General features: G+C 44.3%; 2 protein-coding genes across 5 annotated transcripts; both read right to left on the bottom strand.

The window, feature by feature from the left end:
- Positions 1-4,657: 4,657 nt before the first annotated feature.
- ZIM2 (zinc finger imprinted 2) lies at positions 4,658-15,650 on the bottom strand. The gene is given in 6 exon segments (XM_054588134.1): positions 4,658-5,613; positions 8,183-8,275; positions 10,669-10,795; positions 12,710-12,757; positions 13,626-13,729; positions 15,284-15,650. Coding segments are annotated over 6 exon segments (1,695 nt in total).
- An 11,564-nt stretch (positions 15,651-27,214) lies between these two features.
- Positions 27,215-55,212, bottom strand: PEG3 (paternally expressed 3). Of its 4 annotated transcripts, none has more exons than XM_054588257.1 (10): positions 54,986-55,212; positions 51,183-51,239; positions 44,386-44,462; positions 41,620-42,099; positions 40,966-41,049; positions 39,871-40,188; positions 39,677-39,786; positions 35,752-35,854; positions 34,874-34,963; positions 27,215-34,520 (listed from the first exon to the last, which is right to left on the bottom strand). In XM_054588257.1, the coding sequence occupies exons 4-10, from the start codon at positions 42,011-42,013 to the stop codon at positions 30,598-30,600; spliced, it is 5,022 nt and encodes a 1,673-aa protein (XP_054444232.1). In that variant the 5' UTR covers positions 42,014-42,099; positions 44,386-44,462; positions 51,183-51,239; positions 54,986-55,212; the 3' UTR covers positions 27,215-30,597. The 4 variants fall into 4 exon arrangements, with proteins under 4 accessions (XP_054444232.1, XP_054444235.1, XP_054444233.1 ...); XM_054588260.1 differs by having other exon boundaries at positions 41,620-41,872; XM_054588258.1 differs by lacking the exon at positions 34,874-34,963.
- Between the last annotated feature and the right edge of the window lie 16,877 nt (positions 55,213-72,089).

Raw genomic sequence — 72,089 nt, 5'->3', positions numbered from 1 at the left:
TGTATAACTGGATTATAATTCTGTAGTTTATTAACAGTTACTAAGAAAATTTTTTCAAGTAAATGAGCCCTGGCCGGGTGGTTCAGTTGGTTGGAGTGTCATCCGTAAACTGAAAGGTTGTGGGTTCGATCCCCAGTGGAGGCACATAAGGGAGGCAATCAACCAATGTGTTTCTCTCATATTGATGTTTCTCTGTCTCTCTCTCCCCCTTCCTCTATCTTTAAAAGTGATGAAAAAAAAAATGTCCTCAGGTGAGGACAAAAAAAGTGAATGTAAAGTATATGAAAACGTAGTAGGAGTGCTTACTACGAATGAAGTACTTACTGTTAGGCTCTTTCACACAGGTGAGCTCCAGGCCTTTCAACAGTTCCAGGGGGAGGCACTATTACCTCATTTCCTGGAAACCAAGGTTTAGTAAACTTCTCAAAAGGGGCTGAGATTTGGTTTTTGCCAAGGGTCCTTCTGCCTGTGAACATAACCACATTCTTGGGCTGGGACTCAAGTATCTGAGACTATTAGAAAGTTTTTTAACCTTCCTTGATTCCTAAAACTTGAATATACTTAATATTATTTGTTTAGTGAGGGGAAGAAAGAAGAAACCTAACAAAAACTATGTTAAAATTCTAACAAACTACATCTGTGGCTCCTTCCAGGTCTGACGTCAATTCTGGGTGCACAGTGAAAATTCTTTAAGAAGAGGTGTAGGGGAGAGTTGAATAGTTTAGTTGTTCCCTTGAGAAAAAAAATCAGCACAACTTTTAGACCTTGCTGGGATGAGGTCAACACTGTTTCCAAGGCCTTCAAGATACATGTACTTTTGGCCCAGAAATTCCACTGCTGGGAACTTTCCCTTAGGAAACACGACCAGATGTAAAGACATTAGAGCAAACTGATAAGGGAAACTCTAAGGTCCAAAAGAGAGCAGGAAGTATAACTATAGCCACATACACAAAGAGGTAAATTACCAGCAACCCCAGTTTCCAACCCTAGAAGGCTAGTGAAGTAAATGAGGACACAGCCACACACCTTAAAGATGAAACTGAGGGCTTTATTTATAGATATGGGAGGACATTCATGATATATTAGAATAAAAACAATCTTTAAAACAGCGTTAACAGTATGATATTATTGCATAAAAACACATTTATCTTATTTACAGATCTATGCAGAGGAAAAAATGCAGCAAGTATATCTAGGAGAGGGAAATACAAACATTCAAAGAAAAAAAATGTTATTTTCTAATCTTCAAGGACTACGCTTTACCTGCATAATCACAAAAAATTCTTAAAACATGAGTGTTTCTAAAGAAAAAAAGAAACCTGACTAAGAGCAGTACCCAAACTGTCAGATATGTGAGGAACTGGGTACGAGGAGCAGGGAGGCAGAAAAGCACTAGCACTGGAAGCCATGGAGAGAGGGGCAAGGAAAGCAGCACGCCAAGAGCCCAAGGAACAGGCTGGGCATCCATCTCGCGGTCAGGCCAAGTGTGTAAAGTGTGGAGGCAGCATCTTCCATGTGTTCCCGATAGTCCCAGGTGACAGGCTGGTTAACTAAGTATCCCTGTTGTCACTGCTGCCGCGTGCGGCAGGAAAGAAGCATTGGAATGACGTTAGTTAAGGCAGATGTTTCCTGGCTTTCTCTAGCTAAGGCTCCTCAAGAATCCTGAAACCCAAGCCTAGGGTCCTCACCCATTCCTGTCAAGGAGTCTTTACCACCTCTTAAATCGAGTGTCTGAAGACCAGGCTGGAGTGATGGAGTGATTTAGAGAGAAGTCTGGAAGAGGTAGGTGATGAAAGGGGACTACTGCAGCTGGCCCATGAAGAATCCAGTGATGGTGGAAACCCTGACACCTCATTGCCGGGGACTGGGGCAGTGGCCTGGAGAATGACCTCAAAAGACTAAGCCTCTGGGAAAAGTCAATACCATGTGTCTCCTGATGGGATCTGATATAAAACACACAAAACCACCTAGGAGGTGTTCTTGCCAAAGAAGTTTAAGGTCAGTCTAAGTCTCCAGAGTTTAGAGCTAAATTCTATTGACAAAAAATACAGAGGAGAAAGGAACAAGCTTAAGGACACCACAGAAAGCAAGGAGATTTAGAGTGGGGTACATTCTACAAGACAGCTGACCCAGTTTCTTCCGGCATAACTTGCATCATCACACAAAGCTTGAAAGGAAAAAAATATGAGTGCCAGAATGATGGTTGCCAGGACTAGGGGGAGGGGGAAGCGGGGAGTTATTGTTTAATGGGTAGAGAGTTTTCATTTTGCAAAATAAAAAAAGCCTGGGGATCTGTTGCACAATGTGACTATACTTAACACTACTGAACTGTACACTTAAAAATGTTTGAGATGATAAATTTTATATGTTTTTTTAACCACAATTTAATGGTAATGGGGAAAATACAATAAAAAATAAATAAAATAGAATTGTGACAAAAATTTAAAAATAACATTATTTTACAATGATTGCTTCTAAACTTAAAAAATTAATCCTGGATATAGGAAATTACCAAAAATGTTAGACATATTAGGAACTGGGTGGGAAGAGGAGGGAAGTATATCTCTACTTTATTGTCAGAGTCAAGCAAGACATTAAAAAACTGAGGGGAGATTGCTTTAGGCTAACAGAAACTCAAGAGATTAGACAACCAAATGCAATCTGTGGACCACGTTTGGATCTGGATTCAAATGAGCCAACTGCAAAAACACAAAACAAAAAACCAACCATCTTAGAGATGATCAGTGAAATCTGATTATGGTCTGGGTAAAACCTTTTGTTTGAGATGACTTAAAATTTTCCTTTTTGTCCTGGCTGGTTAGCCCAGCTGGTAGAGCATCATCCCAACACAACAAGATTGCAGGTTTGATCCCCCATCAAGGCACATAAAAGAATCAACTAATAAATGCACAAATGAGTGGAGCAACAAATTGATGTTTCTCTCTCCCTCTCTTTCTAAAATCAATAATTTCTTTTTCCTTTTCAAGTAGAGGTACTGAAGTTTAATAAAATGGAGATAGGGCAATTGAAAGAAAATATATCCAGGTAGAATGTAGATTTAGCAAAAATGGCAAGGGGAGAAATGAAACAACTGAGGCTAATAATGAGCCCCTGAAAATAAGCAGATCTCACATGACAATGATGAGGTAGAAACCATCCTAAAGGCAAGAAGGGGGGTTGTGTAGTGTAGCATTCATTTGGCTGGTATAGACTCTGACAAATCATATTTGTTCTTAATTTCATGACTTTGGAACCACTTATCATAGATCAACCTCAAAAATGGCTGGATGAGGAAAAGCGGGGCAGTGAATAGCAAAAGCAACAACCCCCCCTCCTAGGTGAGGAATCAGGTCAGGGAATCCAGGCCCAGTGTTTACTACGGGTCTTTGTATTTGACCACCATTCAAGCCAGTGATGGAAAGCTTTTGACACTATAGCAACATGCTATGAAAGAGATTTTTAGTGCAATTGAGGCCTCCTACCTTTAAAGAGTGAAGTATGCCCAGCATAGGATTAGATTTTAGGTGAAGTTGGTCATGCTGATGATGCAAGAACCCAAGAAAGCAAAAGTATTGCTTCCAAATGAAAAGTTTAAAAAGGAGAGAAAAGGAAAAGAATAAACCCCAACCCCTCAAACAAGCAACTACAGACAACTACCAAAAAAAAAAAAAAAAAAAGCCACATGATCAGTAATAGCTTTATAATCTAGAAGAGTTTAGCGAATATCTACTTCCCTGAATTAGTGTCTCCAAACGTCATCGTCTAATCCTAACCATTAGAGAAATGGATATCAACACTTCACCTTAAGAAAGATTTTGGACCCTCTGATACTATAAGTGCCCTCATCTGATTTAATGTGAAACAAGAGCGGTACTTAACAAGAAAAGTGCTGCAGTCAGCATAGTACTGTGCCTTTTCTTTAGAGAGAATATGGCAGGAATAAAAAAAAAAAAAGAAAGAAAAACAAAACCCAAACAACTGGATTCAGTTTTCTACTCTATTACTTACAACCTAGGTCAAATCAACAGACAGCTTGGGATTTCAAGTTTGCTTTATCTGTACAATGGAATAAATATCCTCGCTAGGTACACTAAAACATTTCTTAAAAGATCAAATAATATATTTGGCAATGTTTTGTGCATTATGAGGGACTATGTAAATATATTACCAACTGCATCAGCTTTGCGGATGAGTCTATACGAGTACTCCTTGAAAATCTTTTCAGCATGCCCTGGTCTGACACAACCCCTGTGGTGAAAATGTTGTATGTAAACACTTCTATAGAAACTCAGGCAACAGATCAACTGCCTGGAACCAAACTGCTGGTCATGAGTTTTTTTGCGTCAGGGTGTCAAAATCAAGGTTCTCTCTTCTATGAATACCACCAAAGAATGGTGAACTCTACTAGCCCCTTCCCTATGCAACAAAAATATTCTTTGTGAGGTTTTCGGCTTGTGTGACTACTGATGAATGTGTTAAACTTCCTTTTACAAGAAGATTGTTGCACATTCTTATAACCATTCCCTGTTTTTTGAACACACAATGATGAATATTCAAGTTTACAAAGTGTGAGGGCTGGTGGAAAGCATTCAGAGCACACAGAGGTTCTCTCTCCAGGATGAAGCCAGATATGTTGAGAATGTTTTCTGAAGGTTTCTCAATAGAAATTGCACTCACCGGATTTCTCTTCAGAATGGAGTTGATAATGTCGAGTGAGTTGTGAGGGTCGGCTGAAACATTTCCCACACAGCTGACATTGGAAAGGCCTCTCCTGTGCATGAATCCGATAGTGTTGAATGAGTTGTGAACTCCGACTGAAGGCTTTGCTACAGTCGCAACACTGATGGGCTCTCTCTCCAGCATAGTCATGTTTCCGCTGATAGCGAATTAAATATGTCTTTTTGCTGGGCAACCCAGGTGGAAGGGCTTCTGCTGCCTTGTGATCTTGGAGATGCTGAAAAAGATGCTCATCCTGGATAAAAGCTTTGCCGCACTGGAAACATTCATAGTAGTCTTCCTGACTGTGAATTCTCACAGGGCCACGCACGCTTGTGCGCTGAATGAAGGACTTTCCAGGGGACTTGTCACTGGAATGAGCTCCAGGACGTCTGGTGAGGTATGGCATGAGGCAGAGGGCTTCTCCACACTGTTTACTTTCAGAGGATTTCTTGCCAGTATGGATCTGCTCATGTCTACTATGGGCCATTTTGGTACTAAAGGTTCTCTTGCAAAATTCACATCTGTTGATTCTGGTCTCTTGGAGGAAAGGCTTTTTGACCACTGGTGGGGCACTGATGCGAATCTCAGGATCAGCACATTCCTGAGGATCTGCTCCTAGAGGGCCTGCTGATTGTTTAGTAAGATTTGAACTTCTCTCAAAGTCATTTCTGTCAAGGCTTCTTTCTTGAGTGAGGATCACTGTTCCAAGGCTCACAGGTTTCTCTTTGCTGACCTCACATGAATCCAGAGGATCAGCAGAAGACTTTCCTGTGTGTCCTACATGCCAGAAGTTACCTATTTCCAAATTCTCCATTCCTGCCCCCAAGGATGATTTTTCTATATGCTGGCTTTGCTCTGGAGTTAGATCTTTGGTTTCAGGTCCTTTCTCCCAATCTAAAAGAAATGTAGAAGTTCCTCTACTCTTTTTACTCACATAGGTACATCATTATAGCAGAAACAGAAGAAAGGGACCAAAAATAACAGGACAGATCTTATGGAGATTGGGAAAGATTTAAATGTTTTGCTAAAAGTTTGCATTTTCTTTTAGGAAAGTAACAAGCTGGCCAAAAGCTTGTGCTTTATAAAGGCAACTGACTGGGTAGGAAATAAACTGAAGCCAAGGAAATTAAGTATTAGATTGTAGCTTACAAGAGACAATAATGAACACAGTGGTCACTTCCCAGCAGACACTCAAAACTATGTGAACAGGGTGCAAAAGAAATAGCAGAGTGAGAAAACAGACGAGTAAGGCATCAGGAGAAGGGGGCAACTGGACCCAACACAGTGGATTCAATTTTTTAAAATGGTCTTTGAAAAAGTCCTCACTGACTCCTGTTTCCTTGCCCTGCTGTAGGACCAATGTTCCAGCTTGTTCTGTGAGGTCCCCTTTCAGAGAATATACCACAATCCTAAGCACCCTATGACCACTGCTCTAGCCTCCATCAGCTTTGGCCTGGCCAACTTCTCAGCCTCCCTGCTGGTTCCTCTGCTGTTCTTTCCAAACTCCATTTTTCATGGACCAGCCAGAGGAATCTTTCTAGAACAGAGCTGCCCAACAGAATGCCCTGGAATAATGTAAATGGACTACATTTTTGCTGTCTGATACAGCAGCCACTGGCCACATGCAGCTAATGAGCACTTGAAATGTAGTTGGTGCAAGTGAGGAACTAAATTTTATATTTTATGTAATTCTGATTAGTGTAAATTTAAGTAGCCATGTGTGGCTAGTGGCTGCCACAGCACATAGCACAGTTCCAAAGTGTCAGTAATACTCCCTCATTTCCTGGCTCGAAACCTTCGACACCTTTTTCACATCTCAGTCGGAACAAGATCCACATCCCTTAATATATCTCTCCCGGGGCTGGCCCATGTCCATTTCTGCAACCTTGTCTCCTATCCCCTCCTCTTCACTCAGATCAGATCACTTTTCTTCCCGTTTCTGAAACACCAGAGCTCATTCCAACCTCAGGACACCAGAGCTCATTCCAACCTCAGGACACCAGAGCTCATTCCAACCTCAGGACTTCTGTATTTGCTATTCCCCCTGCCTGCAACACTCTTCCTCAAATCACTACCTGTCCCCTCTTTGCCTCATTCACATTTTCCTCTCTGAGTTCTTTCTTGACTCTCCTATCATAAGTAGCCTCCCAGGTTACTCTCTCTGCTGTACACTCATCTTCTATTACTTGTCTCTTTACCCATCACCAATCACCTTCATCGACCACCAGCACCATGGAATGTCTTGTCTGCTACTGTATCCACAGAACCTGAGACAGGGCCTGGCCCACCACAGAGGCTCAATAAATATCTGTGGAATGACTGACAGAATCAAAGAAGGGATGAACAAATTAAAGATGAGAAGACAATGAAGGAAACAGAGAGGCAGGTAGAAGAAGCCCCTTGGTCATTCCTGAGTTTTTGTTTGGGCTCCCACTTCTCCACCCACCCAGAGAAAGGCAGGAGCATTGTGTCAACTAGCACCACACTGGGCACAGCTACAGGTTCAGGAGTGGGATGTGGCCCAACATGGAACACTGAGAAATGAGGAGGGTGTGTCAATAGCTTCTAGGCAAAAAGCTTCCTCACTCTTTAGAAGGCTTCTTAGACACCTGCTCTCTCTCATGCTCTCTTTGGACAGGAACAAAAAGTACATCTAGAATTTGCTGGCAGAGTGAACACAGAAAATGAAACTTTGTCTAGTAACGTCACAGAGCCCCTATATCCAATCATCCCTGAAAGGCCAGCACTAAAGCTAATCATCCCTCTATTCAGGCCAGTTTGGGTGTGGTTTTCTACTGATAGCAGCAGAAGGACAACCGCGATCCTGGCTGACTCACATGAGGATCCAACTTAAAGGAGAGGATTTCATAAAGATGGTAAACATTACCACACTGCAGCCATAGAGTTTGGAGAAGGTAAAGTCTTTAAGGTTCTTATCCTCATTAGGGATGTTTTGGGGAAGTTGTACAGTGAGGGAGAGAGAGATGGCAGAGATAGGTGATGGAAACCAGGTTGTGGGGTGAAGGAGGGAAGGGGGAGGGAGCTTCTGGGTGTCAACAAGTCCGAGGAGCAGGAAGCAGCAGTATCACACTGTGATTTTTGGCTGGTCTCGGTTAAAGAGGAAAGACCTATGATTTCCGGCTGCACGAACAAAAGGCCTGGCTGAACGGAGGGCTTGGGGCACTAGAGAAAAGGGAAACTGACTTCCCTGGAGCTGGGCAGGGTGGAACTCATGCTGCAGGAAGAGATGAGCTTCAGAGATGAGAGGAAAGTAAGTACCAAGCACACAGAGGTGGTGATGCCTCTGAAGCCCAAGGTGAGAGCACCTACTAGCCTTCTCCCTGATCTGAATGGGCTTTGAAGAATGTTTCCTCACTATCAGCTCCTGACCCCTCCCTGGACTGACTGGGGGTGTTGCTGTCCCACCCTGTCAGTCTCTATGAGCTTACCCCACCCAACTCACCTGGACCTGTCTCTGTAGCACTGTCTTCCTGCATTGCACGTGACTCCTCCTCCTCCAGCTGTGAGATGACATCGGGTTTAGAGAACTGGTACCCTGCGGAAGAAAAAGACCTGTGACTTAGGGATTTTGTACTGAACACAAAGCACCTCCCAGCCTGGGCTCTAAAGACCGTGATGATAAGGAAGATTCAAATTCACACAGAAGAAAATGAAGATTGTTTCTAACAAGTGTGTCCCTGAGAGGTCTTTGGCCATGTCTGGAGACATTTTTGTTGTCACAACTTTCGGGGGAGGAAAGGGTGCTCCTGGCATCTAGTAGGTAGAGGCCAGGGATGCAGCTCAGTGTCCTGCAGTACACACAACATCCACACAACACAGAACGACCTGGCCCAAATGTAAACAGTGTCAAGGTGGACAAACTCTGCTCTACAGTAAAAACTGAAAAGGGGGCTTGAGGGCAGTGTGTCTGCTCTCCTTCAGCACGGGGATCTGATTTTGGAAATGCTCAAAAGGGAACAACATAGGGTTCTTTCCCTCCTGTGATAACTTTCATTTCCCTTGGTTGTATAATGTTTCTTCCAATCCCGACCCACCCCCTACTAGTTCTGTGTTTCCCCAAACTTCCACCATTTGCATACATTCTGCTATGGTCCGAATGTTCGTGCTCCCCCCATCTCAGACTTCATTTGCTGAACTCCTAATCTCCAATGTGGTGGTTTCAGGAGATGGAGCCTTTAGGAGGTTCGTAGGTTATGACAGTGAAGCCCTCATGAATGAAATTGGAGCTCTTACAAAAAAGGCCTCAGCCCTAGCTGGTGTGGCTCAGCGGAATGAGTGCTGGCCTGCAAACCAAAAGGACAGTTTGATTCCCGGTCAGGGCACATGCCTGGATTGTGGCCTAGGGCCCTGGTTAGGGGAGTGCAAAGAGGCAACCAATCAATGTATCTCTTGCACACTGATGTTCTGCTCCCTCTCTTTCTCTCTCCCTTCCCCCCTCTCTCTAAAAATAGACAAATAAAATCTTTTTTTTTTTAAAGAGGCCTCACAGGGCTCCCTAGTCCCTTCCAGCATATGAGGACACAATGAGAAGTCTGTGACCTGGAGGATAGTCCAAGAGAAGTCTCTTTCTCACAGCTTACTGAAGGATTACTTCATGCTGTCCATGTACCACCTAAAACAGTCTTAACTATGACCCACTGTACTCATATCGCATTTGGGAAAGCAACCTCCTGGGTAATACATAAGGACTCTACTAACCTCAGACTTTTAGTGATTCAGGAAGCCAGAAATGGCTCCAGGTCACTGCATGAGTGCTAAAGGTAAAGCTGACTTATTTTGCCTAAGTCATAAATGTGGTAACTGAGAGAAGAGTTATGTTGGAAAAGGCACTCCGTTGTGCCTTCTTTGTGACCATTAAACATTCAAATCACACACCCTGGCACCAGGTGTGAAGGCAGACATGAGAGAAGGAAGGCACTTCTCTCTCCCCACATAGGTCTCTGACTTCACAAAGATAAGAGGACCAGCCCTACTGTTGGCAGAATGGTGTCTGGATTTGATTTTGTTTTTCAGGAGAACTCAGGCCCCCCAAAAAGCCACTGAAAAGAGTATCCTTGGCCCTGGCAATGAAAACATTTAGCTTGTGGAGAGAGGAAAACAACCATGCCTCTGGAAGTGAAAAGAGACCGGCAACCTCTGACTCTTACACATCAAGGCCAGGAGAAGCCTTTGGAACTCCTGGAATTTTCAGCAATTCCTTCATCCATTCAGAAAACATCACTGTGAACCCTGGCAGCCAAGGATAGTGGGCTGGAATGTGCATGCATGAACAATGACAACTTTAGTAGTTAGTGGGGGTAGTAGACACCATTGAGTGAACATGTGTCTTGTGTGGCCATTGCATTTAAAATGACTGAGCAAGTAGGGCGACAAGCCTGCATCGGATTTTGCATTAAGCTTGAACATTCCCCCACAAAAACTATTTGGATGATTCAGAGGGCTGTGGCAACTGGTGATTGGCAGCTTTATCACAACAATGTGCCCACTCAAGCATCATGTCTCATGCAAGCAAAACATCAAATCTCCCTTGTTACTCAGCCCCCCTACAGCCCAGATTTGGTGCTCTGTGACTTCCGGCTTTTCCCCAAACTAAAATCAACATTGAAAAGGAAAAGAGTTCAGACCGTCGATGAGGTTCAGGAAAATACAACATGGCAGCTGATGGCAATTGGGAGAACTGTGTGAGGTCCCAAGGTGCCTACTTTGTAGGAGACTGAGGCATCATTGTCCTATGTACAATGTTTCTTGTATCTTCTTCAATAAATGCCTCTGTTTTTTGTAGTAAATGGATGGATACTTTCTGGACAGACCTCTGATCTGGGTTGAGACTCACAGACCACTGTGACTCACTGTGAACCACTGTGACTCACAGAAGGACAGACAAGAGTTGAGCACTGTGCCCTAGTTCCAAGGAGAAAGCAGACTCACCTAAGGAGACCAGGTTCTGGTAATTCTCCAGTGTAACCTCCCGGTAGAGGTTCCTCTGAGCAGCACTAAGAGAGGTCAGTTCCTCCAGGCTGAAGTCTACAAACACATCCTGGAAAGTCACCAACTCCTAAAACAACAAAAACAATCACAAATGCTTAGAATCCAGAAATTATCCCAGGGAGTGGGGAAGGAGCCTGGTAAGAGACCCTGAATGTAAAACTGACATTTAGACCAACAGAAAGCTTCTAATCTGGAGGTTACACAGACATGATGATGTACCTTTATCTTGTAGTCTGAGAGAAGGGAGAACATTTTAAAGACAGTTCCTGCAGCTACTTACTACAAATTTGGCTTGGAGGATACCTCAGCCTCAGGAATCAGAGCGAACTGAGCTAAAATCCTGGCTCTGGGTCTTTCTTATAAGCTTTGTGAGTGTGGGTTAAGTCTCAGTGACTCATCGACAAAACATAAACAGTTCATAAATATGAAGGGATATTCAATCTTATAAATAAACAAGGAAATGCAAATCAAAATAACAAAGTACCAACTTATACCCACTCAACTGACAGAAATTAAGAAGTCTGACAATAACAAATATTATCTAGAACGTGGACCCCCAGGACCTCTTATAAGATACTAAGGGAGCCTTGGCCAGGTAGTTCAGGTGGTTAGAGCATCCTCCTGATACACCAAGGTTGCAGGTTCAATCCTGGGTCAGGGCACATACAAGAATGCACCAATGAATGCATAAATAAGTGGAACCACAAATCAATGTTTCTCTCTCTCTCAAATCAGTAAATTAAAAAATCAATTAAAAAAACTAAAAGAAGAAGATGCTAAGGAAAATGAAAATCAGTAAGCCACTTTGGACCGAGAAATTCTGTTCCTAGGTATACTTGCTCATGTGTACTTAGAGACAGATATGTTTATAACAGTGCTATTTGTAACACCCAAAACCTGGAAACAACCCAAAAATCCATTTATAGTAAAAGGGATAAATATATTTTAATATAGTCACACAATAGAATAATATTCCAGGATTAGAAACTAATTAAGTACAGTTCCATACAACAATGTGGATAACCTAAGGTTGGATTTGAAAAGAAGATATTAGAAGACTACATAAGTGTGCAGTCTTAATAAAATGTGATACCCATTTTATTAATATTCATCTTTTGTGTTTTCAGGGAAACAATATGCAAATCAATGAACATATGATTTACACTAGAGGTCACGGACTGGCTGCCCAGCTCCTACTGAGGGTTTATTTGGCTCACATGGGTTTTTAAATCTTTTTTAAAAATTCATATTAGCTGAAAGACAAATGCCATATGATCTTATTTATATGTAGAATCTAATGGACAAAATAAACTGATGAACAAAATAGAACCAGAGGCATGGATACATGGAACAGACTAACAGCTGTCAGAGAGGAGGCAAGAAGGACTGGATGAATGAAGGTGAAGGGATTAGCTAAAGAACAGATATGCATGACCCATGGACACAGACAGCAGTGTGGAGATGGCAAGAGGGGATGGGGTGGGGGCTGGGTGGAGGTGGGCAAGGAGGGGGGGAATGGGGACATTGGTAATAGTATAAATAATAAAAATAAAATAAAAATGATTTGGCCCTGGCTGATGTGGCTCAGTGGATTAAGGGCTGGCCTGTGAACCAAGGGGTCGCCAGTTGGATTCCCAGTCAGGGCACATGCCTGGGCTGTGGGCCAGGTCCCCAGTAGCGGGTGTGCAAGAGGCAACCACACATTGATATTTCTCTCCCTCTCTTTCTCCCTCCCTTCCCCTCTCTAAAAATAAACACATACATAATAAAAAAGAATTCGTATTAGTCACCACCACAGAAAAATTTGTACATTTCATATTAACTAGCGTTTTGGCTTCCCTTTACAAAATCAGAAGACCTGGGCCCACATTCTCACATGGCATCATCAGTTCTTCAACTGAGTCACAGCTGCCCTTTGGTGGGGCAGGTACTCCCTAGTTGGTCATAATCCACCCATTTATAAATACCTTGTTTATATTACCTCAGCAGCTCCTGTGGGCATCTCCACTTAGGATCCCTGAAGTGGACGCTATAGGAGCAGAGGGCCACTCTAGGAGCATGTCTTCTGGAACAGTGATTCTCTACCTTTTTTTCCACATCTCTCCTTCAGGGAGCCTCCTTAGAAAGTCTTTTCCTAATCACCACCCCCCCATGAATTATTTCTGGTTCTAAAGGAAGAGCAATGTATTATTTTCATTAATTGCCCTTGAGGTTTCAAAATGTAATTGAATAAGCCCTAGCCGGGTGGCTGAGCTAGCTGAAGCACCATCCTGAACACCAAAAGGCTGTGGATTCAATCTCCATTCAGGGCCCATACCTATGTTGTGGGTTCAATCCCTGGTCGGGGCATGTACGAGAGGCAACCAATCAATGTTTCTCTCTCTCCCTTCCTCTCTCAAAAATCAATAAACATATCCTTGGGCGAGGACTTTTTAAAAAGAAGTGATTGAACAAGAACATTAAGGAGTGTGTTTTTTAAAAGAGGAAAACCTCACAACAGTATCACATCCCTGTAGTAGCTGTCATTTGTTCCATATGGAAGCATGAGCATAATAATAGTGCAAACCACAAGGACTGATTTGAATAAGCCAACAATAAAGATAAAATAGAATACAAAACAAACAAAAAAACTAATTCAAGTGGTAAAAGGGGAAAAATGTTAGCAATATAGTATGGGGGATAGTGGTAAGTACAACAGAGAAAAGTAAAGCCACATAGGGGCATAGAAGAGTCAGAAAAAGATTTTACACAGGGTAGCCAGGGAAAGGCATAGTTACATGACATTTATGTGAAAACTTAAAGAAAAAATGTGGTTCAATTTGATAAGGGAAGGTTCAGAAGTCAGGAGGGTGAGATCCTCGTACTAGAGAACCAGGTTTGAAGAAAGCCTGACTCACCCGTGTTCCAGCAGATGGCAAAGTGTTAGATACATTTGTGTCTTCCTTTTGTGGTTTTTTGGTGTCCCTCTCTTCTGCAAGGACAGAGTCCTGATGAGGAAAACCTAGAAGAAGAAAGGAATGATCACAGAATTGGGTCCAGTCTGGCAGTAACCACAGGCTGAGAGGCCTGCCACCCCGACAGCACCCTATCCTGCCATGTGAGGCAGTGGCAGTGCTGGACTCCTATGATGATACAAAGACCATAGGAATCATTTCCCACCTCTAACCCCTTTGATGGTCCCCCAGGGTCTTCCAAATAAAGTGGAAGTTCCCTCTGTGTCAGTGGTTCCCAGTCTCACTGTATACTTAAAATCACCAGGGAACCTGTTTCTCAACTGTAAAATGTAAAAACTTTTATTTCTAAAGCCTCTTAGTAAGGATTAAACATTACAGTGTAAAGCACACTGTAGGCATGAAACACAATAGTGGCTCTAATTAAGCTTTCTCTATGTCTTTTAAATTGACTGATCTAGAAGGCAGTCACCACCTTCCTTGCAGAAACCTGAACCTTGAAGGTCTTCCTTGCCTATATTGTCTTTCCAAGGGCACCTTGCATTAACCTGCTGTTTCTTTCTCCGATCCCAGGAGCTTTCTTTCCTTTCCCCGGAATTCAGCTCCATCAATAGCTCTGAGCCTTTAGCCGTTTTTCACCTCTCTTGGACAAAATTCCCTACGTCCCCCAGAGGCAGTGTAACACTGTGATTAAAAGTACAATGGCTGGAATCCTGCCAATTACTAATCTTGGAACTGTGGGCAAGTTATTCAGCTTCTTTGTGATGTCTGCTTGTCTACAGAACAGGAGTAATACCTATAGTTAACTATCAGTATCTTCAAAATTCTTTTAAGAGAATGTAAGTGCACAGAACTGGATTAATCATAATCCTTTATTTCATGATATGACATCAACATTTATTTTAAATTTACTCATTTATATTTTTAACTATAAGGCCTATGAATCCACTACCCAAACCCCAACCCAAAGTGAGGACATTTCCAATTAACTTATATCTACGCAAGAAATTTTTCCTGTCCACATCCCAGCCTTATCCCCAGCTATGGTCTTGAATTCATATTTATTGTTCCTTTGCCTCTTTCTCTCTCTTATATACACATATATATTATATGTAATATCTATCTATATATATCCCCAAATAATTTTAATTGGTATCATTTTATTCAAAGGACTGTGAGGAGTAAATGGCATTCTTCTCTCCTTATTGAAATGCCCTTAATTCTAATCTAGTAACTTGAGTAACAAGAGACCAAATTTTAGCAGAGATTAAACTTCTAGGACTCGTGATTCCCACATTTTATGCCCTGCTTTTTTGGCTGGGTATGTTGTTCTGTTTTGTGGTGACACTAAAGTTTAGGCTGGATAAGAAACATGAGGAAAGTAGGACAAAAACCGGAGAGAGGGGTATTCTTAGAGAAATAAATATTAAAAGCAATATCCAAACCCAAAAATTTCTTCCATGTTGCACAAGGCAGATTAGAAAGGATTATAAAATTCATCCTTTCACTCATTCAACACATTTTTGTTTAGCTCCTATTACATGCGAGGCACACAGCAGATGTTCAATAAATGGAAATTGCCAGTGGCTTCCTTTCTCTCTTACCTTCTTCCTCACATGCTCGGATCAAGTTTGCCACCAGGGTTCCTGCCTCCTTGCTATTCTTGGGTCGTTTTGATCTCACCCATGTCTGGACCTCATCTGGCAGGGTGTTCAAAAACTGCTCCAGCACCAGTAGCTCCATTATTTGCTCCTTGGTGTGAGTCTCTGGTTGCAACCACTGAAAACAGAGCTCCCGAATTTGGCTCACAGCTTTGTGAGGCCCGGTCACTGACAGGGACTGAAAATGCCTAAACTTTTCATGAGAAATTTTCAGGACTGCTGGATTTCTTATGGGAATGGTTTCTGGATCATGCATATAAAAGAGCTGAGGTTTCCTCAAGATATCCAAACCCTGTGTCATGTGTGGCATCTTTACAGCTTGGCCCTTTGCAGCAGAATGGAGATACTTGAAAAGGCAGGCTGCTCCAGAACACACTGTTGTGGAAGATTTGTAGCAGATGAAGAAAGGATATAGAAACCTCAGGACCTGCAGAAATTACACAGAGAGACAAATGGCCTGCATAGTTAGGACTGAACAGTGGGGTACAGGGGATTTGAAGCAAAGGGATTTAGCTCATTTCACACAAACATATATTTAGAGAGATATGCACATCTACAGATATCATGCTGCCTCAGTCCTATTCCCACGTCTAGAACATCCACAGGCATAGGCTAGAAACATTTCAGATATGGCATTGAAGGGAAAAGACACTTGAATCCAAAACCACAATGAACTGAACAAATTTGATGAGCCACAGAGGAATTTCATTTCAAAATATGATTTCAAACAACTATATAGTATTATACGGAATAAGGAAAGATCCTTACCACACATATATCCTACAAAGGACTGGATTCATATGCAAAATACACAAAGTACATACAAATCAACAAGAAAAAAGCAGACAAAATATGAGCAAAAAGGTTAAAAGATTTGAGCAGGTACTGCACAAAGAAGATAGCTAAATGGCCAACAGACGTATGAAACAGGGCTCAACTTCACTAGTTATCACAGAAGTATGAGTTAAAACCCCACACCCTCCAGAATGCTCAAGATGAAAAAAATCAGACAATAGTGTTTGAGAAGAGACAGGGCCACAATAGAATGACATATGCAAGCAGTGGAACTCAAAACAATTGAGAACATGGATGGATCCTGCAACTGAGTGAAAGAAACCAAGCTCAAAAAGACAAAACAAAACAAAACAAAAACAAAAAACTACATTCAGTGATTCCATTTATGTAATAGTCAAAAACAGGCAAAAACATGTCTAAAGTGTTGGAAGTCAAAATAGTTACTGCTGGAACTGGGGGGTGCAGTGGTAAGCCTGGGAGGAGACAGTGTAAGGGGCTTCTGAAAAAGCTGGTAATGTTCTATTTCTTAATCTATGAGCACATGACATAGACACATTATGCTCACTTTGTGAAAACTGAGTTCTACACTTAGGATTTGTGACCATTTCTGTATGTATATTTCACTAAAAAAAATTTAGCTGTTATAGTTGTGGGGAAACATCTAGGTTATAGTAGTAAGTGGAAAAAAGCAGGAAACAAACTTGTACATAGACTATATGCTTAACCATATAAAGCACAGGAAAAGACACTGAAAAGTAAACCAAAATACTGCACCAGGGGTTTATTTATGAGTAGTGAGTTTATAAGGGACTTTTACAAAGGACTTTGTATCCTCCCTCAAAACTATCTTCTAATTTCAAAAGTTCTACAATGAACCTTCATTTCTTCTACAATCAGAAAATAAAATATACTTTTTAGTATTATAGAAAAGCTACATTCACTCTATGAAACCACAAACAAAATTGTCATTCGGGGAAACATTTTTTTCCTTTTCTCCTCCCCACTGAAACATATATGTTATTTCTATGATGCATCTCTGTTTGAAGGCATTTTTGTTCTTCAGTATTATAAATTATAATGCAGTGAACATCACTAAAACAAAAGTGTGTATTTGTCTATGTCCCTGATACTTCCCTTTCAGGATAGATTCCTCAAAGTGAAATTATCTAGACAAAGGGTATAAACTTTTTAAAAATTTCCCTTTTTAAAATTTTTATTTCTATTACTTTTTTATATTGAGGTATAATTGACATACAACATTATATTAGTTTAAGGTGTACAATGTAATCTTTCAGTATATGCACATACACCCTTATTTTGAAAGACAATTTTATTAGATATATTATTGTAAGTTGACACTTATTCTCAGCAAATTATGCGTCTTTTCCCATTTTCTCTATTATCGCATTATGGAGCTTTCATAGATATTCATGGTCTCTTCTATCGTTCCATACTTCTATTTAATAATTTTCCATATTTTTGTCTTTTCACATTGCATTGTGTATAATTTGTTCATATTATTTTCCACTTCACTAATTCTTTCTCTAGCTGTATATACTAAATTTTAGTGGCTCCATTTTTCATTTCTAGAAGTTTTATTTGGTTCTTTTTCTAATCAGGCTAATACTTTTTGGTAGTCTTTTTCCTGAAAAAAAAAACAACCCTTCAAATACACCTTCATATTCTTTAAACTTAGTATGCTTATTTTGTATCCCATTTCTAATAATTTCAATATCTAGTCTGCAGGTCTGGTTCTATTGATTGTTGTTTAAAAAATTTCTTAAAACAATATGCCAAATTTTCTTCCCAAAGGCTTCCACCAATATCCTCTTTCAATCTCAATATATGAGATTATACATCTGCCTTGCTGGTTAATGGGGCCAGCTTCATTGGCATATGAACTACAGTCACACAGGTTCTATGCTCAGAAAGGCCTCAAGCTTAGTTTAATGCCCTGCTGTTTCTGTTTTGAGATTCTCCATATTTTACTGACCAATTATAAATTGTTCCTACCCCTTCCCCACTAGCGTGTTTGAGTTACTGATTGGTAAAGGCTCTATATAAATAAAGGGTATTCCTATTTCCTAAAAAAACTTGCAGCCATGCAACACTTTCTTTAAAGTCTTTGCAGAATTTTAATATTTTGAAGTACAATTTATCACTATCCAGAGACCCATTAAACATTCAATTATGTATTTATTGCTTTGTTTGAACATTTCACTTTAATTCTTCAGTTGGAATCTAGCCTGTGGTAGGGTGTGAGAAGAGACTATTTTTTTTCCTAAAAACTTTCCTGCCACTACCAGATATAAATTTGCTATCCCTTCTTTCTTAAGATAATGGTGCCCTTTGGAATTGAGTTTCTAGGTCTGTAGCCTCCAGGGAAGAATTCTGAGAAAGGAATATTGGAAATGACTCTGAAATCTTGCCAAACTGCCTCCCTAGACTAGCCAGGTCCAAGGACAGAGCAGGAAGTCACAGTTCTTTCTGGCCCAGAGAGGGAAAGTATGACCCTGAACAGTCAACAGCCCTCCAGAAAGGAAGCTCACGGCCCTGTCGCTTCTGAGAGCGCTGTCAGCATCCCTCCATTTCTCTTTTTCATAAATTCTTTAACTGTCTGCTTCCCTTTTATTTTTGTCTTTTGAATCTCAGCAAGAGGAAGGGAGCAAAGCAAGGCAGGGCAGAGTGAAGGGGCAAAGCAGAGGAGTGGGGTGAGAGAAAGAAGAGTAGGAAAGAGGGGTGGGGCTGCGACAGGAGGGGCGTGGCCAGCAGAGGGTGAAGACACAGAGGGGGACAGACTGAGGTAGAGGAGGAGGATGAAGAGAAAGGCGGGGCAGAGCTCAGGGAGAGGAAGGGGGTCCACAATCGTGACAGGGGGGAAGGACACACAGAGGAGCAGTGGGACAGGTAGGAGAGGAGGTACAGGGTTGAGGGAGAAGAAGAAACAGGGCCTGGGAAGGGACTGAGAGGAGAGATGGGACTGAGAGAGAGAAGGCAGAGCCTGAGGGGCGGGGTGGAAGAGGGAGGGTCAAAGCGGAAACGAGAAACCACAGAACGAGGTACTAGATGAGTATTAGACTTCCGGGGTGACCACTTCCTAAGTTAGATAAATGCCTAATCACTGTTGTGCACCTGACATGAATGTAATAGCATGTCAACTGTGATTGAAAAATAAACTTAAAGAATAAAGTAGGTAGTAAGTTTTTACAAGAGGAGCATAAATGGCAGGTGCTGGCAGAGAAAAGGCGGCGCCAGAGCGGGCGTGCGAATGAGGTGGGGGAGGGGCGGGATGAGGGGTGCGGGTGGGAGAGAAGGTGGGATTGCTCAGGTAGAGGGTCAAGCTCGTTCCGGTCAGGGGGTCTGGGGGCCGGGGCTCGAGCGGCGGACCTGAGGTGCCCAGGCCTCAGAGCAGAGGAGGGGCCTGCGGGGAGCAGAGGCAGCCCCCGTGCCCCCTATCGCCTCAGGTTCCAGGGTCTCCTCAGGTTCCACGTTCGACCTGGGACAGCCCCTCCGCCCGCGCGCGGCCCTCGCTCCCCGCCGTTCCTCATGGCCCGAAGGCGCCCGCGTCGCTCCCCGCCCGCCAGGGCGTCCCCCTCAGGGCGTCCCGCGCCGCGCCCCGCAGCTCGGGGCTTCTCGCGCGCTCTGAAGGTGGCCCGGCCTGCCCGCGAGCTCGCCGCTTGCTCTCGCGTCCCTTCCGCCCAAGTCGCGGTCCCGCGCTGCCCGCGCGCCGCACACACGCCTGGCTGGATGGCCGCGCGCGCTCACCTCGTCCGCCGGACGCCTTCGCCTGACTGAGCCACTGGGCTTCGGACTTCGCGCCCAAACATGCGACGCATGCGCCGTGCCAGGTCTGTGCGTGCGCTCCGCCGCCGGCGGGAGCGCCGGACCTAGAAACACAGGCCTTTTCCGAAGGCTTCCAGTAGGGGGCGCGCGAGGCCGTGGCTGGACGGGTTGCCGAGCCGAAGGAACTGGGCGCTCCAGAGCTTCTCTCTTTAAAATGCTTTAAGATATGGCACCACCCAAGGGTTCAAACAACTAACCTTGGCCCTGATGGAAGCCCAGTGTGTCCAGTCTTTCATGGTGCAGCAACTGCCTCTTCTGCGCCTAGGGTAAGAATGTGGTTCTCAGTGCCCACCAGGGAGACCGCCTGTGGCGGATGTTCATACTGAGGCTGACGGTGACCAAGGTAAAGGGAACCCATGTCTGCGCCCCTGCTGCGAGTGGTATGAGACCCTGTACTGTCCTCAGAACCACCCTTTCACTCCATCCCCATCAAACTACTCCTGAGCTTTATTCAATCATTTGTTCTTTCTGTCCACAGGTGTTTATCAAACATCTCTTATCTCTGAGCACTAAAACAGGCTCACTGCATAATTATGTACAAAAGAAGCATCACAGAACTTACATTCCATTATGCAGACTGACAGTAAATGAGTGAACAAGTTAATAAATGGGCAATAATGTTCATAAAGTGTTCAGAGAGAAAAAGGTGTTGTGATAAACAACAAGAGTTGGTAGAGTTGTCAGGAGGAGGACTCATTCAGGAAATGACATTCAAATTGAGACCCGAAGATTGAGAAGGAAATAAACCTTTAAGGAGCTGAGTAAAGAGTTTTCCAGACAAAGGGAATAGAAAAAAAAATGCTTTAAGATTTTGATTAGTTAATATATGGTTTCAATATTTTAAATTTATTTTCCAATTACAGTTGGTGGGTAATATATTTTCTGGTATACAACATAGTGAAGCATTTATATACCTTATAAAGTGATCTCAGCTCAGTTGGCTCAGTTGGTTGGAATGTCCCAATAGGCCAACGTTGTGGGTTCTATTCCTGGTCTGGATACATAAGAGTAAACCAGTGAAGACACATATAAGAATCAATGAATGAATGCATAAATAAGTGGAACAACAAATCGATGTTTCTCTCTTCTCTCTTTGGCTCTCTCTCTAAAATCAATAAATAATAAAAACTAAAGTCTTCTCCCCAATAAGCCTAGTTAAAAACTTTTAGATAAATTTTATTCAGTGAGCAGTCTTCCTCTCACTGTTTGTGTGTGTGTGCGTGTGTGCACGCGCGTGCATGTGTGTGCGGCACCCACCAAATTTTTATGCTGCCCAATTCCCTTTGGCTTTTTCATATTTAAATGTTTTAATTGCACATGCACACAGGCAACCACTGAAATTATTTTGTGTCTTTTCACAGTTTATGCACATATAAATATAAGAATATATAAATATATGTATGAATATTATCACATGTGCATATCATACACGTGTGTGATTATCATTGATATATATTATGTACATATATCTACACTATAATATATTCTGTACTTATGTACATCTATAATATAAATGAACATATTTTAAATATGAAATATGTTTTATAAATATATACCAATTTAAAGATGTGACCTAATCTATAATACCACATTTATATATACACTATGTAATGCAACATAAATGTAATCATATAATACATAATACATATATTGTTATAATACACATTCACTATTATATGTTTGTACAAATGTAATACATGTATTTTTACCTTTGCTTAAATACTCATCTCATTTCCTCCCTTTTTCAGACAAAAGGTGGCACACTTCACACACTTTTCTGTGCCATCATTTCTTTTTTCTTAACAAGGCTATCTCAGAGAGCTTTTCATATCAACACAACGAGAATTTGCTCACATTTTTGGATAGTTTTTTGGGTGCTGCTGTATGGCTGTGATCTAATCTATTTAACTGGCTCCTGACTGTTGGGTTGTTTTCAGTTCTTGGCTACTACAACCAGTGCTGCGTGCATCAAGCCCCTTAAATGGAATTGCTGAGGCAAAGGGCACATGCACGTGTCATTCTCATAGAGATTTCTGCATTGTCTTCCACAGGCACTGTTGCATCTTAGTCCCCCTCCAGCCTGTGCAAGCGTGCCTGCATTCCCGCTGTTATAGTGTGCTTTTTTAAGTTTTCTTTTTTTAAGTTTTTATTTCTTTTTAGAGAGTAAGGGAAGAAGAGAAGGAGAGAAACGAGGTGTAAGAGAGAAACATCCATCAGCTGCCTCTTGCACATGCCCCAACTGGGACTGGGCCTGCAACTCAGGCACATGCGCTGAGCAGGAATGGAACTAGCAAACTTTCGTTCTGTGGGACGATGCCCAGCCAACTGAGCCACACTGGTCAGTGCTGCTTTTTCAAGTTTTCTAAAGTGAGGGTTGAGAAACGGTATCTTGGGGTAGTTCTGGTTTACATTTCTCTTTTCATGAGCAAGCTAGAGCATCTTTTCCTGTGTTTCAGAGCCACTATATTTAACTAAAGCACATTTATTGAGGGCTCAAGATATATGGGGGACAGTGTAGTAACTGTTACACTTAATGATGATGGCGATGATGACAACATATGGTGAATATTTCTTCAACACTTGCCCTAAGCCATTTCCTGTTCTAAGCCTTAACATAAATGTAATGACCCCTCCCCAAAGCCTTTTTAGGTAGGTAGTATTATCATCACCGCTTTCAGTTTTTCATTGTTAAGTATGATGTCGGCTGTAGGTTTGTCATATTTGTCCTTTATTATGTTGTGGCTGAATTGTCCTTGCATTCCAGAAATACTCGCACTCGATCATGGTGTATGATCCTTTTAATGTGCTATTGAATTCAGTTTGTTAGTTCCTGTATCCCTAGCCCAATGAAAGTAGAGTGTTGCTTTAAATCTTTTGAAAGCTGAAATGACATAAAATGAAGCAACAATTACTTTAGGACACATCTTGCAAATAGATACACAAAATAAATCAAGATAAAGCACAGATGCTCATAGACACAGTTCAAAGCTATAGTGGCTTGATGCTGACATGCTGAATGTAGTTCTCAAGGAAGGAGCTTGGTGAGGTCACCTGCTGTTTGGGGTGCCTGCTGACTCTATAATGGCTTATGCAAAACAAACTTTGGCCCTGGCTGGGTAGCTCAGTTGGTTAGAGCATTGTCCTGATATGCCAAGGTTGTGGGTTTGATTCCCAGTCAGGGAACAGAGAAGAATCACCCAGCCCTGGCTGTTGTGGCTCAGTGGATCAAAGAGCCAGCCTGTGAACCAAGCAGTCGCGGGTTTGATTACCAGTCAGAACACATGCCTGGGTTGCAGGCCAGGTCCCCAGTAGGAGGTGTGCAAGAGACAACCACATATTGATTTTCTCTCCTTCTCTTTCTCTCTCCCTTCCCTTCTCTCCAAAGATAAATAAATAAAATCTTAAAAAAGAAAAAAAGAATCAACCAGTGAATGCATGAGTGGAACAACACATTGATGTCTCTCTCTCTCTCAAATCAATAAATAAAAATTTAAAGAAAAACTTTGTCATGTGGTTTTAGAATTCTTCTTCTAAAAGTGGAGTATATTCTGCATGCCAGGTGAGTTGCTTTGGCCAATTTAATGAGGTAATGGTGATGGTGCAAGCGTCAGGGCTAGGCTCAAGAAGCCTTGTGTGTTTTCACTTGTTCTCTTGCATTTCTTGCATTACCATAAGGAGGTAGTCCCCTAGTCTCAAAAGGATGACAGACAAGTATCCACCCACCCCCAGCTACAAGAAGCCTATTTTACCTTACAGCCAGCCAACCCCTAGACATGTGAACAAGCCTAGAAAGATAAGCAGAGCCACCTAGTCAATCTTCAGGTGATCCTAGATATGTGAGAAATAAACACTGTGTGTCTGTGAGGTTTTGTGGCTGCTTGTTATGCAGCATTACTGAGACTGATAACTACTGCAAACAGTACAAAAGTGGTATATGAAGCACACAGTAAGCCCACAGATGTTGCGAAGAGGCTGGTGGGCAGGAAAAGGAGAATCTAGATCCAGAACAAGAGTCTGATTGAAGATAAAATGTTACTCTTTGTGTGGTAAAAGGAGCTGGGTATGAGCAACCTGCCCCAGATGTCTGGCTGGCGGATATAGTTCTAGCCCTGACTTCCTTCTCACTCATATCTTCCTGAGGCTGTGGGTAGTGACTTAGATCTTGTGAAGAATTTGGAAGGTGTCAGTAAGAGATGTATAGCCAGGTTCTGGGGAGCTGGCTTGACTGCAGATAGCATTTTATATTTTAATTGCTCTTCACCCTGCAGTATTCCAATCCCCAAGAATTCATGTTTGTTTAGATACGACACCTACTGGTCCTTGAAGTTTGTTTTTTTATCAGTAAAAGAATTATCTATATAAAAGGCTGCAGGTCCCATTGCAGCAGGTGAGAGGGAGGCAGAAGTGTTATATATAGCAGCACCCTACCCCAAGGATCTCTGGATTCTGGTCTCTGTTCATAACCTGATTCAAGGAGATTGTGACTCTAGTGTGAGGACCCTAGTCCACCTCTTTCCAACCTAGACTTACACTTATTCGGGAGGTAACCCACCCAAGCATCTGTGTCAGAGCTCCCCGAGAACCTAATTATACCACCATGCTTCCTATAAGAAGTGGCCCCCTTTTCAATATTCAATATTCCTCCCATCACCACAGAGATCAGAAAGCATTTCAACTACTGGCTTGCTGCTCAATTTTCTCTGGTGTGAGAAGGAAGTGGTGAAATGAGTTTCTCAGTGGGTTTGGAGCTTCAGAATTGGGTCAATATTTCCAAGTCCCCTAGGTACCACCACTGACTGTTAGGATCCTGTATCCCTAGGGCTGCCCAGACTTTTCAAAGCAGGAATAGTGCGAGGCTCTGGATTTGGCTGCAGAATCGAGGTGCTTGTAGACACTCTCCTACACCTCTGATCTAGACATTCTCTCCCTGCAGGGGTGTCCAACCTTTTGGCATTTCTCGGCCACACTGGAAGAAGAAGAGTTGTCTTGGGCCACGCATTACATACACAAACACTAATGAAAACTGGGGAGCAAAAAAAAAAAAAAAAAAAAAAGGTTTTAAGTAAATTTACAATTTTGTGTTGGGCCACATTCATAGCCATTCTGGGCCACAGGTTGGATACCCCGCAGAGTCTTTGGATTTGTGTCTGACAGCAACTATTCATCCCAGGAAGTAGATGATTACAGATAACCACCCACCAGCAATAATTAAGGTGTTTTACTTCCACATGCTTTGGTCTTCTAGTTTCCTATCCTAAGACTTGATATTTAATTGAAAATATCCCATATTTCCCTCAGGATTGATTATCTCCAGCCCGTTCTCTGGTATCAATTTTTATAGATTTTTAAAAAAAATTTGTAATTGAATTTATGGAGGTGACATCGGTTAATTATATAGTTTTCAGGTATACAATTATACACTACATCATCTGTATATTGTATCGTGTGTTTACCACCCCAATTTATATCAATTTCTATATTAGGGCCCCTTTGGGTTGCAAATAGTTAACTCTGGCCATGTAAATAAAGCAAACAAGAAATGGATTGGGAGCACACTGTGTGGCTCAGAGAATCCACGGAAGAGCTAAATAATCAGGCCTCAGGCAGCACAGGCCATCGGCACGGCTCTGGCTACCTGTGTAGCAGAAACTAGTAAAGGTCAGTGCTGACGCTGGAGTAATTCCTGTGTCCATCTGCTCGGGGAGCCTGACTGGCGCCCAGCTCAGCCTTTGGAAGGGGCAGGGCAGGGCACTGTGGTGTTCTCACAAGACTGAGTAGTCCCAGCAAAGGGAAGGGATTTGGGGCTGGTAAAAACAACAAAAACTACACCGAAACAAAGCCATCTTATGAGGTGGGGGGTAGTAATAAAGATGTAGGAGTTAGGGAACCCAAGGATTCACGTGGCATCGGGGTGGGTGAGGCACCAGGAACCAAGCTTCCCTCTGGCCACGTGGCCTTACTCCAGGTGTGTTTGTTCATCAGCACACCCAGCCCTGGCCTGCACGCCCGCCCAGGTAGCCCTTACTCCGAGCCTGGACACTGGGATCCCGTGAGCACCAATCAGCTGGGGCCAGGGAGGGCTCAAAGCTCACGGAATGAACATGGTGGTGTGGGAGTTTTCCCTACAACTGAGGTGAGTGGACGGTTTCCCACCCAAGACTGTAAGTGCTAGTCAGGCAGCTCCCGATGACCCACACTTCATTCCCTCAGTCTACTTCCTTCCAAAGTGTACTCTTGAGGAAATCAACCATAAATGAGGACGGACCCTCTTCCCCTGAACTACACTGATGGTTCTCCTAGAACCGTCAAAGCTGTGACCACAGTCAGATGCTGCAAGAGACACCCGAAGTAGAATGGATCTTCAGTGTAATAGAAGTCAGTCCTGAGACTATGAAAGAATGCAGGACTCCGCCCCAGTCAAATCCCAGAGTAGGTAACTGCAAAGTGCCCTCTTCTAGCCTTAGAATCCAATCACGTGACATGCAGGGCATTGCAAGGATGTCACATGTGTGACCATCTCCTTTGTGTGGTGGAGTCTGACACAAGGACCCAAACTGGGTGTGGGGCAATGGACAGCAGTGGCCAATGGTTACCCCGTTAGCAACCTGCCTGAAGACCTCTGGTCACGATGGGATTACAAGCATATTTAAAAATTACCTCCCAGTTTATCTGGGATGATAAGATGCCTGGGATGCAGGTAACAATTTATCATCTGAGATGATAAATTGCCTGGGATGTTTCTGGTGGTGAGTTCAGGTTTAAAAAAAAAAAAAGTGAAATGATATCTTCTAACCTCAAGCAAGATTTTGGAATACGAACTTTAAAGAGATGCATAGCCATAATGTGAACATTTTTATATTAAGGAATCATTCTTAGTTCTCTGGACCTCACATTTAAATGGTTAAAATTTTAGATGCCAACTCAAGTAACTGAAATATGCTTGTGGTTATTACCAAGTTTAAAAACGCTATTAAAAACGTTTTAATTTTGTAAGTGCAGTTAAAAATGTGGAATCATGTAATGCTAAAAAGCCCTCAGAATTGTTGAAATATGTGACACTGAAAACTGAAATAAGATTTGTGAGACAGAATTTAAGGCCTAAGAAGGCACTAAGATTTTGGACTTACAGTTTTAATAACAAAATCCCACTATATTTAATAATCCCAAACACTTAACATGGACCCAAAAAGAGACTGAGAAATATCTTATTTTTAACTTTATTTTTATTGTTGACACTATTACAGATAGATATAACCACAACCATATTAACGAACCAAAAACCTGTGCACAGAAACGAGATGAAAAAATATATCAAGATGTTAATTAACCACAGTCTTTGGATGATGAAAATATGGGTGAGTTTCTCTTCTACATTTCTGCAATTTCAAAGGTTCTATAATGCACACGTTCTGTGTCTATAATGGAATTACATATAATGAAGGTGGATTACCAAAATACTATGATAAAGGCCATTCAAGGAAACCAAGACAAAATATTTAACCATAATCCCACAACCACACCACTATTTCTTAATTATTTTCCAGATTTCTTCCCATCTTTGACTCTATGCATACTTATCATTAACACGCTAACAATCAGACTGGTGTACAGACAGATGTTAACAGGGGTTATTGTTAGGTGCTGGGAATATGGGTGACTTCTTTCTACTTTACTGAATTTCCCAAAGTTTGCTATGAGTATGCATTATATTTGTAGTGGAAAAATACATACATAAGATTTAATACCAAAACACCAAAGATCATTCAAGGAATTTGAGACAAAATATTTAACCATAATCCCACAATGACAACACTATTTTAATGATTTTTCATATTTTTTCACCTTGGACTTGATTCAACACTCATAATCACAAGCTTGTGCACCGAAACAAGACAGAGGACACAAATCAAGATGTTAACAGTTGCTGGGTATTGGGAATACGGGTGATTCTTTTCCTCTTCCAATTTTTCCTCTGGGTACACTTGTAACGGAAACACACATAATAAGCTTGTTATCAGAACACTATTAATAAGGAACGTTAAGATGAAAGTGTTTAATCATAATTCTACAAAGATAACATAACAACTATTTTGAATACACATTTTGACAGTTATAATCATAAACCTGTGCACAGAAACAGGAAATAATATACTAAAAAGTGTATGCCTTTGGATGGTTGGAATGAGGTTTGTTTCTCCATTTTTATTTTCCAAATGTCTGATGAGTTCAAATTATGTTCACAATGGAGACATGACTATAAACTTTTTAGTATCACTACCATAAGGAACAGCAAGGAATTTAAGAAAATAATTCTCAACTATAAGCCTACAACAACAACAACACAACAGCTGTTGACTATAAGCATACATTTTTAAACAGTTATAATTGTAGTATAAATATAATTCTGTGTCCTGCTTTTTTCACTTAATATTCTGTAAATATATTTCCATGTTACTACATAACTCTTCATGATTATCATTTTTAAACAGCTGCGTAAAAATCACAGATATGTTCACTTAATCACTCTCCCTACTGTTTGGCATTTAAGTTGTTCCTAATTTTTCACTAACATAAGGTTGGAACGGACGCCCTGACATTTGGCAAACTGGTTTCTGAAAAGGCCCTACCCGTCAACACTCCCAGCAGTGATGAACCCAAGTTCACCCCAGCGTCAGCAATGGCTCCCGACTCAAGGGCCCTCCTCTGAGGCAGCGCCTCACTGTTGCTGTTTTCTCGGATGTCCATTCCAACCGGTCTCTCGATGCAGCTGGCCTTCACCTGCACCACGCCCTCAAAATGGCCCCTTCTAAACTGGCCAGGACAGAGTCTCACCGACCTGGCCTCCCACTCCATTCCTGATGTTTCCTTCTGTCTGCTTCCTCACTCTCCTAGCTCTGCTGCTATGGTGGGACTCCCTTTGGCTTATTCGGTTCTGTTCTGGGCTCTCGGCCCAAAACCTCCCAGGACTTTGGTGTTCCCAGCAGCTCTGACAGTCTCCTCAAGCCCTAAGGGTGCAGATCTAGGAGAGTGAGATTTGGGCATATTCCCCAAGAAAGTATTTTAATTTTCTTGCCCAAATTATCTGTTCTTTTGCTCATCTCTACAGATCCACTTTAAAAAAAAATTTTTTTTTTTTAATTTTTGAATTTTTTTCCCAGCCAACTCAAAGCCCCCAAATGTCTCAATAGTCATTATGTGAGGGGAAGCAAAAGGAGCACAGATGGTCCACAGAACAAGATACAGGAAACCACAAGCTATGAGGCTGATCTGTAATTAATGGAAAACTGAGGCAATCAGACCAACACGACACTGATGGATAGCTCAGGGATACTCAGGAGGGGTGAAAGAGAAAAGAACATATAATAACAAAACAAATTAAGGCTGCTGGGGAACCTGAGTCCATGTTAAGCTTGGGTTGACTGTAAAGAAAGCTTTTCTTTAAATGCAAGTGAGACATGGGGTTGAGAGTCAGAGAGGCGAGGGCAAGAATTAAGTTCAGCAATAGAAAGCTCTAAATATACTAGCTCCTGGGCACCCAGGTGCAAACTGACTTGTGGCAGTACATACTAACAAAGCCACACTGCTACTGATCACTTAAGGCAGGAAGCGCACAAAGAAGTGATGAAAGTTGTTACCTGCATCCTTATATTTACAATGTGAGAGCCTCTTCCTATGGTTCTCAACCTACATTAGGCACTGTCCTGATCTAGTGACCGTGGCGACCCACTCTTTTAAAGGCAAAGAAGTAACATTTAGAGGGGAAAGCTCCAGCTTTTGTGAGTTCACTATTGAACACACATTAAGTTGGGTAAAAAAATCTGCATAAGAATCACTTCAGAGTACACTGTAGCAAGGGGTCAACTTGGGTCACAAAAGGTCAATTTGCAGAATTCAAAGGCTGAGACAGCATTAGGTTCTAAAGTGTTGGTGTAGACGAGATGGTTGAAAAGGAAGGTCAAAGCACTTCTCTTTTCAAAAAGCACAGAGAAAAAGACATTTTATCTTCCATGCCTACACCTTTATGGAAATACTTAAGAGTAAGGAATAACATAAGATTACTCAAAAATATACTGAAGGGGTTAAAATAATGCACAATAAATCTTTCATAGAACCTAAGATGCTTACAAATATATTCTAATTTGTTGCTCATTCCCCCCCACCCCGCCACCCACCAAATCAAAGTGTTCCAGGTAGGGTACCTCTGCACAGTAAACTATAACTATGTATCATTAAATCCAAATATTTGTGATCATTGTTTTGCTATGATTTTCTATTTTACAAACATCTCAGGAAAATTATATATAGCTTACAGAAGTATCATTTACAGGTGGATGCGGCTATTTCTGTTGTCTCAGAATCTCCTAGAACTTTCCCTCAATCTGACTACTCAGGTAAAAGGTGGGGTATGTGCTGTGGTTTGCCCACATGCACACACTGGTGTTTGATGGGGGACAGTTAAGACTGATGTAACCGCCACCACCTCCAGTTCCTTTCCAGTCCAAGTTGTCTAATGTTAAAAGCCAAGGGACGTTTCCTTCTGACATTATCAAGGATTGGTTTGAATTCTCTGTGAGGGTCAAGTTCTTAGCGAAGATTTTCCGACCTTTACACTTGTGTTCTCAGCCAGTGTGGGTGTTCTGGTGTCTAGCAAGGGATAGGCGGTCACCGAAGAGCTGCCCACAGACATCACACTTGAAGTACTTGTCATCAGCCCTATCATGGTCACTAGTGCTGGTCCCGGCATGTTCAGTGTAGTGTGAGCTTTCCCCATAGACGTTTCCGGCCTCAAATATAATCACCCTGGCATGGGTCTTCAGGTGCTCACCATAGGCCGAGTTGGAAGCGAAGGTTTCACCACATTCCCTGCAGTCATAGTAGGGTTCTTCCACTTCAATCTCTTGATCTTCACCTTCTTCTTCTGGGTCTTCGATCCCTGCACCATCTGGCTCGTCAGCGTCTCCCTCTGGCTCCTCAGCCTTTCCCTCTGGCTCTTCTGCTCTCTCTTCTGGGTCTTCAATCCCCACACCATCTGGTTCATCAGCATCCCCATTGGGCTGCTCGGCCTCTCCATTAGGCTGCTCGGCCTCCCCATCGGGCTCTGCAGCCTCTCCATCTGGGCCTTCAGCCTCCCCATTGGGCTCGGCAGCTTCCACATTGGGCTCGGCGACCTCCACCTCTGGCTCAGCAGCCTCTACCTCTGGCTCGGCAGCTTCCACATTTGACCCCTGGATCCGCAGAACTTCTCGTGGAATAAGCACATTGGCTTCAGCTTCCTGGGCTGCGGCTTCTTCCTCTTCAAGATGAAGCTTCTGATGTTTAGTGAGAACTGTGTTATGAATAAAAGACTTCCCACAGTCCTTGCACTCATAAAATGGTGAATCTCTTTTGGGGGGCTCAGTAAGAAATGAGGTGTGAACAAAGGAAGCCCCGTAATCATAGGGCTCATCTTTCTCGTGAATTCTCATGTGATCCCTCAGGTCTGATTGACTGAGGAAGGACTCCCCACATGTTTCACATTCATAGTGCTCTTCAGCCTGATTTCTCTGTAACTCGGTGAGGGACAGGCCTGGACTGACAGCCTCTCCACTTCTCTGGCCCTGTTCCAGTGAATTCTCACCCATATGAAGTGCCAGATGTTCATTAAAGACAGAACCATGAATGAAATCTTGTCCACACAGTTGGCACTGAAGAAATATCCCTGTAGCAGGAGTCTTCTGTAGGGCATGAAACCTCTGTGGGTTAATGACCAGAGGTTGCATGAAAGGCTCATCATACCTCCTCTGTCCATAAAACGGATCTTGCTCATGGACTTTCTGGTGCTCAAAAAGGAATGAGCTATGAACAAAAGACTCCCCACATGCTGGGCATTCATAGAGCTGCTCTCCAGTGTTATCTCTCTGATATTCACTGACGGAACGGGTGTGAATTACAGAATGTGTGTACTCACGAGTGTCAATGAGGTACTCTCTGTTATGAACTTTCTGATGGTCCTTGAGGTCTGCGCGATCTGCAAAGCCCAGCCCACAGTCCTTACATCCATAGATTGTGTCCTCAGAATCATCCTGCTCATCCTCATCCTGTTTATCCTCCTCGTCCTGCTCAGGTTTGTCAAGGCCTAGAGAGTCTTCAAACAGCTTCCCCTCGTGGAATTCCTCTTGGGCATAGATTTTCTGATGGGCGCCAAGGTCTTCAATGGTAGCAAAGCATTGCCCATAATCCTTACATTCTTGCTGCGCTGGCTGTTGAGCATAATCTATCTGTGCTGACTGTTGAGCATAACCTGCCTGCACTGCCTGCTGGGTGTAATCTGTCTGCACTGGCTGTTGAGCATAACCTGTCTGCGCAGACTGTTGAGCATAACTAATCACCACTGACTGTTGAGCGTAACTTGTCTGCTCTGGCTGTTCAGCATAACTCTTTTGGGGGTCAGTGGAAGCTAAGCTGCGAATAACAGATCGTTCATAGTTTTGGCTTCCAGAGGACTTCTTTCTATGGTGAATCTTCTGATGCTCAGTGAGGTCGGAGCTATGAACAAAGGATTCTCCACACTCTGGACATTCATAGCATTTCTCTTTAGGGTGAAATGTTTCAGGTTCACCAATATGTAGAGAGTGAATTACTGAGGTCTCGCAGTTCCTATGCTCAATGTTGTTCTTCTTAACTTGAACCTTCTGATGTTCATGGGCATTTGAGTTGGAAACAGACGACTGGTCATCCTTCTTAAACTCACTGGTCCCCTCTCTGGTAAGACTTTTTGGAGGTTCAGTAGAGGATACACTGCGTATAACAGAGTTGTTTTTATCCTCTTCATAAGGGTTCACTCTGGCAGGAGTTTTCTGTTGTTTATCATAAAGATCTGAGATGTCAGTAGAGGATTTTTCCTTCTCATTACATTCACTTCCTTTGAGACTTTTGGGAAGTTTGAAAGTGGCTAAGCTATGGATAACAGATCTCTCGTATTTCTTTCCTTCAGAGGCCTTCTCTCCACCACGGACTTCCTGATGTTCAATCACATTCGGGCTCTGAACGGTAGACTCTGCGATCGCTTTCGGTTTACTGAACCCCACTGCACCATGACTTTCCTGAGCTTCAGCAGAGGCTAAGCTGTGAATAACAGACCTCTCATTTGGTTTCCTCTCATAGACATTTTCTTGAGTGGAAAATTTCTGGTTGTCATCAGGTTTAGAACTGATGGCGAACTCCTTCTCATCCTCATTTTCAGGTGGTCTTGTTATAGTGTGACTCTTCTGAGATTCAGTGAAGGGCACACTATGAATGACAGACTTCCCATAGCCTCTGCTTTCATAGAGGTTCTTTCGAGAGTGAATTTTGTGATAGTCACCAAGGCCTGCGCCATGCCTAAAGGCACCGCCACCATCTTTAAAGTCGTAGAGCTTCTCCTCTGAATAAGTTTTCTGCCGCCTTTTAAGGGACAGACCAGGAATAAAGGTTTCCTCACGCACTTTACCCTTCTTTTCAAATAGGTTTGCTCTAGTGTGAATCTTCTGATGTTCTTTCAGAGATGAGCTGTGACGGAAGGTCTCCCCACACACCGTACACTCGTACATTTTCTCTTTAGCATACATTTTCTGAAGCTTATTAAAGGTTGGGCTGGGCTTACAGGTTTCCCCACGGTCATCACCTTTGTCATCTCTCCCATGGGTTTTCTTCTGGTGTTCAATCAGGGCGGAACTATGAAGGAAAGTTTCCTTACACACCTTACACTCATAGAATTTATCTTTCCCATATATTTTCTGAAGCTCACTGAAAGTAGGGCTAGGCATGAAGGGCTCCTCATATCCCTCATCATTACATTCTGTGAAATACTCTCTAGAGTGACTTTTCCGATGTTCAGCAAGAGTGGCACTCTTATTGAAGGTTTCCCCACACTCCTTACATTCAAAGCGCTTCCCTCGAGCCTGGCTCTTCCGAACCTCACTGACAGCCACACTGTGAATAAAGGATTCACCATACTCATAGAGATTCTCTCTAGTGTGCATGATCTGATGTTCGACAAACTCAGAAATCACACCGAAAGCCCTTCCACACTCATCACACACATAGGGCATGGCCCCAAAATCAAGCTGCTGCGACTCGGTGAAGGAGGAGGAACTCAGGCTGCTCATGCTCATGGCTTTTCTCATTTCACTACATTCAAAGGGTCTCTTCTTTGGACAGCCTCTCTGATCATGAATTGAGCCCTTCCCATCTACGTCACACTGATAGCGCCTTTTTCTTTCAAGAACTCTCTTTTTGGAAACAAGGTCTGAGTTGCAATTAAAGCCTCCCCCAAAGGCATTCCCTTCATAGCCCCTCTCCTGAATCAATGACTCCCTCTTGTTGAAGGAAACGTCTTTCCAGTCATGGTCTGGCCTTCTGGGGAACCTCAGTGACCGATCATTAGAGTCCCTTGCCCTTACGGATTTGGAGTTTCGTGAAACGTCCTTGATGAATTTTTCCATTATCACCCCATGGGAAGATTCATCTTCACAAATTCCCCGGCGATGGGTTGACTTTTTGGTTTCAGGCATAGTTTTCAGACCTGAAAAGAAACAGCAAATGTAAATACTCCCTAGTTCCTGTACTTGTGCAAAATAACAGCAGGACTTCTGCGATAGTGGTGCGAATATAAATTGTTCAAGGTTTATTAGTACAGCTGGTCCTCCAGTAACGTCATTTCGTTCAACGTCGTTTCATTTTACCATGGATGAGATGCCGTAGGAAGTTAACTCTGTTTGTATCAATTAGCCTATGGTAAAACTGGTTTTGTTAGACGTTGTTTCATGTAAAGTCGCACTACCTACAGAAAACGTTAAGTGAGGACTTACTGTATGTATATATAGTGCCCTTCTCATTGATTAAAGTGGCCACTACATATATCTGCCTAGTGCTTACCTCGACTGGTGCTTGGGTAGCCACTTCTCTTTGACCTTGAATGGCCTTGTGTCATGTGGGACTGGCCATCGTCTTCGGCAAGCTGAACCCCTGTTCACAATAATACGACAGCTCATACTCAAGTAGGGGACCAAGACTCATCACCATAAATTGATGTCTGTCTTTCTCTGAGCCACTACATGTGAAGTAGCTCATATCCAATCCTTTGGATGTCTTCTATTTGCAGTCTCATTTCCTTACTACCATCTAGTCTGAATCTTAATTAGCCTTCTTGACTCCACCTACAAATTTGTGCATAGACATTCATGTGTCCCTAAATTCAGTGTACCCGCTTCAGGCTTTGCCTTCTCACAACAACCTGCTAAATCTTGATAATACTTTTTCATTGGCCTCCATGGTTTTTCTCCTACCTCACAACTCTTGCTTCCCCACCTCTTCTCCAAATACTCGAGCATCTCAAGGTTCTACTGCCTTACACAACACTCTTGGTACAGCTCTCTCTTCCCCACACCGGACCTGCAGAGCCAACTGCCTGCTATGACCACGCCGGTTGTCTTGTAGGACAGTCCAAACTGGAGCTCAGGATCTTGTTCTAAGTGTGTATATAAAAATCTCTGCTGTCACCACTCTGAGAAAAGTATCAATGCTTGTGGCAAGCGCCATCTTTCTATTCCCTCCACCTTGTACAATATGGCCTTCACCCAGAGCCAGAACAATTTCTTAGAAACACAGATCTCTTCAGTTATTCTTCTGATTGAAATCTTTTAAAGGCTTCTTATCACCCTTGAAGTCAAATATATCAACATGGACTCTATGTCCTGCAATTAAAGAGAGTAAGGTGACAAAAGGCTCCCATGAGGGGAGAAGCAGCAGCTCACCCAGTGAAAGCAGCTTCCGGTAGTTCTCCATGTTGTCCTGAATTGGGTTCTGAAGCCTCCTGTCCTCGGTGAGGTCCAAAACGTCCTGGTATGACCCTGTATCCTAGGATGGCAAACATGGACCTCTTAGTGGAGTCAGCTCCCATGGGCATCCAAAGAGAGAGGAATGCTGGCAACATGGGAGCTACACACACAAAGGTATGCAGAAAGTGCTCACAGCATTTGGGGTTCTGAGTGATCCAAGTCAAGTTTTACTAGGGACCTACTTTGTACCTACCTTGGTGCTATACTCTGAGGAAGATCCAAAAGACGTATGACACATATTCCTTGCCCTCATGCAGCTTATAATTTGGTTGGAGAGAAAAGACTCATGAAACAATCAGAGAACAATAAACAATAAAGTGGGGCACAGATAATCAGCGCTAGACGGGTTTAGCAGAGGGACAGGTCAGGGTGGGCGGGACTAGTGAGCAAAGGTTTCGCAGAGGGCCTTGGGCGGGGCCTTAAGTGGCGGGTGAGATTCTGACAGAGAAAAAGGGGGCTGCTGGGAAAGCTTCAACAGGCTGAACATCAACCATGCATGGCACACGCGGGGGACAGGAAGAAAATGTGTTTTAGCAGACATGTGGTCAGGAGGTGTGTCTTAAGCCTCGCCCCCCAGCCTGTCCCCCCACCCACCTCTTGCACACACCCCCTTTGTACAACGAAGCTACACTGTGGGCTTCTCTAGGTGTGTACAGGTTCCAAATAACCCAGGAGTCACTTAAGCACTGAGTACCTTCATTTCATCGCTGCCTTTTCTACCTTAATGGATATTTTCCTAGGAAGAACTATTAAATTCCCTGTATTACTCAGGAGAGTCTTCTATACAGAATCCTGCAGAGCCCTTGCTTATCGCTGCACTGGAACATGACGGCTTTCAGGGGGTGCTGGCCCTGGGGAGGACGGCACCCCGGCCTGGGGACAGACTGCAGGAGGGAGCTGGTGCTGCGGGAAGCCCACAGGCTTCGGAGCTAGAGAAAACTAGGGTTCGAGGAGCACTGCGCCATTTCTGAGCCGTGCAACCTTGGGAACAGAAATCTTTCTGAGCCTCCAGTTCATCTGTAAAATGGAGAGAAGGGCATCAGCCTGCCTTGCAGTATCGTGGGTGAGGCTGTTCTGCAATGTGATGGGTGGTTTCAATATTAGGAAAAATTATATACAGAAAACGTGTATTATTTTTACTGTAAACTATTACATAAAGATATTTTGATAATTTATTATCATTCCATGGCTTGGAAGCGGCATGGACATTGTAGCCCCGTGGAAATTCAGCAAGAAAGAGTGCGTGTGCAATTAGGTGCATCTCTTATTCAGAAAGATAAATAAGCACAGGCACAGGGATTTAGGAGGAAAGCAAGTGCCCGCATCCAGTAATTAAACAGCAAAAAGCGCCAAAACTAAGCAGAGCTTCAAATATGAAACTCTAGGTTAAGGCTGAGAATTTCCAGGGCAACAAACAAGCTACAAAAGCTGAGGAGGCATTGCAAAATTGGCATAATTAGCACCCTGTACGGCTAAAATGTATCATTTTTGTGGATCAGATGGCAAGTTCCAGAGCAAGAGCTCCGCTGTGCTCAGGTTTGCAACAACAGCGCTTCCTCAAGTCTCAGCCCTGCTTTTATAATAGTGAAGGTGCACTTGCGAGAGAGCAGGGAGACCAGAGCTCCTAACTCAGGGGCTGGCAGAGAGCAAACGAGGTCAAGAACTTGGGGGACAGAGGGAGTCAGAAGGGTCACCATCTCTGGTGATGACAGACCCCAGTGGCAATGGCAAAAGGGAAGGGACATTTTTCCTATCTTTGTCTCCGTTTGCCTATTCTGAGTGAAATAAATGTACACTAAATTTTGAATGCTATTGTTCCTATGAAAGAAAAATGATGCTTTGATGTAAAACTGATAAGCTATTCCAAGTAGGAAGCTCTAAAGCAGTAGTTCACTTTGTGTTTGTAATCAGCAACGGTACCTAACTTTGTACAAGCTGCAATCAAGTCCCCCGTGAATAGATGCTATCCAGAGAACCAGTAAGAGATACATGCAATGCTAAAAGGTGAGAACTTCCTGTTTGGTACACCCCCAAAATGTAGTTTATATCTTTGGCTGCTGCTATTTCTAACACACTGGGCAAGTGGGAACCAGTGGCCTACACAGAAATGGGGTCAACTCTTTAGTATCAAGGCCGGGCATTTGAAAATCAACATGAGACAAAATCCGACTACCAATCTCCTAACCTTCAATTCGTGAGTATTTTAACACCTCCCCAAATGAAGACATTCCCCACAGATCACTGCATACTTAGTCATCGGCTCATAGGACAGTGTTCAGAAATCAGTGAACCACCTTCCCAGGCAGCACGTGCGTACTGGGGAGGTTTCTTTTTCATTATCGAGTTTAAAAGTTTCTATGTTAAAAAGGTAACGTTTTTGTAGATTCCTAAAATTTTGGTCAATTTGATTTCTCCAAGTAAGAAATCAAAATTCGTGACAGACTAAGTATGCTATAAGCTGAGGGTATTTTCCCCAAGACAACAAGGATATGATAACCCACATCCGGGCTGGGAGGACCTGGGTCACCTCTGACCCCGCCCATCAGCGATGGCCCCGCCGATGCATTGCTGCTGCAGAAGCTCTGCTTTCAACACCGGGATACTCATCCTCACACACATCTGCAGGTCCTTGCCCACCTCCAGGACAGAGGACAAATGATGGTTTTCATCGTAGAATTCAAAGCTTTCCGCCATCTGACCCATCGAATACCTCCCACCACAGGAACGATCATCAACCCACCTCGGAGCCCTGGAGACAGACCGGGGTGCTCTGCTGGGCTCCCGGAGGCCCGGGGCCGGGCCCACCCACGCTCCCAGGGCGGCTCGAGTCTCATGCCCTCTGCGTTCTAGCCAGTCTAGCCTGTGTTTCGTTCCTGCTTCAAAGCCTTTACCCAGGTTCTCCCTAATGCCTGAACTCCCCTTACCCCGCACTGACGCGGGCTAAGGGTTAGGCCAATCAGCCGTCAGATGCACCCTGCATACGGAGGTTCATTTGTGCTGAGTGTTGTAAGACTGAAAGCCTCCAGGGCCAGGACTCTGTCTTGGTCACCCCCATACTCCCCAGGGCCTAACCTAGGCAGGTGCCTAAATGTCAAAGGAGACACAGGCTAAGCCCTGTCCATGTGGTGGCCTTCCTCCGCACCGCTGGGTCACAAGAGACCTTCCTTAAGGCCACTGAAGGGCTCCTTCAGCATCAGCTCCAATGCCACATCCTTTCCCTTCACGAGTTTCCCTAGCGCACTGCCTCACACAACGACTGCCTACCTGCTGGCATCGCGCGTGTGCCTTCGCTGTGCCAGCGCTGCGTCAGCACTTCGCACACGTGTGTGAATCTCATTCACTCCTTACCGCACCCATTTTACAGATGAGCGAACTGAGGTTTGGCTTACTTCAGGAAATGATCCAAGGCCACACAGCTAGCAGGTGGCAGAGCTGGGCTTAAACGCAGCTTTTGTCAGCTCCAGAGCCTTTGCTTTCTCTCGCCAGTCTGCCCTGTGGATTTGCAACTTCCCTGGCTCCCTAATGAGGGCCAGAAAGTTCTCCAGATCACCCTGCTTCCCCGGCCCACTAGGGAACAGCCAGCATGACAGCCCTACCAAGTGACACAAGTGTCGAGTGGGAAAGAGCTCCTGTGACTAAGTGGGTGAATCGGGAAATGGGTAGCAGTCACCCCAGCCACGTGTCTCCTCTGGGGACAGGCCTGGGATCCTTTCAGGGAGTGACTGGGGCTTCGCCATCCAGATGGAATTTTAGGGGAGGAACACACCCCTGTGGGAAAGAAAGGCATCTCTGTCCTGAAATAAAGATGGCCTTTCCCGGAAGAGAGGAAACCTAAGCATACCTGGGATTCCGACTCATACTCCATCATGAGGTTCCTACGCCTGCGCCCTCTTTCCGTGGCAAAAGTCGTTTTCTCCATCATAGGAAGGGAAAGATCCCGCTGCGGAAATCCTGGGAAGGGAAAGGCATCCTGAAGGAAAAGGCCCCGCCAACTGTGCAGGCGCAGCAGGGAGCAGGGCAGAACGCAGGACTTACTCCTTCTGGGACTCCTGGTGTATGGCCAGCGCTCTCGAAACTCCAGGTCCCTGCTTCTGCCCCTCCGGTCCCACTCCCGCATCCGGTCTCGCTCTCGCAGCCAGTCTCGCTCCCGCATCCGGTCTCGTTCCCAGGCCCGGTCCCAGTCCCGGTCTCGATCCCAGTCCCGGTCCCGGTCACGATCCCAATTCCGGTCTCGATCCCAGTCCCGGTCTCGGTCACGATCCCAGTCCCGATCCCAGTCCCGGTTTCGGTCACGATCCCAATCCCAGTCTCGGTCACGATGCCAGTCCTGGTCCCAATCCCTGTCCCGGTCCCCTGAGAAAGCCAGACGTTCGAGGAGTGAACAAAGCACTCTTCCACATGTACACCCCCCTTCAGAGAGGAACACGACCCTTGCTCCTGCCTTGAGGAAATACATCTGCGCCTGGGGTCTCGAGACACTCAAGGGTGATCTGGACTCTTTCCATCACCCTAGACCTGGAGCACTGTTTCAGGAGGCTTGGCCTAAGTGGGGCTTGCTTTAAAACAAGTCTCGAAGCTTTAGACACTTCTGCCAGTTTCCCACCTCCTACACAATCAAGTCCACACCCAGGAGAATGGACCTCAGCCCCTCTGCTGTCTGGCTTACCCGAGTGACTCTTAATGCGCACATTCTCTACTTAGAAAACACACGCCCTCCCCAAAAGCAATACTCCTTTTAGGAAGCTTTTAACAAATGAAATGGCTTTGGAAGCAACGGGCTGAGGAGCTCTGCCCCTCCTGGGAAGGCTATGGTCACAGCCGCAGCCTCCCCAGGCTTGAAAGAGCCTCCCGCAAACTTCCCGCTTGAAATACTTCTATCATTAAAAATATATATACACTGCCTTTCGCTCCAGAAATTCGTGTCTGCTTTGATACCAAAATGCCTCATTTTGTCCTCAGTTATTCTAAGTACCCATCAGGTCTCTGAGCAGCAGCAGCAGCTGCCCTGGGGAAGGCGAGGCCACCTTTGCTGGGGTCCTGAAGCCCGTCGTGCACCTGCGCGCATTGGACAGACTGGGCTGAAGGTTGGAAACACGCCCCATAGGCGGCATAACCTGACTGGTTACTCACTGTAGAAATAGGCAGAGCGTGGCAGGGGGGACTCGGCTCCCTTTCGGCCCATGTCGTCTTCACTGTGGACGTCACTGCCGTTGTCTGAGAGGACACCAGACACCCGCTTAGCGTTTGACCGTCTCTTGCCCACACTCTCATGAGTTTCCCTAAGTGAAGAGGACTGCCCCGCCCCCCAATCCCACCTCCACGAGGAGCTCGAGTGTTGTGCGCCCATCCTGCCTCAGCTTCCCACCCCTCCTGGGTGGGGACACGGCTATGACTGCACCTACCTCACCTCCAACAACTGCAGCCACGTACAAGTTCCTGGGGCACCGCACCCATACGTCTACAGACGGGAACTGGGGCCAGAGCGCAAGGCACGTGCCGGCTCCTCACGGAAGCCCATGCACTGAAGCGTCTCCTTTCCCTCACACCCCAGGGCAGTGGGCGGGGGGTTCTAACCGGGGTCTCTGGCCACACCACATGTGGTTGTCACAGCTGGGGAAGTACCACTGGCATCTTGTGGGTGGAGAAGTCAGGTGCCACTCCACACCCTACGACAGGACAGCCCTCCCACGAAGAGAGTGGCCTGGCCCAGAGCAGGAGCAGCACCAGGGCCGAGACGCTGGGGGTACGCGGCCTCCCGCGGGCCCGGCCTCCTCGTGGTCTCACCTTCCGGCTCATACATCTCCTTGTATCTCTCCAGCAGAGTCACAAGCTTTTCACAGCTCTGGGGCCGTTTGGCTCGCACCCAAACCTTGATCCTTTCTGGGAGGATGGTCAGGTACTGCTCAAGGACCAAGAGCTCCACAATCTCCTCTTTGGTGTGAGTCTCTGGCTGCAACCAATCGAGGCAGAGGTTTCGGAGTTTGATCAGGGTCTTCCGAGGCCCGACAAATTCCACGTAGAGGAAGTTTCGAAACCTCTGATGAAAGAATTCAGAGTCAGTTGCACCTTCTCCTATGATGGCATCCGGCTCCTTAGTCATGTCACTGTCTAGCTCATACAGATCTGGGGCCCAAGACTTCCTGGGCTTGCTGGCGGACCAGTACTTTGGAGGCAGCATTTCTCTAAGTAAAATTTTCAGTGGAGCAACCAAACATGAGTCAACAGGAAAGACGCAGCAGCCTGTGACAGTCAGTACTCAGGGACCTGCAGATCGTAAGGAGATATACACATGTCCCAGAAGTTGAGGAGGAGCAGGCGGGGGGGGGGGGGGGGGGGGGCTGCCCTACAAGGAGCATCAACAATGCTTTTGTGAACAAGCCAAGGCAAAGAGGTGCGCAAATCCCCCAACACACACACACAGGACACCGAGTTGCAGGCGTGAGCTCTGGGCCCCGCACAGACTGAGGAGTTAGTCATGGTTTTGTGACCCTGGGCAACTTACTCAATGTCCTGGCGTCTCTCCCCATATCTGCAAGTAAGGAACAACAGACCCACCTCCCCTTTAGAGCCGTGAAGCTTCCATAAGCTGATATACCTAAGAGGACTCACCTCCTAACGCCTGGCACAGGGGACATGTCAAGGTGTTGGCATTACTAGAACTGGGTGTCGGTTTTCTTCTTTGCAAAAATGGACGGAGGGCATTGGGGGACGGGGGCCAATGCTGCCAATTCTGAGCATGTCTGCAGTCATGCCACTGTTAAGGCAGCAGACAACACGTAAAAGATAGAAAGCCACATGACATGTTAGAAGCACTCAGCTCCAGGGAACGTGACTGCAGGAAACTCTGCACCTGTGCTGCTGTAGCAACTGGGGCGTTCAAAGTCAATAAAATGAAAAATTCAGCTCCCCATCACGTGAGCCACACTTCCGGGGTGAGTGGCTCCGGTACCGGACAGCACATGACAGGTCCACCATCTTGGGATGTTCTGTCGGCCAGAGTGGCTGTCCAGTGTCTGAGTCTGCCGGTGTCTGTCCCCAAACCTAGCTGCAGGCTTGTGCCAACACCACCCCCTTGGGTATCTTTCCTGGGACTCACTTCATCTGTTGCGTGTTCCAAACACCGATTCTACTGAAACTCTGGCGTTAACTTTCCTGCCTCCCACAGGAACTGTAACCCCCACGAAGAGACCGGCGATGACCAGCTGACACAAAGCCGGGTATCCACGCTGACACAGCATGCCAAGGGTGACGTGGGCAACCCAGTTTACAACTGATTTTGGACGCTGGCTTGCAGAAGCACAGCAGTTCCAGCGGGAGGCAACGCCCTGGCTTACCCTCTATGCCACTGCCCCAAAGAGCTCTCTGGGGGTCACTCACCCAGACCTGCCCACTCCTCTCCCCATACTTCCTGGACGACAGCATTGGTAGGTCTTACAATGGGGCCCTGTACACTGGTTTTGCGGGGGGCGGGGGGACGACATGAAATGAAATACTGGTGAATCCACAGAAACCCTACGCAGGTGGCAAGGCTGCGGCATTCATGTAAACAGTGGGGAGGGGCCTGAGTGACCTCCAGGCCTCCCCATGCTGCGCACAGGCCTCTGCGGCAGCCTTCCAAAGATCTACTGTCTGTCTTCAAAGATGCGGCTTTCTACTTTGATAATCTTCTGTATTATTTCATGTATTTGCTTAGTTGTCTTGATTTTTAATCATCTGCTTCCCTTAAAAACAGACTGTTTAGACAGTATAAAAGCTGACTTTCAAGCTTTCTTTTAAACTCTCTTGTAACCAATGAAAGCCATGCATTCCCTGCGCCCACACCATTTTGCCTGCATGTAAGGTGTATCACGTAGCCTTTTACTACTGATCAGCCACAACTGGTGTTAAGGAAGGCCATACACAGGACAAGTCTCAGTTTGAGCGGCTGAATTAACTTACTCTGGCTTTACTTCTAGAGAAGAAAACCATACGCAGCAAAAATGCCCTGCTTTTGTTTTAAAAGCTAGGAGTTTGAATTTTTTTTTTAAAAAAAGTCTAAAAAGAAAAAGGTGTTTCAATTATTCTGAGTCTCAAACTAGACTCTCTCATCTGGGAACAAATGTAGGAGACGCAGTCCCGCACCCTCTCCTCACTGTGGCGGGCGGCTCTGCGCTGCCACACACACAGTCCTCCCACTGCCACCCCCCTAGGGCCGTGGTGACCTGACCCCTCCCTCCCTGCCTGCCCTCCCTCAGAAGAGAGAGAAGGGTACTAGGTAATACCCTGCAGAGCGGAAGAATTCTAAAGCTGGGGAAAGGGCAAGTGTCCCGGCTTTGGAGCACTGCAGTGACATGTTGAATGATGGCACAATTTTACCCAGGACCTCGCTCAGAGGGACTGCCGCTGACAGGAGCAGAGTCCTCAAAAGCCAGCATGCCTGTATGGGACGTGGGAGGGCACAGAGCCCACGCCTGCCCTGGGGCGTCCAGGTTCAAGAGAAAATCCAGGTCCACTGCGGGACACCAGCCCAGCCTCTCAGAGGCCACAGGACATGCTACGTATGTAAATCACCTGTTTGGGAATAGGATCCTTTCTGGAACTTCAGAAGAAGCCACTATCCACAGGAACAGAGTCACAATGCCACAGACCTGCAGACATTTTAAAGGAAGAAATACATGGACCAATAAACACAGAAGAAATGTAAGAAGAGTGTCAGAGAGTTCTCCAAATGGCTGTGGACTTGGATATCATAAGGGGTGAGAGGGGTGAGGCCTTTTATATCATTTTCAAGAAGAGGCCGATTCCCATGTCACAGAATCCAACCAGAGAAAAGAGATAGAGCACTTTCAAACTGCTGTTATGAAACCAGAATTCAAAAATCCAAGGCAAAGATTAGCACTAACTGCCGACCAAACTCACTCACAAAAGCACACATAGAAAGTCTTAACGCTATCGTTATTGAACATCATTCTATAGAGTTCTAGCCAATTACAAGAAAAAATAAAGACACAAAACAATCATTCTCTTATGTAAGACTGTCCACTCAGACATTATAAATTAATGGAAATTGGTCATACAATTTAATAAGGAAATCACTTGTATGTGTCCTTAACTATGTATCACCAATAACAACTTCTAAAGTAGAAAGAACTCCATTATAAAAATAAAAAAGATTTAATGAAAATAGCATCACCCTGGCAGGGTGGCTCACTTGGTTGGAGCATCATCTCAATATGCCAGGGTTGTAGGTTCGATCCCCAGGCAGGGCACATACAAGAATCTACCAATGAATGCATAAATAAAAAGGAACAACAAATTAACATTTCTCTTTCTCCCTTTCTCTTTCTCTCCAAAATCAATTTTAAAATAGCACCTACGTGAATTATATTGCAATATAAAAGGTGATAAACAGAGACACAGGATAGTCATGTGAGATGTATAAATCCAGTACATTGAAGTTCTAAACCCTCCCCCAAATTAACCTATTTGAATTTCAAAAAATTACAGGAACTTGACAATGGCTCTAAGCTGAAATGGAAGAATTCCATTTGGATCAATATTCTGAAAATTCATGTCAAAAGGCCAGTAAGCCAAACACAAAATTTAAGAGATATATTAGTATAATCTCAGGGTAAAAAAGTTCTTTTACAGTATGATGCCTAAAGACAGAAAGATGAAATAAAAATAACAAATGATGGTCTTGTCTATACCATCAAAGCCAAAAAAAAAAATAAAAGAACAAAACAAGAAAACCACTTGCTATTTATGACAAAGACTGATTCATTTAAGAATCATGAGTTTACTATACATAGTTGAATATGTGATAGTCTATGAAAATGGCATTTAAAAATAGTAAGGACTATATGGGTTATTTTAATAAATAGGAATAGTAAAACTAGCCAATCATTAACTTGGGGGAAAAGATCATACCATATATAAAAATGTTAAATCTAAAATCAAAATGAGCCCTGACAGGTATGGCTCAGTTGGTTGGCCATACTAGCCTCACAAAGCAAAAGGTTATTGGTTTGATTCCCGGTCAGGCAGATGCCTAGAAGGCAGGTTCAGTCCATGGTTGGGGTACATATGAAAGGCAACCAATTGATGTTCCTCACATTGATGCTTTCTCTCCCTTTCTCTCTCTCTTAAAAAAAAAACTAAAATCAAAATGAAATAAATCAAGAAAAGACTAATTTTTATTATCTAAGAGCAGGAAAGGGCTCTTCTAACCTGATATTAAGGACAACCTTGACTTCCTACAGACTTCTCTATTAATTTTTTCCCCAATACACATATATTTAAAAAACATAAATCACCAATAGGTGAAAACTATAATACGTGAAGGCTTAAAAAACTTGATAGGGAGTCACCAATTTTGTTTTTGTTTTTTTAAAGAAAATGTAAACAGGCAAATATGCCCCAAGAAGCAGAGGAAAATCGAGGGAGGCAATAAACTTTTCATGAGCAAGTATTCACCATGTTATGAAAACCTTCCAGATCACAGGAAGGACTCCTAGCTCATTAATAATAAGACTATCTGAATGCCTGTAAGTATCCAGTTGCAAAGTTATTCCCAATTTCCATGCCAAAAATTCACTCATTCCTTTTCTCAAGAAACTAGGGATTAAAGTGAACAGATTATGATCTTTTTAAATGTGCTCAAGATTTTATGACCAAGCCAACAAAACAGCCATTAAAAAATGAAGGATTTTTAACAGAAAAACCTTACAAATGATGAACCTTAACTACTCTTTCTCACAATGGCAGAGGAAATTCATTTCAGAGTAAAAAAGGGCCTTGGGAACAGATTCATCATGTATGTGTAAAGAAATTAGCATTCTCATATACTGCTTGTGGCAATGTAAATTTTATAGAGGGTAATTTGGCTACTTATCAAAAATGAAAATGTACATATCCTATCCTATAATTTCTACTTCTATGGATTGATCCCAGAGCTACATGATATATGGTGCAAGAATATACGCATTGAAGTCATTGATAATGGACAAAATATGTTACCATTCATCTAGTGATTACGAGACCTTTTCGAATAGTGAGGCAATTGTACATAAATGGATAAGAGATGATCTCTAAGATAGTTTAAGTGCAAAATAGGACATAACAATTGTACAAACTGTAAGAACACATTCATTTACTTAAAACATAAATGAAAATCCAATGAAAAGGTGGGAGCTTTGACAAACTGAGAATCCAGTTCCATTGGAAGCATAAATGCACAGGAATATCAAGGGAAAGACAAGCAGCAACTAAACTTCCCATTTTATATTGAAGTTTTTTGACTGTGAACACTCTAAATTGAAATGCAAAAAGAAATGGAAGTATCTTTTATTAATCATTTATTTTTTCTAATTTTCCCCATTTTATGAGTAGTCTTTATAACAAGTCTATATGGAAGTTTTCATCTCGCTTAATTTGTGTGCCATATTTTAATTTGTTTAAGTACATTGGTGCATCCAAAGACTAGGATACTGAGGGGTTTTCAGAAAAAAATGATGTAAATCTGTGTGCACTAGTGTGGACAGTCATCAAAAATTACTGGGCTTAAGAATACATATACACACGTGCAGAACTCATGGTGTTGTCTCATTTTAGTTAAAAAAAAAAAAAATATTCCTCTCCTGGTGCGTGCCATCCTCCTGCCTCTCTGCAGACCGACACCCTCTACTTCAGCATTGATCGGTGTGCCTTGTCATTTCTACATTAAATATTCTCTACTGTTTGAATGTTGCACTGCCTTTTGTTTGTAATCAGAAAACAAAATTTCTTTTAACATATAAAAACATAACATTCTAATAAAAATTTTGTTTTCATTCCTTGTTTGAAATTTTTTAGTGCAATGGCCTTTCATGGGTAGGACTTTTAAAAGTCTGACCGCATTCAGGGGACAAAGGGGGGTACACACAAGAACCAGGTCCAACTCTGGTCCTAGCAGCCAACAGAGGCCACCAATTCCAAGGGGAGGAACAGAGAAAAGAAAAATGATGGGAATAGCCCTGGATGGTGTGGCTCAGTTGATTGAAGTGTCACCCCAGGCACCAAAAGCCTGGAAGTTTCATTCCCAATCAGGGCATATGCCTGGATTATGGGTTCAGTTCCTGGTTGGGGCATGTATAAGGCAACCAAATGATGTCTCTCTAAAATCAATAAACTTATTTTTTTAACGCTGGGAACCAGTAACAAAGTCTCTCTCTCTCTCCCCCTGGGCAGGGGTTATGGGTTTCTAGCTGTCCTTCCATCTCCAAGACCTGTTTGTACACACACCAGGCATGTATGCATGAAATGCGTGCAGAATTAGCGCTGTGTGCAGTGCTGCACGTGAGCTGGACCGCTGAAAACCACAGAACCGTGGCTCTGCCTGTTGGACAACGGGGTCATCATTGTGGTGTGCGCTGCGATATTTATGCCACTGGAATATATAGCACTTTGCTTCTATTTTGTAAACATATACAGAAAACAAAAGTATGTTCTCACAATGAATGTAACCGAGACAACCAAAGATGAACTTCATCAGGCACCCCTGCCACAAGGGGGGTGGGTGGTCAATGACTCAAACGTCCCATAGCAGAGGCTGTACCTGTGGCTGGGACATGTGAGGAGAGGCGAAGCAACCCCGTGACCCCACCGCCTGACTGACTGCAGGCTCCCACCTCCCGTCAGTGCTGAGAGGAGCCCCATGGAACCTCCTGCGAGCCTGTGTTACTTACTCTGGTCCCTCATCACAGCGCACTTGCATTGGCCCCTCACTCGTGCTACCTACCTCATTAAAAGGGGCTACACCTGAGAACCTTCAAGTCAGGAACCCAGGCAGTTACCGTCTTCATTTCCCAGGGACAGCGCAGGGTGTGGTCTCTCCTCTCTCCTGCTGCGTGCCATCCTCCTGCCTCTCTGCAGACCGACACCCTCTACTTCAGCACGCACGTGGAGGAGACGCTGCCCAGCCCGTCTACCTCACCCCCCAGGCTAGGCCCTCGACGCTGCCAGCTAAACAGTCTGTGGGTCTGAGTGCAACCACAGCCGACTCCTTCCAGGGCCGTGGCTCTCACACTTGGGGAAGAAAACTGCACCTGCCTTTCCAGGTGTGACCATGTAGTGGGGGTGTGGTTCCCCAGGAAAGCGGCATTCCAACAAGCACTCCGGGAGCTGTGTGTACGCTAAGAACCACTGCCCTAGGCTTCGGGGTCCAGTCTGGTCCAATCAACCACACACAGGCACGTATGGACAAGGGGGGCTGTTGGAGTAACGATCTTACGCAGGAATGTGAGCGAGTAGTAAGTGACCACCACCCTACTGCACCAGCCTCTGGTCCGTGAGGCGGCTCCTCTCAGATCATCTCCACGTCACCTTGGGCTTACCTCTACCACTTCCGTTTAGCACTTACCCACACTGCAGCAAAATTTCTTTATTGTTGTCCATTGTGGCGGGGTTTCCCCGATCAGACCTAACTTGAATGGACTGGGGGCGTGGGGGCTGGAGAGAGAGGGCTTCTGGTGTCAGCAGCTTCACTGCACCCAGATGGTGGCACTGCTACCTTGCAGGCCAGTGTTATTCAAGTCTGTCCACCTGCTCTCGTTCTGATTCCATACTCACCAAGCAACCTTCCCATTATGGTTTCATTCCCCTTGTTGGTCTGCCTACAGGGAGAAAGTCTGCTGATCACACATACTTTTGAGTATTTCGGTCTCTGCTACAGTGATCTCCCATAAGAAATCAATAAACCAAAATTGAGTGAACTGTTTCTCCACATAAAACCAGTATGTCGGTATAGCTTATGGAAGTCTCCTGGGCTTCATTAATGTGACTCTACCAACATAAGGTAAGTTCTCAGGCAAAGGAAGGCTTCCGAGCACCAGACATGGATACCCGGAGCAGTCACCGAGACCAGGAATAAGCCAAGCCGTCCCCAGAGGCCCATTTGGCACAGCATGTTAGCCTTGCCTTCGTTGGTAATAAGCCATCAGTATAGCCACCTACCTTGGCAAACATGTTTTCTTCCTCTACATTTAACTGAAGTTCTCATTCAGGAGACACTGAGGCCGGTGATTTTGGCACTCACTTCCAGAGACCCAAAATCTAGCATGATCCTGTCCCAGATCAGGCTTAGTATTAACACTTGCTGGCAAAATGAACAAGCTTATTTTGCTCACTTCCCCAGGTAACATGATTCACTAAGTCTGGTCCAAATCCGTCAGCAAGCCTTGGACAGAGTACAGCCCTCCTGAGTCTCTCTCCTTCTTACCTCTCTCAGATCCATCCACTTCATCTACCCACTGCTGTGACCCTTAATCCAAGGCACCATCCCGCATCCAGACCTGAGGGGAGTCTCACAGCACCCACTATTTCTACCTTCCCCTTCTGAACCCTGCAACCAGATGACATTTGAAAAACAAAAATCCAATTAACATGTTATCTTCATGGTTAAAATATCTCAGTGGGCCCTGGCCAGATGGCTCAGTTGGTTAGAATGCCATCCTGGACACCAAAATGTTGCAGGTTCGACCCCCAAGTCAGGGCACATACTTAGGTTGCAGGTTCGAACCCCAGTCAGGGTGCGTATGAGAGGCAACCACTCAATGTCCCCCCCCCCCCGACCTTCTTTTCCCTCTAAACTCAATAAACATATCCTTGGGTAAGGATTAAAAAAAAAAATCTCAATGGCTTCCCACTGTGCTTTGGATCAAGCCCAGGTACTTACCATAGACTGCAAGGCCTTTCACAGGGCAACCCCAGTTTACCTTTTCCCCACCTCCATCAAATGCCGTCCTATTCTTTCCTTTGCTTAGGCATCCTGGACTTTCAGCTCCTCTCTGGATCCCTTAGGAACGCCCATGTCCCCTCTCCTTGACACATTACCACCCATTACGCTTCAAGGCTTGACTTCCACGTCCCTGACTTTCTTAGGGAGAGACCGTACAGGGCCTCCTCCAGGTTCAGGTAACTACCTATAGTGAGTGTTCTCTTTGAAGGCATGAGTCACACAATTACTTATTTTCAATGTCTTTCTTCACTTAATACACTATGAGCTCCAAGGAAGCACTTTCCTTCCTTCCTGGGGCCATGTTTAATAGCGAAATAATGAGTCTCTCATACTTCTTTAATCACCCAATAAGAGAAAAAGGGTAGGCCTGAAGGGATAGCTGAGTGTGGGAGAAGAAGACACCCAAAAAGGATGGCATGAGGCCAAGGAGAATTTCTGGCGAACACACAATCCACCGGAAGAGTCTGTGCATCCTCAGCACAAACAGTGGCGCAGCCCTGTGGATGGGACATGTGGACATGCGTGCCAGTAGGAGGAAGGGGGTGCTCACTCCGAGGGTGGGGCGGCACCGCGAGAAGGGAGTTCTGCTCACCTGGACTCAGTCACCTAGCGTTGTCTCCGAAAAGCGTAGACGTTCAAGAAGGCAGAGCTGGGAGGTGGAAGAAAAAGAAAACATGAAGCACCAAATTTACTTTGTAACTGCTGGACTCCTCCGGGGGAAATGACCCCACAACAGCTGTATGTTTCTCTCCTGCTCTCACAGAGGTCAAATGAGAGCAGGAAGAACAGCTTTCCCTCTCAGGATGGCAGGCCATGTGGGCACTGCGCTCCGAGGCCCATGTTGTGCCCTGGGCTGTAGTCACAGCCTTTTCCCAGTGAGGTTATGTCAACAGGCGTGCAAGTCAACCTCTGGGTGTCTTAGAACCTTCTCTAACAAGCAAAGCAAAACAGTAAAGATGCGGGGCTTTGGGTTGTGTTAAATGAAAAACTCCATTTCTCACTTATCAGATACGTGGCACTGGCCACCCTCTAAAGGCAAATGACACATTTCACAGGTTAAAAATTGGAGGAAAAAAATATTATTTACTGCCAATTGCATGCCAGGTACAGTGCTTAGCACTGTAGTTTTATTGTCTCCGTTGACAGCTCTATTCACTTTCTAGCTCTCATTTCACAGAAAAGAAGCAGAAGCTCCAAGAACGCAGTCTGAGAGCTCGTGGAAAACTATTACGGATCATCCTCTTGAATTTTGAAAAAAACAGTACACCTACTGATATTTCCCAGGGACACCATGTGGAATAATGACATAGGTACCCCTTAGAGATATGAAGTGAAGCTCCAGTTCTGCCATTTAATAGCCAGTGAGGCAGGGCCAGAAATTTAACTCTGATGCAAACTTAAGTAACATGGAGGGACTAGCTTACATTAAGAACTTAATGCTATTATCAGCGTTAGGTAATGGTATCATTACTTAACCTCTGGTAACACATTAATAGGTTCGCAACATGCTCCCAGTAGATTCACACTACACGTTTCAGGTCCCTCTGTGCCTCAGAGCATGCATTCCATCAGGGGATCCTGGGGGAACGAGCGTCATGCTATGGCTCTGGTTTACGTCAATGCCAGCAGACACTGGCGGATGTATGTATACCTCAAAAAAACCAGCGTTGGAAAATGCAGTCCTGAAAGACCCAGTCAAAAAAAAAAAAAAAAGAAAAAATCAGCATTGGACACTACAGTCCTGAAGGACCCAGGGATAGCACAAGTGGCTCTGCGCATGGGTGGCCCCTGCCTTCTCCTCTTCCTCCGCTCCCCTGCCCACCTCGACCTACCGCCCCCCCACCGCCCCCCCACCGCCCCCGGCAGGAAACCCTTCCCCAGAGCCTGAGAGCTGCTTCCGGAGGCCCCAGGCCCGCCCCCACCTGCTGAGAGCCGCCCTCTCTCTTCACTTCCGCACACCATGGCTCCTGGTGGCCGTCTTCGGCTCCGAAGTCTGTCCCACAGAATCCGGGCCTTTCCTTCGTGTAACCCCTACTGTCCTCCGAGGCCCCTAACCCCAGATATTACACCCACAGCCCGCCTCCTCCTTTTTTTCAACTTAGAATTCTACCGTTCCCCAAATCTATTACAATTCTTAAATTCTGAGCCCAAGGTTTCTTCTAATGACCCCCAGAACTACGCAGCTGAACCGGGTCCCCACATTTCCTGACGTGGCTTTGGCACCTCTCAAAGGAGACAAGACGCCCGTCGCCAGGTCATGTGGCTGCCCAAGGTGGCACCTGTGCAGCGAGCACGCCAGGGCGGGCTCTGTGCCCGCGGCCTCAGGACACCGAAGCCCCTCAAGTCTGTCCTCACAGCCCTGCTGTCATTCAAGAAGGCGTCTGTGCAGAAAACCTTGGTTGCGACCTCCAGGCCACCCCTGCAGCTCTGCCATCATTCAGGATGGCACATGTCCTGTAAGCCTCTTTGGCCTCCGAGTAACTTGGTACGGAGGGGGCTTCAGCCCCCTCCGACACTCCAGACAGGGAGTGTCATTCCCTTAGGCCTGGCCCCTGCAGCCCGCCCTGCTGTCATTCCCGATGGCGCCTGCGCAGAGAGCCTCGGCTGCCACCCGCCAGCCGCTATAGTGGTAGAGTGGGCGGGAGTGTGTGTAGCCCTGTCAGTCACTCAGAGCAGGACAGCCCCACCCTTGAGTCCACCCCCTGCAGGTCCACCGTCCTGCAAGATGGCGCCGGGGCAGTAACCCTCTGATGCCACCTATCGGCCAACAAACACCTTAAGAGGGGCTGGGGTCTGCAGCCTCCACCACCAGTCAAGATACGTCACCCTCTCCCCTCAGGCCCGCCCCCTGAAAGTCCGCTGTCATTGAAGGTGGTGCCTGCAGAGTCAGCCTCGTTGGCCACCATAGCGCTGGCGTGGGTAGGGGGCTGCAGGTCCCATCAGTCAGTCACTCGAGGTACACGGCCTTCCCTTGGGCCCAGCCCCTGCAGGCAGCCATGCTGTTATTCAAGATGGCGCTTGCACAGTAAGTCTCCGCTGCTACCCGTTGACCAACTCCGTGCCAGCGTGGGCGGGGTCGGCAGCCCCTCCCTCGAGCCCACCCCCGCAGCTCTACTGTCATTCATAATTGTGCTTGCGCGGTAAGCCCTGGCTGCCGTGTTGGCCAGCGTGCGTACAGCTACACAGGAGGAGGGGCTCTGCAAGGCCAGCAGCCCCAAAAGACCGTACACGACCCCAGCCCCTCAGCCCAGCTGACAGAGCGCCTGGGCAATATACCTTGGCTGTTTCCCCACCCCTAGCTACCCCCCCAATCAAAAGGTGGAAGCCACACACATCCCAGGATGAATACAGTCCTGAAAAGACGGTGACAGGGGACGGGGTGAGCCTCTGTAGCCCCCCGGCACAATGACTGCCTAGAGCCCTGTCCCTCCGGACAGACAGCTCCACGGCGGCAACAGCGATGGCAGACTTGCCGCATGGACCCGGCCGATAAACCAGGTCACTAGCCGTGGCCCAATTTCAGAAGTCAGTTCATAATACCCCACGCTAGTCAGGGTGGCAGTGCCACGGCAAGCCTCTGCGGCCAGACACGCGACCAGAAAAAGGTGCGAGAAAGGGAGGACCCCGCAACTCCTGGCCCCGCCCCCTGCGACCAGCCCGCCAAAACTGCGCCCGCCCGGCGAGCCTCCGCCACCCCCCCCACCAAAGATGGCGCCAAGGGAGGCGGGGCTCCTCGAGATCTTAGCCCGCAGGGCACCGCAGCGGCGAGTTCTTGACCCCACCCCAATCCAGCCAACCAATCAGAACGGCACCTGCGCAGCACGCGTGGCCGCCCACACTGATCAGGGCGGAGCTCCCGAGCCCACAGAAAAAACTCCGTTTGCAGGAGGGCTTTCCGTCCCTCCCCTTAGAGGCCTTAGCCCCTCCCACCGCCACTGCGGCAAAACAAGCCCCGCCCCCAAACAGCAAGGATGCGGAGCAGCCCAGGAACCTAGCTAACCATGGACCCAGTGGGATGGGGGTACAGCTCTGCAGCCCCTAAATCCAGGCCAAGAAAACAGGCGGGCCCAGACGAAACGGCGCCATCGATGCTCATTAGGGACTGGCCACCCCTTGGATGCCCACCCTGGCAAGGTGATGGTGACAGGAGCTCGCTGCAGCCAAGGCCATCATCACCCAATCCCCTACTCCCACAAGATGGCGCGAAGCCCCCCGACTCTGCGGCCACCTTCACCGGGCTGCCGGCCGCGCAAGAAGGCACTGTTGCGGCAAGCGCGGCAGTCCCCAGCCACCGCTGAGGACCCCGGCCCGCCTGGTCAACGAGAGTCCCGCACCTGCGGCGTGTGACCGACGCGCCCGCCAGGTATGGATGTGCGGACGGGCGGTCGGACTCACCTCCCCGCACCGCAGGCACAACCCGGGGTCCGACGGCCGGCGAGGTGCAGCCCGCGTACTAGCTAGCGCACCCACTCGGCCCCCGGTGCCCGGCGGCACCACCAGCTCCGGGTGGACATGTCCGCTCCTCCGCTCCAACCTGGTCCTTCGGCTCCCGGGCGTGTGCAGAGGACCGCTGCCCGCGACTCCTTGTGAGGCTCTCCGCAGAGGCGGGGCTCCGGCACGGGCCAATCAGCGGCCGCGCGCCACCCTGGGTTCGCCCCCCAACCATGCCCCCCAACCCTACCAATCAGAACACAGTTGCTGTGGAGACCGCTTGGCGCCAGTGCCCAAGGTTGACGTCAACGCAGCCCACGCGAGGGGCCCCAAAGAGGGGTCTGAAAAAAGGGGTGGGTGGAGGGGCTGTACGAACACAAACAAAAAAAGGCGGGGGAGTGCGGAGAAAAGCCCACTCACGGCTCCAAAGTGCAGAACTGCTGGAGAACATGGGGGGGAAAGTACATTTGTCTAAAAATTTAAAATCCGACGGGCAAAAACATGTATGCTGAGTTGTAAAGACAAGAAAGCAGGAGACGAGACTTCTCCGCCAGGGACACACACGAGACATGGGGCTCACTTGTTAACAAATGAAGAGCTCTTGGAAACTAGTAACAGGAAGACCACACCGAGCCAGAAAAATGGGCAAAAGAGGAGGAAACTGGCAATCCACAGGAAAACGCTAATGGCTAACAGACTGAGGGACAAAAACCCCGACCAAGACTCTTACAGAAATGCTAAACCGGGACCCAGCAAGTGCGGTGCACAGGAGCCTCTCCGCGCTCGGCCGCGCCTTGTAGGACACAGTGAGAGACTGGCAGGTGACACGGGGAAGTCTCATTAACTCAGGACAATGGCGAGGTAGAGCTAATAAAGATCAGTAACTCTGTAGTACAGTTAGTGAAATATACAAGCTGGTGAAGTTTGTAGAAATAAACTAGTAACTGTTTTCATTTGTTTGTTAAGAATGAACATCTATGCAGGTAAATCTGGAAAAGTATACAAGAAATTGTTAACTAGCCACTTCTAGAGAAGAGGGATGGGGGGGAAGAGGATGAAGGAGGGGTTTTTCCCTCCTCCAACCCATACTGTCTGAATGTCCCTGCCAGATATATGTTTTATTTTTTCCTGGTAGTAAAATTAATGAATTATAAAAAGCTCATTAATGTAGCCTCTGATCCAGTTATTCACTCTCAAAGAACTAGAGCAAAGGAAATAAGTAAAGATGCGCAAAAGATTATATGCAAGTGCATTCATGGGGCATTTTACTAAAAAAAATGTGCTCTGCAGAGAAATTAAATTGTAGTCTCGTAAATCCATACATTGCAATTTTATATGGCCAATTAAAATGATTTTAATTTTAAAGGAAAAATTCATAAAATACAGTTAATTACAAAAAGCAGGTTACGAAATTACAATTTATGTTTAGTAAGTTTTAAGTCTAAAATAAAAATTACACTTAAAAAGTATAAATATAAATCAGTAGTTTTTTGCTACATGAAGAATCTCCTAGCTTGGGCTGGGGTGGGGTTTTAAACTCAAGTCTTCAACAGTCTCTTCTCACCACAGAAATCCTAAAGGCGCCCCTAAAAGTGCCTGTGGCGCTACCCTTAGGTCAGAGGTTTTCAAACCTGGCTACACATCAGGGTAACCTGGGGAGCTGTCAACCACTGTGGATGCCCAGGGTCCTGCAGAGGTGTGTGTTTGGCACTCCCTGGGTGATACTAACAATGTCTGGCTGTGATTTTGAGGTGATTTTAACACATTCTGTAGACTCCACTTCCTCTCCTTTTCAAAGTTCTCTATCTGCAGAATTCTCTGGATCCTGGAGCATTCATTCCCATCAGATACTACATGCTTTAAGGGCTCCTCTAGCTACTATCCCTTTTTCTCAGCACTACTCCCCTGCCCCCAAATAAAAACCTTCTTCATATAAAAGTCTTCTGTCACTGACTCAACAGCCTTACAGTACATTCCCTCCCCGCTGTGCCATATGGGGCCTCCATCCCTTCCACATTTGTCAGTTCCAACAATTCTCTATGAGGTGGGGAAAATTTGGTCATAATCTCATCTTGATCTTTCAGTAACATTCAACATCTTCTTCCAAACAAACAAACAAACAATAACACAAACCCATACTATCTTATTCTCAGTGATACTACTTGGCCCTGGTTCTCCTCCATGTCCACCGCCTCTGCTCTGGCATCTCAGCTGACCTCTCAATGCCAGGAACTCAGTCACTAGGCTCCTCCATCAACATCCACTCCCTGGAGAGCAGTCTCACCTGGTCGCATGGTTCAAATACCACCTGCATGACACTAGCTCTCAAATTTCTATCTTCTGCCACCAAACTGGCCACAGAAGCCCAATCTCATACATCCAAACTGCTTAACAGGTAGAATGCCCCACCTGTCAACTCGAAGCATTTAAAACAAACTATAATTTCTCTTTTCTCCATTTCTGTAAATAGCACCCGTTGTGGTAGCCCCAAATCTCACAATTGTTCCTGTTTCTCTTTTGCCTACCACCAATATCCAGGTCATCAGCAAGTCCTGCTGACTCGACACTGCAGCCACATCCCAGGTTCATTCCAGGTTTTCCCTCTGCACAACAGTACTCATCACCCACTCACTTAAACCTCCTGCTTCCACTCCAAACCCTTCCCTCCAACAGTCTCTACAAAGCATTCAGGGCGATCTTGAATTACCTCCTGCCCCCTACCCCAGTCACACTTAGATATGTGTCTAAAATCCATACAACGCAGAAGGTTAGAAGAGGAGCCATCAGTATCTTTTAGAGTCATGGAAGAGTGGTTAAGTATTGGCGCTGTAAAATTTAACCACCTTTTCATACCGTAAGAAATCCCTCCCCACACTGAAGTCATGAAGATATTCTGTTAGTTTTTTGTTTCTGTTTTTTTTTATGTTTACCTTTATGTGTTCCCTGGTAGGGATCTAATTTTTCTCCTGACATGTGTTTCTGCATATGAACGGGCCTGTTCCAAAATTCTCAAGTCTGTCTCACTGGTCTACTCTCTCTCTGTGCGTTAACATACCACATTCATTATTATTATAGGTTTACATTATTTTGATATCTGAAAGGGCAACCGCCCTACCTTTTCAAAAACGTCTTTGGCTATTCTTAGCCCTCTATCTTGAAACAACTTTTAGATTATCTTGTCCAGCTTGATGAACTAGCCTATTGGGATTTTGACTGATGTTTTATTATGTCCATAGAGCGATTTAGAGAAAACTGAAAATGTTATATAAAGGTCTCCTCCTTTGACTATGGTCTATGCTACCCACCCACTTACTCATGTCTTCTACAGCCATCAACAACAGACTGTAGTTTTTTCTTGTCCCCCTCCCCCGACAAGCATCCTATTTGATTGTAGGAAGACTTTTTTCTTATTACATAATTGGTTATTTTCAGGTTATGGCAGTGGTATAGCTTTTTAAAATATTTTTTGGAATAATTGCAGATTTACAGAAAACTTGCGAAGATTTTACAAAGGTTCCTTACTCAGTTTCCTATTAACATCATTATATAACCTTGGTATATTGTCAAAATGAAGAAGTTAATATTGGTTTAAAACTACTGGTCAAACTTAGACTTTATTTGGATTTCACCCATTTTTCCATAAACGCCTTCCTTCTGTCCTAAGGATAACACATTACATGTGGTTGTTACAACTCCTTAGGCAGTTCTGGGATTTGAGAGCTTCTCAGTATTTCCTTGTTTTTCATGATGTCAGCAGCTTTGAGGAGTACTAGCCTAGTATTTTGTAGAATGTCTTTCATTTTAGTTTAATATTTTCTCATGATACATCTTGGGTAATGAGTTTTGGAGAAGAATTACCTGCTATTATTTTTAAATGCTGATGAACTGGATATTGGTGGTAGGCAAAAGAGAAACAGGAACAATTGTGAGATTTGGGGCTACCACAACTGGTGCCCCATATCCAATGAACTTGCTGACCTCTTGTGTTAATTCTAATAATTCATAGATTTTCCTGGATTTAAAAACAATCTTAACATCTTTACTACTGAGTTTTTTACTTGATTTGACAGTCATACCTCATTTCATTATCATAATGCATTGGGTAGGATCTTGGGGCAATATGAAGTCTCAAGTGGACTGAGCGTCGGCCTGCAAACCAGAAGGTCGCCAGGTTCCATTCCCAAGCAGGGTTCCCCAGTTGGGGGTGTACAAGAGGCAACCGATCAATGTATCTCTCGTACATTGATGTTTCTTTCCTTTCTCTCTTTTTCTCCCTCCCTTTCCCTCTTTCTAAAAAGTAAATTAATAAAATCTTTTTTAAAAAAAATCAAGAAATGAAAGCAAAATCAGAAGTGTCACAAAGGAATAAAGAGACTGATAAAAACATAGTGAAAGACAAAGGACAGGACTAAGAAAAGTAAGCAAAAGAAAATGGAAATGAGTAAGTTCAAAAGAATTAGAGAGAAAATGATATCTATGGATGATAGGCAAAAAAGATTCAATATTGCATAATAGATTCCCTTATGAAGCAGCCCACATTTATAGCAAATAATTTCAATGTATCATTCAAGAGAATTGAAACATTAAAAAGAAAGAAAGGGGATACTTATTGTTTACCATCAAGTAAAAAGGTTCACAACAAGCTTTTTTGTAGAGCCTCTTTATCGGGGTTAAGGAAATCCACTTAAGTTATAGTTTTCTAAAATTTTATAATTTTATAAATGTCTTTTCTACATCTATTGGGAAAATTATACTTTATTATTTTATATAATCTGCTAACATCAGGAATTAAGGCAAATTTTCTGATGTTAAAACATGTTCACATTCCTCAACCTTACTTGACTGAGATTATGAGGGTCTGATTTACACACACATGCAGCTGGATACTACTGGGTTACATTTCACTTTTTGTTTTTACATCTAAGTTCTTTATTATAATATGCTCATCGGGTTTCAGTATCAAGGTTATACAGAACGAGTCTCATGAAATGGTTTGGATTGCTACTATACTGCTTATATTTTCCACAACAGTTTAAAGAAAAAAAAGAGAATCTGTTTTAAAATTTAGTGTAACTCACTGTAAAATTATCTAAATCTGATGTCTTTGTGCATGGAATACTTTGAACTTAATTTCCTTAATCGTAGACTTATATTTCTACTTTGCCTTGAGTCAACTTTGGTCGTTTATATTTTTAAGCTGTCCATTTCACTGAAATTTATTAGCATGTAATTAGTTATAGTTTCCTTTTGATTTTTAATTTCTTCATTGGTAATTATGTGCTCTTATCTATTAATGTCATTTATTCTTGTTTTCTTCATCACTTTTGCTAAAGACTTGATAATTTTATGTCTTTTAAAGTGACTTTTGCTCTTTGGACCATATTCTTTCTTCTTTCCATTGAACTAATTTTTATTATTTGCTTCCTTCTACTTATTTGGATTTCTTTTCCTAGCATCTTGAGTTGTATATTTAGCTCATTAACTTTTAACATTTCTTCATTTTTAACAGATATATTTAAGGCTATGGCCTTCCTTCTAAGTACCACTTGATTCACATCCATATATTCCATTGTTTTTCAAACTGGAGTATGTTGTTTCCATTAGGTTTCCTCTTAGTAACATTAGAAATGTATTTAAATAATTTCCAAGTTGTTTGAAAAAGTTTTTGATTGTAGATTTCTGATTAAATTGCATTATAGCCAAATGATATGCCCCCTGTTATTTTATCTATCTGATATTTTTTAAAACCTCCCTTTTATAAATCAAACTATCTGGGTAGTATGAACCCATGGATTAACTCAGAGCTTAGTGCACAGAAGACTCTCAGTAAATGCTTCTTCACCCATTCTTTCAGCAAATATTTGCACGCCTGCTATACGCAAGGCCCCATGCTAGGCACAGTTCATGGTGAATGAAACTGAAATGGCCCCTGCCCAAGGCTGAAGCTTCGGTCCAGCTGGGAAGGTTGATACAGTAAGTTGACAAAATAAACCTTCAAAAACTATGGTGACGGCCCTAGCCTGGTGGGTCAGTTGGTTGGAACATTTGTTCTGTACACCAAGATTGCGGTTTTGATTTCTGGTCAGGGTACATACCTAAGTTACAGGTTAACTCTCAGGTTGGGGCTGGTACAGGAGGCAACCAATTCATGTTTCTCTTTCATGTCGATGTTTCTCTCTGTCTCTCCCTCCCTCCCTTCCTCTCTTTCTCTAAAAGCAATGAAAAAATTTCCTCAGGTGAGGATAAAAAAAAAATTGTGGTGAGGGCTCTGAAGAAAAAAGAAAAACAACAGATGCTGAAATGAGGAGAGTTGTGCTTATATGGTAGGTACCTAGAGAAGTCAGCAAAGGCTTCTCTGAGGAAAAGGAGCTAAGACTAAATTGTGAGAAAGAGCCAGTCATGGCTCTTTCAAGGAAAGAACATTCTTTCTTTCCTTGAACAAGGAAGAACAAGGAAAAGAACATTCTAAAGAGAAAAGAGCAACATACAAAGACCATTCAAGAAAAAAAATAGAAAAGATGCCAGAATGACTGGGGAATAACAAGAACTGGTGTAAAATAAAATGAGAGTGTACAGGTATGTAAGTGCCAGGTATTTAGAAAGTATAGGCCAAGATAACGGTCTTAAATTTAATTCTAAATGTGACGGGGAGCCATTAAAGACTTCCAATAAGGTCTGACATCATCTACTCTAAGATGACTCATGTTGCTCGGTGGAGAACTGGGGGGCAGACAGGAGGCAGGAAGACCAGTGGGGAGGCAGCTGTCCCAACGAAGAAAGACAGTGGACTTTTGGTTTGGGCAACTGGGCAGAGAGAGGGAAGTGTTATTCAGGGAGTCTCTGAGTAACAAATTTGGGCAGGGAAAGAGCATCACATCAAGAGCACTCTTTTGGGTATGTTCCATTTGAAATGCTTATAAACATGCAAGTGAAGATGTTAAGCGGGGAATCTAAAAAGGTATCTGCTAGAGTTCTAACTCTATAAGTCCTTTGCACAGAGCTGGTTTGTTACATGAATAGTTAGTTTAAAATAAACACTACTTTGCCCTGGCTGGGTGGGTCAGTTGGTTGGAGCATTGTCTCATACACCAAAAAAGATCACAGGTTGGATTCCCAGTCAGGGCACTACCTAGGTTGTGGGTTTGATCCCCAGTCGGGGTGCGTATGGGAGGCAGCCAACTGATGTTTCTCTCTCACATTGATTTTTCTTTCATCTCTTTCTGCCCCCACCCACCCGTACCAATGAACATACCCTCAGGTGAGTAAATAAAAATAAACACTATTTTACAAAATAAAGAAATCAGCTCTTCAGTATTTAGGGCTCTTGTGTATACATTCAGTGCTGGGAAGGTAAGTATCTTAGCATACAAATTTGTCTATAGTTCCTCAGTATTTCAAATCTAACCAATTTTCCTTAAGGGTGAACTTACTTTTATTTGTTAACCCTCTCAAGGGATTTCAGGACAACAGAAACAGTCATACTAAAAACAATCAACTCTTTCACCAAAACTGGTCCTAAACTGAAAAATTAGAAGTCCCAAAAAGCAATTAATTACATATAAAATTAAAAATAAGCAAAGGACAACTCTGTCACAAACCAGATGTTATAAAAGGGAACTATGCCAACTATTTGGCAGTGTGAAGGCTCAGAATATGAGAGTTCCTGGATGCTGGGAGAAGGCTCCCCAACCCAGTGTTCCACTCACATGTCCCTGTCCAAGAGAGCGCTGGGCACCTTCTCTCGTTGGAAGCAAAAACATTCAGAAGTCGAGTTATCACACGCTGATCAAAATACGTTTTTAGAACATGCAGGATTATTAATATACTTTTTCCTCACATTAGTTTACCAGCCACAAAGCTCTCATCCTGAACTAGCAAAATGGCAGATGCTCATGTATTCGGCCATTCAATAAATAGCTATTGACTATCAACTACAATACATCCAGACACCAGGGATACACTGATAAACAAAGGAGACTCTGTCTCTACCCTCACAAGCGATAAAGTCCATAGGTGAGGCCAATCAAATAACCATACAATAAATAATATGAGTGGCAGTCAATATGATGAAGATAGACTGCTATATGCATGTACAGAAAGAGAGTCTAACCTGGACCAGGTGTTGAACGAGGGCATTCCCCGCCTAATTAGCAGCAGGGGCAGAGGCATAGGGAGAGCCAGGAGCCAGAATACAGAGTGGCACAAGACAAAGGCTGGAGACCACGCAGGGCCCTGTAGGCCATTTAAGGACTACAAGTCCCTGACACAACCTCTATTAACAATTCCCCCTAGGGGTGACCAGCACTCAAATCTCACTCAAGTCTGAAAAGGGTGTGATTGCCACACAAACTCACAATGTCAACAGCTAAGGATGTGACTAGAGAGATAAGGAGAGGAGATTTGGCTTCCACAAGGCAGCTCATCAGGACCGGAGAAAACACCCTTCTTATCTGTTTGCTTTTCTCAAAGGCTCACAGGGGAGATAACTCTAAAGAGAACCAAAGATAATCATTGATATAAAAGTCAAGCATGAATCCAAAGCAGAAAAACAGCTGGAGATAGGAGAGTTCCTGGATGCTCTTACAAACAGATTTTACAAATTCCATATAATTGAAAATTCCACAGCCACATGCAAGAATAAGAAATATCTTCTGGGTCCTGGCCAGTGTGGTTGGAGCATCCTCCCATGCACCAAGAAGTCGTGGGTTCAGTTCCTGGTCAGGGTACATATGGGAGGCAATCAATCGGTGTTCTCCTCTCACATCGACGTTTCTCTCCAAAACCAATAAATATTTTTAAAAATTAAAAAATATATATCATGGAATGATCTCCAAGATAACATTGGTAAGTGAAAAGCCAAGGTGCTAAACACTGAACAATGTCTGCTTCATTTGTTAAATAAAAAGAGAAACATGCACATATGGATATTTGCTTCAGTAGGCATGAAATAACTTTCTTTTTATTTTTATTTATTGTTATTCTAGACATGGAAGAACTGTAGAAAGATTATTCACCAAAGTAGTGACGCTGGTTATCCAAAGGAAGGGAAACTGGTGGCTAAGAGATGAATGTGGGAAGTTTTCACTGTATACCCTCTTCTCCTTTTGAAATTTTGAACCACACAAATATATTACCTATTAAAAGTTAAAGCAAACATGTTAATATTAAATAACACTTTAAACATATGAAAATTTTAATGAAAAGGAACATTATCAAGGAAAATAAAAATGACCAAATCTGACTACCAAGGAATAGGAAGAAAAATTAGAAAAAATCCTATGGAGAATTCCTGTGTTAAGATAAGACTCTCCAGTACGTTTCAATAGGCCTAGCACAGGGGTTTTCAACTGCACAAGCTCTATGAGATTAAAGACTAGTATTTCTTGAGTACTTCCTGTGTGCCAGATAATGCATCAAGCATCGCATGCATTTGCAGTTTATCCTCACAATGCATAAGACAGTTGTCCTCATCCCTGGTTTTACACAGAAGGAAACTGAAGCTCATGGGATTGCCCTCAAACTTCCTTGCCTACTTGGCTACCTAGTAAATGACTCCAGAGGTCAGACTCTTCACCCTTGCTACATGGTCCTATGCTAACAAATTAGAGAAAGCCTTTCCCAGGGAAGCAGAAACTATCTGAAATTTCAGTTGGACTGGAAGTGTCCTTCAAATGCCCAAAGGAGGTAGAATTAGTCTGCACAAATTTTTCCAGGGCATTAAAAGACAGAAGGCTTGCCAATTCATTTAACTAAATTTGAAGAGTGGCTTTCAAGAACATACTTCTTACAATGAGTATGTGTTGCCAGAAAGCCTATGTTATGTGAGGCACTTGCTCTGTGTCAGATGCTGGGTTAGTGCTTTAAAAACAATCTGGGGTCAGCCCCGGCCATTGTGGCTCAGGTAGTTAGAGTGTCGTCCCACAACCTCTCGGTTGCAGTTTCAATTTCCGGTCAGGGCACATGCCTGGGTTGTGGGTTCCATCCCCAGTGCAGGCACATAGGGGAAGGCAGCCAACTGACGCTTCTCTCTCATATCAATTGTTTCTCTCTCCCTTCCTGGATCTCTAAAAAGCAATGAAAAAATGTCCTCGGGTGAGGATAAAAAACCAAAATACAAAAAACATACTATGTGGGTTCCACTTGGAAAACATTCTGGCAGTTCCTTAAAAGGTTACATAGAGTTACCACAGGATCCAGCAATCCCATTTCTAGGTGAAATGAAAACATATGCCCACACACAAACTAGTACATGAATGTTCACAGCAGCACTATCACAATAGCCAAAGAGTGGAAATGCCCATCAGCTGATAAATGAATAAACCAAATGTGGTCTATGCGTATAACAGAATATTTGGCAGTAAAAAAGCATGAAGCACTGATACACACTACAGCACTGGTGAACTTTGAAAACATTATGCTAAGTGAAAAGGAGCCGGTCATAAAAGCCCACCTATTGTATGCTTCCATTTACATGAAATGTCCAGAGTAAGCAAAACTTGTAGAGGCAGGAAGTAGATTACTGGCTGCCCTGGGCTAGGGGGAGAGGGAAAGAGAGAGTGAGGGTTTCTTTTTAGGATAAAGAAAGTGTTCAAAATTGATTGTGGTAACGGTTGCACAACTCTATAAATATACTAAACACCTGTACACTGTAAAGGGGGGAATAGTATTGTACATGAATTATATCTGGATAAAGTAGTTATAAAATATATATATATCTATATCTTGATGAGTTCTCCCAGTAATCTGATAAAAATGTAACTAACATACTGATTTTATAGATGAGAAACCTGCAGCTAAGAGAAGATGTCATCTACTCAAGGTCGTAATCTAACTGGTTGAGAAAGCCAGGATTCAAAGATAGCTTTTTCTGTCTACACTGCTTACTATGTACTTCCCAACACAATCCTATACAAATACCATGAAAATTATTAAGGGTTCCATTTCTTGAGAAAACATAAACTGATGACTCATGGACTTATGAGGGCAATCTTCTAAGGACAAACCATTCCTATAATACTATTAAGCATCTAAAGCTAGAATAAGAAGGAAGGCTGACCATGTATAAGAACATAGCAAATGGTTTTCAATCTCCAATGGGTCTCACTTTAAGAGTACCCTGGAGGACAATAAAATAGCTTTCATTTATTAAACTTTTACAACCGACCAGGTCTGGCACCAAGCACTTTATGTGCATTATGTTTGATCCTCATAACAATCTATGAGGTAGATACTATAATTATCCAAGTTTTATAGATCAGAGGCGAGCCAGAGAGGTTAGCGTCTTGTCCCAGGTTACATGCCAGTAGGTGGTAAGGCAGGAATCAAACCCAAATCTGTCAGACATCTGAGCTCTCAACCACCACTGGGTAAATTTCTAGGCTATTAAATTTGAAAGCCATAATGAAATGGATCATTCTTGAAAGGAAGTTAGATAATAAAAACTTGGCAAATATCAAGGGAGTGCTTTCTTAAAGAAGTGTTCTAAGCCTGTGCCATTTACGGGCAATTTTCTTCATACTTCCAAGGAACAAATAATTCCTTTGCTTTATAAATTGTACCACTTCAGTGAAGGGACAAAAGTCTTTCATTTTAACGATATGGCACAGGGGTTTCAACCCCAAATATATTATTATTGTAAAATAATAACTAATATTAAAAACTTACATGTGCCAGAAATTTTCCTAAGCACTTTACAAAGTATTAGCTTGTTTAATCTTCAAGACAACTGTCTGAAGTGGGTACTATTATAATCCCTATTTTAGGGATGAGAAAAGAGAGGCAGAGAGAAGTTGGGTGACCAGCCCAAAATCACATAAATAGTAACAAACCCAGGTCCTCCATTTCCACCCTCTAGCACTTACTCAGTTTGACTAACTCTCAAAAGAGAATTGACATAGCTCGTACATAATTCACTAGATTCCTAACGGTATGCAAGACCTTTCACATATATTATCTCAAACTAACAAGCTAAGGAGGGAGGTATGTTAATATAATGCCTGTTTGCTAGATGAAGAACAGGAAGTTCAGAGTGCTGGGAAACTTGCCCAAATACCTCCAGTTAATACCTATCAGAACCAATTTTTCTGACTCTATATCACACTGCTAGTCACGATGTCATGAAATTCTATGACAGAGGCCAGCAAACTACAGCCTGCAGGCCAAACCCCACCTGCTGTCTGTGTTTGTAGAGTCCACATGCAAAAAGATTGAATTAAAAGTGGTTAAATAACTGAAAAAAAAATATTTTCATGACAAAAATTACGTGAAAGCCAAATTTCAGTGTCTGTAAGTAAAGTTTCATTGGACAAATCACACCATTATTCTATCTATACTGCTTTCACATTACAACAGCTAAATAATTTCTACAGATGTCATATATCCCACAAAGCCTGAAATATTTACTCTTTGGCCCTTTACAGAAAAGGTTTACTGACCCGTTATTTAGTATTAAATTTAAAACTCTTAGTGAAATGGAAGGGGAGTATATAAAAAGTACCCCCCTGCCCTGGCTGGTGCGGCTCAGTGGATTGAGCACCAGCTTGCAAACTGAAAGGTCATGGGTTCTAGTCCCAGTCAGGGCACATGCCTTGTTCGGGCCAGGTCTCCATGCACATCAATGTTTCCCTCGCTCTGAAAATAAAATCTTCTTTTTAAAGAAGTACCCCCAAAAGCTAGAGAAAGCATGGCTTTAAAGGGTGACTGGAGTAGAAATGGAAACTTCCTTCCCACTTTCAAGGAACAAATAATTTCTCTGTTCTACAATGTGTTCCAAAGCCTAGAAAACAGTGGAGGGCTTCCCAGTTCCTTTTAGTTAACTGGCTCACAGAGGTTTACAATCCCTAAGCTGTTTTAATTGGCAAGAACTCTATATAATGAAAATAACAGCTGAGAATTATGGAACTTTCCCTATGCTGCCAGGTGCTGCACTAAGTAAAAGATTTCCACTTAATCCTCTTGACAATGAGGGAAGGTAATAGGCACCCAATTCTGTGGATGAAATTGGGGTCTCAGGAGGTTAAGCACATTGCTCAAAGCACTAAAGTTGGTAAGAGCTCAGGCCTCTAACCCTTGTTTCTGCCCTCAGAGACTAGATTCTTAACAACACACCATTTAATTTTAACCTAATGAATCTGCAAATATTAAGGAAATGCATAATTTCCTGAGAAAATACGAAGTACCAAAACTATCAAAATATTCTTGGGGTGGGGGCTGTCAGCTTCCTATCAATTCCTGGGGAGCAAATAATTATGTGCCACAAACTGATCTAAGTCAAAAAAAAAAACAACCCCAAAAAACAGAAGACAAGCTTCTCAACAACATTTTATACTCTAGCCCTGTGGGTTGCACTAGCACCCATCTCTTAACCCATCAACCTGTCTGTCCCCAAAAGGAATCTCTGTAACATAATGATACCTAACATTTAGCTGGACTATGTGCCAGGCACTATTCTAAGACTTTCCATGCAGTAACTCATCCAACCTAGCAACAATTATCCCCTGGAAACTGAGACAGAAAAGTTGAAGGCTTGTCCAAAGTCTCACAACCAGCAAGTGTGAGGATCTGGATCCAAAGCCTGAAGCCAGGCAGTAAACAGTCAGCCTCCTTAACAGGATTCTATGGTAGTAAGTCTGAAAATTCTATTTCACCATGCTGGATCTAGGGAAAACAAAAATTGGTAAAACCAAGCCAAAGCATTCCTCCGGAACACAGTCCACAGTCTTCACAATTCATCTAAACTCCCAGCAGAGCAGTTCTGAACCTACACTATCATCCTTCAAAAGAGGTGGGACCTAACTCCTGGTAAAAATGCCACAACATACGTGAACCTCAAATGCATGATGGTAACTGCAGGAATCCAGCTGCAAAACATTACATGTTACTAGTCCATTTTCATGAAATGTCCAGAAAAGGAAATGCTAAAGGGAACATAAAACAGATTGGTGGTGCCCTGGCCAGTTAGCTCAGTTGGTTAGAGCATCCTCTCGATAGGTCAAGGTTGTGGGTTCCTCCCCCGTCAGGGCACATATCCAGGTTGCAGGTCCTATCTCCTGCCAGTACCAATCAATGTTTCTCTCTTCCCCCTTCCTCTCTCTCTTTGAAATAAATAAACATATCTTAGGGTGAGGATTTAAATTTTTTTAAGTTTAATCAATTTTTTTTTTCTCCTCTTAACAGTGGTGGTTGCTTGGGATTGGGAGCCATCACAACTGCAAATGGGCTTGAGGGAATTTTGGAAGGGTGATGAGAACGTTCCAAAACCGGATGGCAGTGAGGGCTGCACAAATGTGCTAAGAAACGCCGAGCTGTGCCTTCACAATGGTTTAAGTCTTAGCGTCCGTAAAATTACACGTCAGGGGAGACTGGCTATTCCAACAAGGGGTTGGCCATTTCCTAGACACGGTGCTACGCGCCTCACAGCTTCCTCCCATTGAAATCAACAGTAATTCCAAGCGCAGAGGAAATACTAGCGGGCAGCCTGCGGCTTCGGCAGATGTTCCTGGAAGGTTCCGATTCTTCTCACTTTTTAAAAGACCCCGGCGGTGAGGCTGGCGGTCTTTGGGTGGGCTTGGCGGAGAAACAGCCCCGCCGCAAGGAGGCGGTAAGGGGAGCCAGACTGTGAGGTCCACGGCGAACGCCCGACTTCCCAGCGGCTGGATCCAGCGCAGGCCTGAGGCCCGAAGGGGACGCCGGGACGGCGGTCTAGAGGTTCCCGGAAGAGTCGCCGAAAAAGCAAGAGAGGCCAAGTCTCTTGCCCGGAGGAGGCCTTGCCACACGAGCCCATCAACCTCGCAGGATCCTACGCTGCCGGGCGGGTGTGGAGCCAGATCCTCTCCCGCGACGGCCCACGACGGTGCCGGAGCCCTGAGGCCCCCAGCTCGAGCGCCCTGGCCCGGCGTATCCGGTTTCGGCCCAAGCCAGTGCCCCGGCTTCGCCCACAGCTGTGAACCGGTCATTCCGTCTCTCGGTGGAGAACCATGGCTTCCGTGGAGTACGGTGCTCGGGTCGCAGATCTCCGAGCCGAGCCTCACGCACGGCGGAGGACGGGAGGCCGAGCCCAGCCGGAGACTTTTCCGAGGCAGCGAGCGCACGCGTCGTTCGGACGCGCCCGCGGCGCGAAGCGCGTGCGCAAGGGCTTCTGGGAAACTGGCAGTAACTCGAGGTAAACGCTGCCCTCCGGTCACGCGCAGCCCGAACGGAAAGAGAGAACTGCGCAAGGGGGAACGTTGTGAACGCTGGAAGAGCTAATTCTTCTCTAAAAAAATAAAATAAAATAAAAAAATCAGTTCATTTATTTTTAGAGAGAGGAAGAGGGAGGAAGAAAGAGAGGGAGAGAAACAGCTATCACTTCCTGCACGCACCCCAGCGGGGGCCAGGCCGTAACCCAGGCGTCTGCCCTGACCGGGAATGGACCGGGGGACCGCGGGATGGTGCCCGACCAGCTGAGCCATCCTGATCAGGGCTGGAAGGGCTGATTCTTAAAAATAAGTCTCACTTGAAGGACTTACTGAGAGTCTGTTTGGCACAAACACCCGAGGATCACAAAGTGTACACACAGTAGAAAAAATGCGTTCAGAAATGTGATTTATTCTTAGATTGTACTCTTTGCATGGCCTGGGAAGTTCTTTTAAACCATTAAATATGAAGATGACCATCTCTTTTGATAAATTACAGTAAGTGTTCTAACCATGCAGATCAAGCCTTTAACTGCCTTTGAGAGTTTTCAACATAACTGATTGAGCTTCAGGCTTTACAACGTTTATCCTTACGGAAGTCATCTTTACAGTTCCTTGGGGAAATGAGAATGTGCTGCATTTTATTTTCAATACTGTATGAAAATGGGAAAAATTGTTAAAAATTTAGGAAATAGAGCTCATTAAAATAAAATTGTTGGATTTAATTTCCTTATGTTAAAGTTTCAGTTGCAGAATTCCAGGTCATATTTTAAACAGAGTTTATTATGTTCTGGGGAAAAGATAACATGATTCTATGGTCAGCATGAAAGCAAGCACTGAGAGGGCAGGCAAATGTCTACTGTGCCTGCAAAGGTGTCTGGCACAGAATGGATGATCCATGAATATTTGTCAACCAAATGACTAAATGAAGTCTTTAAAAGGGGATACTGTGTCCAGAATTAGAATTACTGTTAGTCAATCATCTGCTAGATTAGCTGATAAACCAACTTTTCATTTGTTGCAAAGTAGACTAGTGTGAGAAGTAGGATTGACAGATTTAGCAAGTAAAAAAAACCCAGGATAACCCAGTTAAATTTGAATTTCAGATGAACAATTTTTTAGTATTAGCATGTCCATTGGGGCACACTGTGTTTCCTATGTTTTATCTGGCACCCCACTGAGAAGGCAGTGTGTTGAGGCGGGGAGGAAAGGCAATTTCATTCCTCTTAGGGAACTGGAGAATGGGAAGAAATGGTATCTGAAATTCATAAATAAGTACCTCCAAACAATTTGAAACAGGTGTAAAGACCACACTTGAGAAATTTTGATTTATAAAGTACCTAGCCCTGTACCAAGGATTATATTTCCATTATTTTAATTGAAACCTCTTATGCAGTAGAATAATTATTATTTTTATTTTACAAATGAGGAAAGAGGCTCAGAGATAGGAAGTCACTTGTTCAGGTTTCCACATTTTCACTTAGTCAACCCAAAAGTATTTGTTGAGAACTGACTATGTGATGGTCTGGCCTTTTGATTCCATATAGACTGCCTGCAGAGCTGGAAAATTCCAGTCTCTGACCATTCCTCAGCTTCCCTCCCCTTCCCCACTGTAGCTGCAGTTTCCGTGGTAACAGAATGAACCTGCTTTCTATAGCTAACAAGAGTTAAGAGCACTTGAAGGGGAACAAGCCAGAACCATCAACGTTGACCTAGTCTGGCTGGGGGATGGGGCGAACTGCCTGAAGCCCTAAAGCTTTCTCCATCAGTGACTTATGCAAGTGTTAAACTCTGTCCTTGATGGGGTTGCTACAGAACAAAATGTTGGCTATGTGAATCTGTGCAGACTGCACAAAGTCATAGTTTTTCAGTTCAGAAGCTGTTGCAAGCACCAC

Source organism: Pteronotus mesoamericanus, unplaced genomic scaffold (genome assembly GCF_021234165.1).
Source record: "Pteronotus mesoamericanus isolate MK-2021 breed Mesoamerican mustached bat unplaced genomic scaffold, CSHL_Meso_final scaffold_128, whole genome shotgun sequence".
NCBI classification, from domain to species: Eukaryota; Metazoa; Chordata; class Mammalia; order Chiroptera; family Mormoopidae; genus Pteronotus; species Pteronotus mesoamericanus.
Note: the sequence above shows the minus strand (reverse complement) of the source record. Positions and strands in the feature narration are given on the sequence as shown.

Excerpts from the sequence above, each read along its gene's own strand:
- PEG3 (XM_054588257.1), bottom strand. The coding sequence starts at position 42,013 with ATGCTGCCTCCAAAGTACTGGTCCGCCAGCAAGCCCAGGAAGTCTTGG. Across the intron at positions 39,787-39,870 it reads CACCAGGAGTCCCAGAAGGA|GATTTCCGCAGCGGGATCTT; the intron begins GTAAGTCCTGCG and ends TTCCCTTCCCAG. Across the intron at positions 34,964-35,751 it reads CCGGAAGCTGCTTTCACTGG|GGGTTCAGCTTGCCGAAGAC; the intron begins GTGAGCTGCTGC and ends TATTGTGAACAG.